This window comes from Chaetodon auriga, chromosome 6, assembly GCF_051107435.1.
Source record: "Chaetodon auriga isolate fChaAug3 chromosome 6, fChaAug3.hap1, whole genome shotgun sequence".
In the NCBI taxonomy this organism is placed as follows: domain Eukaryota; kingdom Metazoa; phylum Chordata; class Actinopteri; order Chaetodontiformes; family Chaetodontidae; genus Chaetodon; species Chaetodon auriga.
The window spans coordinates 19,359,504-19,431,592 of NC_135079.1; the positions used below are offsets into that span (position 1 = coordinate 19,359,504).

General features: G+C 40.8%; 2 protein-coding genes across 6 annotated transcripts; one reads left to right on the forward strand and one right to left on the reverse strand.

Annotated features, from left to right (window-relative positions):
• The first annotated feature begins 18,999 nt into the window (after nucleotides 1–18,999).
• LOC143322048 (paired box protein Pax-6-like) lies at nucleotides 19,000–39,834 on the forward strand. Of its 3 annotated transcripts, XM_076732925.1 has the most exons (12): nucleotides 19,025–19,134; nucleotides 24,633–24,686; nucleotides 25,721–25,744; nucleotides 30,419–30,549; nucleotides 31,136–31,351; nucleotides 31,949–32,111; nucleotides 34,893–35,045; nucleotides 36,136–36,218; nucleotides 36,676–36,826; nucleotides 37,831–37,940; nucleotides 38,451–38,592; nucleotides 38,718–39,834. In XM_076732925.1, exons 1-12 carry the CDS (start codon nucleotides 19,122–19,124, stop codon nucleotides 38,801–38,803), a joined length of 1,326 nt encoding a protein of 441 aa, XP_076589040.1. In that variant the 5' UTR covers nucleotides 19,025–19,121; the 3' UTR covers nucleotides 38,804–39,834. The 3 variants fall into 3 exon arrangements, with proteins under 3 accessions (XP_076589042.1, XP_076589040.1, XP_076589043.1); XM_076732927.1 differs by lacking the exon at nucleotides 25,721–25,744 and having other exon boundaries at nucleotides 19,000–19,134; XM_076732928.1 differs by lacking the exons at nucleotides 24,633–24,686; nucleotides 25,721–25,744 and having other exon boundaries at nucleotides 19,078–19,134.
• A 22,121-nt stretch (nucleotides 39,835–61,955) lies between these two features.
• Nucleotides 61,956–67,479, reverse strand: dnajc24 (DnaJ (Hsp40) homolog, subfamily C, member 24). Of its 3 annotated transcripts, none has more exons than XM_076732199.1 (5): nucleotides 67,380–67,465; nucleotides 66,425–66,528; nucleotides 65,733–65,868; nucleotides 64,062–64,130; nucleotides 61,956–63,875 (listed from the first exon to the last, which is right to left on the reverse strand). In XM_076732199.1, exons 2-5 carry the CDS (start codon nucleotides 66,524–66,526, stop codon nucleotides 63,664–63,666), a joined length of 519 nt encoding a protein of 172 aa, XP_076588314.1. In that variant the 5' UTR covers nucleotides 66,527–66,528; nucleotides 67,380–67,465; the 3' UTR covers nucleotides 61,956–63,663. The 3 variants fall into 3 exon arrangements, with proteins under 3 accessions (XP_076588314.1, XP_076588315.1, XP_076588316.1); XM_076732200.1 differs by having other exon boundaries at nucleotides 62,960–63,875; nucleotides 66,425–66,544; nucleotides 67,380–67,479; XM_076732201.1 differs by having other exon boundaries at nucleotides 63,571–63,853; nucleotides 67,380–67,439.
• Between the last annotated feature and the right edge of the window lie 4,610 nt (nucleotides 67,480–72,089).

A 72,089-nucleotide genomic window follows, 5' to 3' on the forward strand; every position in this document is an offset into this window, starting at 1 on the left:
GTACCATGTGCTCCATGAGACGAACCGCAGCGGCTTGGGTTCAAATCCAGCAAAGACCCATTGCTGCAAACGTCATCGTCTACCTCTGCCACTCATTGACTCACACATACATGCATGCATGGGGGATCAAGGCCAGATGTGAAGAAAAACACGAGTTCTGAGACCTGGCTTTTTTTTTTTTTCAGGATTTTGAGATTAGAACCCTGAGATAAATGAGATTTGGACTGGATTTATTTAAAGAGATTTAATTATGAGATTAACATAATTATGCTGACTTTTTCTTCAGAATTCTGACTTTGATCTGATTTGATTTGTGCCTCTGTTTGTGATTACTACAACTTAGCCACACAGAGGCACGTGCATGCTCAAACTGGACTCATTTTCATTTTCTCCCCTCTGTTACAGGACGCAGCTTTTGTGTAGTTATCAGGCACAGGCTTTAAATGTTGAATGCTTGAACATTGCCTCCTTGAACATCCAGAGATACAGAACAACTTGAGCTACAGATTTGATTGACTATGCAATGAGGACAGAGTAATTTCAGACATTTATGTGACTTTTAACTTTGATGGTTCATCTGTGCTTAAGACCCCAAAGGTTTCCATTGGTTAATTTAGATAAATCTGAATGAACTTCCACTCAAAATGTGATTCAAACACATACTGGCTTTGTTTCATGTGAACCTAACCTGTGACGACCTGAACTCCGTGAGACTCATGTGCAGATCAAGTTCAGAGTTTCATCAAGCTGAGGTCAGAACCAGGTCAAACAGAAAGTCAGCTGGGCAATAATCTAAATTCACACACCAGGCAGAGATAAAACAGCTCATCTGCAGGGGGAACAAGGACAACCTGCTTAACAGGTGGTGGATAGCTACTAAGCTACTGGGAGGATTGATTGGATTATGGAGAACAGGTGATGATAAAACTGGAGGGAACCTGAACAATGACAGGAAGTAAAACATATGGGATTGCATAAAGGAGGATTACTACAAACTAAAACAGGAAATGCAGTTATCCAGAGTCCATGCACGTTGTTACACAGCCAGACTAGCTCTCTCTCCTCTCTGTGGTATTTATGCTCAGCTAACTGGCTGCTGGCTATAGGTTCATGTTTACAGACATGAGAGCGGTATGATCGTCTCATCTGACTCTTGGTAGTAAGCATATAAGCATATTTTCCAAAGTATCAAACTTTTTCTTTCAAACATAAGAACATCAGCTGACATACAAATGATGTCTCAGGATTCTGGTTTATCCTTTGAATAATTGATGAAGGTGCCCGCTGACATCTGCAGATACAACGCTAATCCAACTCAATTTGCAAAATCGTGTCGGGTACAGCCCCAATATATCAAGTTTATCTGGTCATTTGTATTTTCAGATGAAAAATCCAGTGAAACCTTAAAATGTTCCATATGTTTCAGACATTATGAGATCCCATTCATACTAGTTAGACCTTTTTCCACTTTCCCAACTCGTCAGCTACGTCTTCGTACAAAGTTAAGCCAGCTATCTATTCAGAAACTTCATTCAAACCTTAAAATATCCCACCATCACCCATCCACGATGCTCTCCTCAGCCTGCACCTTGGCCCATAGAAAACTCTTTCTTTCTCTGACGCTGCTGGCTCTCCCACAGCTGACCAGAGTTGTTGTGGTGGTGAAACCTTCAGGGACACACATCAGTAGGCTGGCACAGGATGAAATTCATCTCTCATAGATATTTTAGTTGTTGTTCTGACAACCAAACAATAATTCTCAGCTATGTTAGCTTTCTATCTGACAGAAATAAATGTTCTTGTTGAAGGAAAAGCTTTTTGTCTGCGTGTACTTCTCCTTTAAACAATAAAAAGTGACTTGGCAGAAGATTATGAACAGTGCTCCATGGTCCTGCAGCTTCTCTAATGGCTGACCAGCCAACAGAAGTAGTAAATTTCACTAATGACTTTCCAATGGTCTTTAATTCTCCATTTAGGAGGAGAGGAAATGTCAGGGCCGATGGAAAGGTTAATGTGACTTTCACCCACTAATAAACATGCCTTGATCAAAGAACAATGCAATTAAAAGCTTTCTTTTATTCACTGGACATACACGTGCGCTCACTCTTACGCAAATGCAGATGCAAACACACACACATACATACATACGCACAGATATTACAGATTTCCCAATTAGATTTTCAATTTTGAACTAAATGGATGAAGTTAATGAAATGGTCTTTTAGAAACAGGCTGATTTCCAGAGCAGGAGAGGGTGATGAATTTACAGAGAGGAAATCACTCAGATCGGTCCGAAAATGGAATAGATTTAATAAGTACAACAGATTAAAGAGCTGATATTAAAGATTGGAAAATGGAATGATCACAACAAAAACAACTATAAACTGATGAAGGGGCTGATGATAATATTGAACGCTAGATAATGCTGCTGCTGCAGCTTTCTCAGCCAAAGACACAACATGGAAACTGCAGTGAAGAAAACTTCACATGGAGGGTTGTTTTTCAGAGTTGGTCTCTGGTTCTAACCTGTATGGCTGAATTACTCCATATTACCACTTTGTGTAGCTTTATAGTATTTATGAAAACAGAAAACAAGCAGAGGTTTGTGTGTTTGGTGAACAGGTATGTCAAGCTGCAGACGAGCGGTGGAGGGTTGGGTGGAGATACAGCCGAGAACTATTTAGATCCACACATGCTTAATGAAGGCAAACGTAGTTACACGGAAACAAAACTTCTAAATATGTGAATCTGATGGACAGAGATGAGTTTTTAGGGGAATAATGAAAGGCAGGAGAAGAACTTTAAGGCCTAAACACCCCAGCAATGTATGAGGTGCATCAGAACATCTGCACCCATTGTTTCATATGGAAGCCCGCATACTGAGACTGTGTTTGCAGCATGGATACATCAACATAGATGCAATTACATAGATACAGACATGATACTAAGTATTATTGCCTATATGTGTGTAGATGTGTCATTGCCTGTATGTAAAACACCTAACACTGTTTCAAAAACACATTGTAGAGGTTCATACCACTGTAAGAGTTTGGCCTGGGGAAGAGTAAGACAGGAGGAGAGAGTGTGTTGTTCCTGCTGACGACAGACTGAGGCAAGCTGCTGAGCTGTTCCACATCAACTGAAGCATGCCATCCATTCCCCCACAATGCAGTTCACACACACAGAAACACACACACATGCAGAACACCAACAGAGGGACTGCTGGAGCAGCTGGAGGCCCACTGACCCTGAGAGAGGAGATAGGACAGCACAAAGTCAGTGCAGTCTGCGCCAACACACTGAGCTGTTGTTACAGTCTCAACCTGCCATCATCTTTTCAGGCTTTGATAGATTTGACGTTCTAGCGAGGGGCAGCTACATTATTCAAGAGGAACACAAATAATTGGTACTTACAATTAGCTCTTCGGTCATTAAAGTATTCTTAAACTTGTTTTTCTGCATCCAGTGCCTCCTCCGTGATCACCGCTGAGCTCTGGAAGTAACTTTTCGCTCACGTGGCTCGTATTATTCCAAAGAACTCATGATATAATACCTAACTTTGTTGAAACTCGCCTGTGAATTAGATTTTACATGAGCTGAGAGAAAAGAATGACATTCTGGGCTCCTGTTAGTCACTATAAAATCACAAGGATCACAGCTGAAGTCACAGATGCATGATTCCAAATCAGCAATGATATCAGTCACAAGAGGTAATGATCTGGTCCAAGCAAACTGCAAGTATTTGGGTGCTTGTTTCCTATTTAATTGAAAACGAATCATCATTCTTCCATGACGTCGATAGTGAACGGCATTGAATGAAGATATGGAGATATACTTTCATTTTGAAAAATACATTTCTGAACTGCCCATAGGTTAAAGTGAGGCAAACTTTCGTCACATCAGTGGAAGTGCTGAAAAAAATTCAGCTCTCTGGGACCAACGTGTTCATTTATATATGTGTACTGCAAGGTACATGCTACAACCACCACATTGACCAACGTGTGCATGAGAACAAAACGTAACCACCATTGACTGACAGATGGTAAACATTTTTGGTTTTTATGGTCAATAATACTGTTATTGTTACTGTTGTTCTTTAATGTGTCGTCTGTGATAAATAGTACAATAACACATTTTTGTTATTTGTTATCGTCAAAATAATCTGCATATTATGTTTTTTTTTTTCTTTTTAATCAGCCATAATGGAGCTGTCATTTTGGGCCATCAACACAGAATGAATTAACATGAAACAAAAGCAGGAGGGATAAAGATTTTAGGGAAGGTGAACGTGTTTGAAAGACATACTTTGTGATTTTACTGTAGCACCTAATCATTGCACAATCCCCAAATTTCCTCCAAAGCTTACTGTTTACAGCTCGTAATTTAGTTTATCAGCTTAATGGGAAGATAAAGCACTCAAGATCTGAAACAACATGAAAATTGAAATTAAAATACCCTGTTTTAAGAAACTTCATGAGCTGATCTTCCTCAGCCGGCTCCTTTGGTAGATGTGTGTGTGTGTGTGTGTGCGTGCGTGTGTGCGTGTGTGTGTGTGTGTGTGTGTGTGTAATAGTAGATTGCTGACTTCATTAAGGCAGCCCTCCTATCCTCACTCATTTAATTACTGGAGAAAAGGTTAGTGCCACAACGCAATTTACCAAATGTGATTTCTTAGCAGCTATTAACTGTGTGCGTGGGTGTGTATGTAGTGACAGCGGGGGAGGGGGATGGCGGGGTCTCTTTGTGCTCTGTGTGTACGTTTGTGTGTATCTTTATATGTGTGTGAGGGTGTTTCAATTCTCCAAATGCTATCAAGTTCACAGGTCACTGTTTATAAGATGTATTAGTTCTTTGTAGGATACACAGGTAACTTTGGTGACCAAAGCCTGTTTCTGTGTATAACACACATGCACAGTGCACCTTCGCTCTGCAGTAATCAATCAGAGTAGCACATTGCAATGCTTGAAAAAGGAAAACCCTCTGAGTTTTGAAAAGCTGGAAAAACTTGAGACAAACAGCCGAATCAGCGACAGTCAGGTGGGATGTGTGAGGAAACAAATCAGCCACAGGAGCACAGTTCATGTTTTACCCAGCAGAGTGTGCACTGAGCCTCATTGTGCTGTCCCATGTGTTATGAGGGTTGCAAATGTTCATGTCAGTTAGCTCTGAACAATGTAACAGTGGTCTATAGTTGTGGTCTATGTTGCATTAAACTTATAATCTGGCAATATTTTGCTATGGACTGATTGAACCTGCTGCTGCTGAAAGCTCTTCACTTTACCTTCTTAGCATTACCAATAACACCACAGGCTGACAAACTAAAAGATACAGCTGAGTAAAATTGCCGGGTGACATCATATGGCCTGTGAAATCCAGTCGCCGGCTTAATGTTTCAGCTGCTGTAGCTTTTGAATGAAATGTTAATGATGCAATTAGCAATCAAAATCACAGGTATTGTGATTTGAAAATTGCACTATTAGTCATTCAGCCACCCCGTCGTGTTGCTATCCCATATAAGACCTGAACAAAATGGCCTTCATGCTTGTTGCATTATCTTAGCAAGCATGGGTCTTAACTATCAAAAATAATTAAATAAAACATGCCAGATGCAGAAATAAACATGAAAATCATGAATTTAAAAAAAAATCATGAAAACATGAAAAACTAGGACCTGCGATAATTTCCAATGAATACGAAGGCTTGTGTAAATCACACATTGTCCAAGTGCTACAGTTCATTTAAAGGGCCAGCATGTAGAATTTAATGGCATCTAGTGGTGAGGTCGCAGATTGCAGCCAAGTGAACACACCTGGCCTCACATTGGTGGTGGCTGCTTAAAACTCAAGAAACACAAGAGCCACTCTCTCGAGCCAGTGCTTGGTTTGTCCACTCTGGTACTGTAGAAACATGTAGAACATGGCAGATTAAGAGGACCTGGTCTCTGTAGATATAAAGGGCTCATTCTAAAGTAACAAAAAAACAACACTTGTTATTTTCAGGTGATTAGTCACCAATACAACTATAATTCTATCCATTTCTGCCAATTGATCCCCCTAAATCCTACACAGTGGAGAAGAGTGTCGGTCATGTTTGTCCTCACTTTCTCTTTAATTATCTGGATATTGATCCATACACAACATAGACTATGATTAAACTTTTCAAGCAAGATTAAATGACAACTTCCAGCCAAGTTGTTATGTATGTTGTTTTCACCTTTTCCTTGACCAGCAGCCAGACTAGTTGCCAAAGCGTTGCTGACTCTGATATTGCAGAGACTGCTTCAATCCTCCAGTTTGGCCTTGTGTAGCTACATAGCCTGCTGAAGCGACTTTGGAGTTGCCAGGTTTGAAATGTTCTCTTATCTCACTTTTCTCCGTGCTGTGAGCAATGTTAGGCGCTCATGTCCTCTGCCACTCAAGGGATGAGGACAAGATGTGAGAGTCTCTGGGGATGACAAAATATTTCTTAACACCCCAATAGCTTGCTGCTGTAGTCACATCTCATCTCCCCCCTCCATGCTGATGGTGACCTGAACATGCTTGAGCCTCTCAGCCAATCACACCTTGCATGATTAAATGAGCATGAGAACAAAATGTATGAATGTCAGTAAATATATATAAATAGAATAAAATGTCCGATTGTGTGAGTTAAAATCTATAAAGAATAAAATATGTGGCTGTAAGGATGAAACTAAATGAATGTGAGTGGACCTGTTGAAGGCATGCTGGCAGTCACTCACGCAGCCTTTAGCTGAAGCCGAATAGAAAAAGATTACATTGTTGTTGTTATTATGGAGGATTTTGGCATCTTCATTGTGTATTACAAACAGCAGCGAACAATGAGAAAACATAAAATTCCTTTTTTTCATTTTCCCTTTTCTTGATCTAAACACCCTGCATTTAAAAAACATCAAGTTGAACATTTTCTCTGATGTGGCCCCTCAGCCCCCTTCTCTGGTCCTGTTAGTGTGTCAGGGTCTTTATCAGCTAATTGTTAATCACTGACCTGCAGTAAGCCGTTAATTGAGACTCTGCGAATTAAAGATAATAGTCATTAGAGCGGGTAGAGAGATCACCCATCACACTGAGGCAGGAGATGTCATAGCTCTAAAGAAGAGTGATGGTTCTCAGTGTCGAGAGCTTGACAGCACAGAGCATGAAAGAAGGTAATTCATTAAGATGGCGGCACACTGTTCCAGCTGCTTTTCTAAAGGACGGCACAGCATATGGTTAAAACAATGTCCTGCGCACACACACAGACACACACACACTCATATGTATTTTAGTTTTGTACTTTTTCTGCGAATAGATCACCGTAAATCTTGCACACTGGTCCTTTAACATACAGTATAAAACAAGAAATGACTAAACTAACTTAAAGTTCCCTTCACTCAAAATGTTTTTTTTTCTTCTTATTCCTACAGTTGAATGTTTGAGACTCACTGGGCAGAATGATGTATGTCCAGTGTTTGACACCAAAAGACTGTTTTCACATTCATCTGCTGAATGTGGGAAGTTTCTCTGAGCTCATTGAAAATCCACTTTAAAGAGGAAGTCCGACGAGTATGAGAAGTGACATCACAAATAGTTTGGAGCCCATCCGGTCCAATGTTAAGCATTTTAACAAGATAATTGAACTTTTTGTGGAAACACTGTCTGAAACATTAAGTACAGTGTTTAAATACATCTTAAAACGTGTCTGAGGGGGATCTTCTAAAGAAAACAGTTTTACAAGTTTAAATGGTTCTGAAAAGAGAATGAAAAAGTCAACAATCACTTGAAGCATGACAGGACTATTTCAGCATTTAAGTAGAGCAACCATCTTTGCTCAACTTAAACCAAGCATTTTGGTTGCCTAACTGTAAAACCTGTGGGACACTGCACCTTCTAAGCCCACCATCCCCAACGTCAACTTCCTCCTGAATTCACATTTCACTGGAAAAAAGTAAATGCAAAGCAAATTGAAAAATACGTTATCCACATGATCCACCCTGGGTCAACGTACAATCATTGAGTAAAAGGTAAAGCATCCAGAAAAACTGTTTGTTGTACATGGAGGAAGCTGCAGAAGAGATGAATTTATACAGTTATGAAACTTTAAACTAAAATTTTAAGGAAACAAGACAATGAGTCTAGATGTGGTGACTTGAAAATGAACCATGGGGTGTTTCTCTGTGCTCCGTCTTTCATTGTGTTCCCAGTGCTGTCTGTTTCTCTCTGTTTATGTCATGTCTGTGTGTGTGTTGCCGTGTGTGGACCTCCTTCCTGGCTCCCCTTGCTCCCGGCTCTGGTCATTGTATACACCTGTCTGCAATCAGCTCATCACTCCTCCTAGTCTGCACACCTGCCTCCCATCAGCACATCAGCCGCCTGTAGCACATCTTCCTGGCTCTCCAAGCACTCTTCTGTTTGATTGTTCTCCTTGTGTTGATTTTTACAAACCTGTTTCTGTGTGTCTCAAGCTCGTCCTTCACCTGCCAGTCATCCTGCTCGTCGGTCTGTCTGGCAATCATCTATAATTCTCCATGTCATCCCTGCCAGTCATGCTTTCTTCCTTGTTCCCTCTTTGCTCATGCCCAAGCTCACACTTGAAGGTACAAGCAAAGCATGTATGTTTTGCAGCTATGTGGCTAGCTTCAGTTCTACACCCACTTGCTCTAGCAATGTTGGAATATTTATGCTAATATATGCTGAAAGGTTATTATGGAACTTTTGACCAATGACACCAAAACATTACTCCTCATGTGAAAAAGAAATGGTCAAACTACAGGGAAGTCAATTGCTTGGCAACATTGTGTAACTTTGATTAGCATTCAGCAGATAGCTTGCTCAGACCATTAAAAAAAAAACAAACAAACAAAAAAAAAAACATTACAAAATGCAATATTATTGGCCATTGGAAAGTGAGGCCGAAGAAGTGAGGCTGCTCTCCGAGCAGATTCATGCTTAACCATGTGCGGTGGTGAAATCTTTGTTTTAGAAGTGGTTTTTGAGGTGATATTCATGGTAGAAGTGGAGTTAGCTGGAAGCTGAAAACATGAGCAGAGCTGACAGGAAACACATTGAACAGCCTGCTTAGGCCTGTGTGAACTGACTAATCAGAGCAGACTGGACATGGTGACTTAAAGCTGCAGTGGATAAGATGGAGAAGAGAGCAGACAGTCTGAAAATTTGAACCAACACAAGTTCCACGTCACTCCCCCTCCCTCTCCGCTGCACTCATGCCCTGCCTCCAAGCCCCTCCTCCCTGTGGCATCTGCGCGGCTGCCGTGACAACCAGTAACGTTAGCCTTAGCATCGGAAACAAGCTAACTCTGTGTCATTCCATGGAACTGCTCAAACTACCACCAGCTGACCTGAATTGTTGACATGTTAGAAATCCATCCTATAGTGTGAGAGAGATGGTGTAACTTGTCCAGGAGGTATTCTGAGCCAACAGGTATGAAAATCCTTCACTGACCAGGACAGACACTCAGCTCATTCCACAGGGACCACCAGAAGCCCAGATAAACTGGCAAGGGAAGACTGAGCAAGGGGAGTTCAGAGTATCAGGAAGAGAGTGCTGATCCAAAGAAGGTTCCAGGTAGTTCAGGAGTGGATCAGGGACAGGACTTGGCTGCAGGCACAGAGACATAAGTAATAGCGAGAGTTTAATCAAAGACAGAGTTTCAGAAGGTTGGAACAAGACTAATGCAGAGAAGACTGGGCACACAGAGAGAGGGAGAACTGCTGGCTAGGTGAGGCAGCAAGTGTGACAGCATGAGAGCAAAACCAAGCTGCATCAACTGGGAAAAGTCAAAGGTCAAAAACCAGGAGTCAGCAGACAACTGGAGAAAGCTTAGGAGGACATTCACATCACACCAGAGACCATCACTGACTGACTGAGGAAATGTGTTTAAAAGTGGATAACTGGCACCCCCAACATTGAATGAAGGAAAGTAAATGAAACAAGGGTTCCTGTGTCACATAATAAAGCAGCGTGTGTGTGTGTATGTATGTATGTTTGTGGAAGTGTATGTGTGTGTGCTGGTGTTTGTGTATGTATGTATCATGCTGTGGGCACATAAATCTGTTTGCACAGTCACTGTCCTTCCTTGTGGGGACAAAACACAAGTCCCTATGAAAGTCATTACAGTTTAGGATGAAGACTAATGCTTTAGGTTTAGGCAAGTAGTGTTTATGGTTATGGTTAGTACAGTGTGTGTGTGTGTGTGTGTGTGTGTGTGTGTGTGTGTGTGTGTGTGTGTGTGTTTGTGTGTGTGTGCGTGCGTGCGTGCGCGCACACTGCTGCTGGGTTAAGTCAAGGGCTGGGCTCCAACTCACAATATTATAAAGACGAGCTCCAGCCCCTCCCTTCTTGAAGTAATTACTGTCCATTTAGATGATTACCTATAATTACTTGTTAGCTGTCAGCATCAGACAGAAACAGCTTCTGAGACATGAGGAGGAGGACGGGAGGACATGGAGGTGGAGGAAGGTAGAATTGGAAGAAAAGTTGGAAGGGGGCAGAGGTGGAAAGAGTGGAGATGACAGAAGGAGGAGGACAAAGAGGAGGAAGTGATGGAAAAGCAGGAGTCGTTGGGAGGAAGAGTAGAAGCAAAGGAGGACAAAGAGGAGGAGCTGAAGATAGAGAGCAGAGTGTTGACATGTGTTTCCGTCAGCCAGGGTCAAGTGGTTGCTGTCTCTTCTTTCAGCTGCTGTCCATCAGAGAGTGCCAGCGAATTAATCTCCCCTCCATTTGCAGAGATGAAGCAGACCTCTGACAGCAGCAGTAATTGCAGGGCTACTGATCTGCTCTCTGATGACAGTGACGCTGCTTTTACATAAGTCATGACAGTCATGCAGCAATGTCAAGAGCCGGCACACTTATATCCTTCTATCCTATAATGCCCAGGTACTCAGTGATGTGATGTTGATGCATATTGAGCTACATTTCTTATATCATAATTAGTGTAAGAAACTGCCCCATAAAAGCCAGTGTTCAAATAATGCCCATGCCTTCAATAACAGCTGGGGTGTGTAGCCGGCACAAACAATGAAAGACCCTAAATACTTGGCAACAAAAACCATTGAGGGGTAAATGGATTACTTCTAGATGAAGGAGATGTATCATAGTGTTCCACAGCACTTATTTCATCCGTGCAGCAGCCATGCCGTACTCACCACTCCTCTGGTAGTGTTTCTATTTTTAACAGAAACCCTGTCTCTCACTGGTTCACTTTACTTCTACTTTACTGTTCTATTGTTCCGTGTTAAGTTTTATAATGCCATCCCAAACATTATATGTAACTGGGGGATTCAGTGAAACCTTTAGTCAATCTCGCGTTCAAAACACCAGAAAAGGCACCTAAAATGACGGACCTGATTACGATCAGATGGATCAAGCAGGGTAGCCTCGTCACAGTACTAGCAGGCCAGCTTCTCGCCGAAATTGATCCAATTTCCGAAGGAGATCCTCCGATCTCATAAAACGCACGACCCAGTTGATCTTTTCGATTATTCCCAAGACTTCATCTGCAGCTTTGTTGGCTGTAGTCAAATGAGGTTTGCAGAAGTCACAGTTCTGAGGTGCCCATGGTACCCTCGACCGTGAGGCCATTTCCTTCCTCCAGTCCCAGTCCCAAATGAAAAATGTCATCCCAGCCTTCTTTCTGGTTCTTTCTGAGCTCCTCCCAACCAAATTGCTGTTGAATTTCCTCCAGTTTTTTGGGGGGCTTACTCCCAATTACTGTTCATGCAAGAGACTGCTCTTCACTGTTACCACCCTTCTGCTTCCTGCACTAAGGCTTCCTCCTGAACTCCACCAGGCACCTAACGTCCATGATCTGTCCATGATGCGTCCAGTGGAGCTGATCACTGTCATTCTAGACAATGCGTGAAAGTCCTCTGGGTGCATATGGTTGTAGCAGTTATTCTAGCCATACTAGAATTTGATTTAGCCTTATACTACATTGTATATTTGATTGAATATGCCTTTGTAACTGATGTTGTGACTGAATCAGTTTCCTTTTGTGTGTTTAACTTTATAGTACCTTCATTTGGGACACAGCAAGTAAACAGCCTGAACCTGAAAGACTTTGTTTGTCATTTAGAGGACTGTTTGCCTATCTACAAAACTAAAGACCAACGTTCAGGGAAGGAAGAATCTACAGTGAGGAAAGAGTCAGATAAATTTAGAAGGCTGCTATGGAGAGAATCACATAAGAGGAATACGCTTCAAGTGCAAGTGTCTTGATGGTAAACAGTAAATGTAACAGTCAAACAAGGAAAAACTACACACATACACAACCAAGTCTTTTCCAGTGCAACTGCATTTCACTTCTGAAGCTGTGTCTGATTGTGTGTCCATCAACAGCAGCCTGTAATAAAAGGTCCTGGAAAGGTTCTTGAATGTTGATAGATCACAGGCATCACACACACACACACACACACACACACACACACACACACACACACACAAACACATACACACCATCACTTGTGGGGACATTACAGGCACTTACGTGCATTTCCTGCGGTCTTACCCTAACCTTTTCCATCTCCACAACATACTTCAGGATAAAGACTGGCTACTTTTATTGGACTTTACCGGACAGTTTATTACATATGTGGGTCACACCTCACCAACAATAGCAAATCACTTCAACAGTCTATCCTTTACTCTAACCATTGAAGATCATTGCTGAACCACCCGTCTCCAGTTTTAGAACCAATACCAAACTGCATAGTCATTGCACAGTATCGGGATAGTTATCATGACAGATTTCTCCCCCTAACCTTTACCTACTCCTCATTTTCAACTCTAAACCAAGTCTTCACCCTAAAATGTAATGATATATACTACTAGGACATGTGTTTTGCCTACATAAGGAAGGTGAGTCCCCACAATATGACTGTGTAAACACATTTATGTCCACAAAAAAAGAGTAATACACAGACACACAGACACACACACACGCAGACACACACACACACACACACACACACACACACACACACACACACACAGAGAGAAGATCGATTTCAAAGATTGTGGGTGTCTATTTTTGTTATTTGGATCAGAGGAAATATTGAACAATAATAATGCTGCCATGATGTAAAAAATATTACTGCTCACTTTAAAAACACAGCATGACTTCAAAATAAAATACCTGTCATGAAGCAGCTCTCAAGTGCTGACTTAAACACGTGGCCCTTAGAATGAAAACTACACCCTGACATTAACAAAAGAACAATTAGTAACACCCATGTGGCAACATGGTTTTAGGGTTGGGTGGCATCAATCTTTTGTTTATGTGTGTGTGTGTGTGTGTGTGTGTGTGTGTGTGTGTGTGTGTGTGCATGGGAGAGAGAGAGAGAGGAAGAGAGAGAGAAAGAGAGAGTGTGAGACAAAAGCTGGAATGGATGTGGTTATTATAGTGGCTACATACAGTTGTTGATGCTTTGTCAGAACAACCCAACTCAGTGCATTCAGCCCAAAAAGCTTGACGAAACACGTCAGGTCTTTTACCTTACTTTGAATATATCTCTATACATTAAGGCTCTACTCCTAAAGCAGAAAAACTTTTACTCATAATTCTCTGCATTGTGGCATCTTACATAATTACCACTTATGATGTAGCATAGATTCTTTTAAATGCATGAATATGCATCAGATTTACCACCAACATAATGACAGCTTGCCTTGGGCTCCGTGTGGCTGCAGCCACAGGATGGCAATGCTGCAACTCATCTGGCCTGTATGCCAGTGGACTTAACACACAGAGAAAATTTGGGAGCCAGCTGAAGCATCTCATCTCTGACAACACTTCAACAAGAAGGAAAATGAACCTGCTGTATTGATGAGTTGATGTCCCAGAAGATAATTCTCATTTCGAGAAGCTAATTGCCCCTAATGTTAGCATCTGATTTATTTGCAGAGCACAATCCACGCATAAAATGCAACACAAAATGCTTAACATAAAAGCAAATAATAATAACATGTGTTATTAAAATAAAATGATGTAGAGTAAAAACAACTGGATAAGACAAAAAACAAAACAAAACAGCAGTTAGGTAAAAAGAAAAGAAGTTCAGCAGAAAGCGATATTAAGAAGATGTGTCTTAAGATCTCATTTAAGGTGTCAACAGATTAAGAACCCCTGAGACCTTCAGGGAGGCTGTTCCAGAGATTTGGGGCATAATTAACAAAGGCTGCCTCTCTGTGCCTTTTAGGTCAGGCCTCAGGAGCAATCAGCAGGTTTAAGTCATCAAGGACGTCTAAACGACCCAGCAGGCACATATGTCTTAACCATGTCGGACAGATAAGGTGGGGCAAAGCCATTCAGTGATTTAAAAACCGGTTTAAAGAATTTTGAAATGACAGGTAACCAAGATTTTAAGATTGGAGTAATGTGGGCTGTCTGTCTGCATTCTGCATGATTACATTTAATGTTATGATTTCTAATAATATTTCAGTCACATGAAAAAAAGTGACCTAAGACAGAGCCCAGTGGGACACCACATGTCAGGTCCAGGTTGGAGGTGGTTTAATTAGAGCAGTTTTAAAAGCTGTAGGAAAGGAGCCTGTGAAAGATAACGTGTAGATCCAGGCAGAAGACTAGAAGTGTACTGAAGTGACGTTTTGGTCACTGCTGCACCATCTCCCTCAACAGCTTTACACCTTCTTTCTTGCCATGTGTCCCTCACAGGTAGGTCCTGAGCTTGTCCTTTTCCCACTCGTCCACCAGGTGCCCTCAGAGTTTCCTCCTCTCTGCCAGTCGCCTGAGCCTGCTCAACCGCACACACCTGACACATCAGTGGTTTTCCTTCTCCCTCTGAGATGCTGTCAGTGGTGCTTTACTATCATTGTATTTTAGCACAGTAACAAGAAGCAGGACTTTGACACCAGAGATGAGGTAACCTGAGTGTGGTTAGGTCAAGGAAAAAAATGAACATTTTGGTTAAGGTTTGGGAAGCTACATGTTAAATAAAGCAGAGCTTCAAGTCACTACTGACTTTTACAATATTAAACCAAGTATTGTGAGTACCTACATATATCCATTTTAAAATTACAATATAAAAATGTGAATACATTCTTAATCATCCAATCACAATTTTTCAACATCATTCTTTTTGAAACATGTCGAAATGTATGTTCCTGAAAGACAACGAGAGGAGCAAAAATGTGCTGAGCGTTAAATACAGAGATTGTATAAAGTCTATTTATAGGGCTGGCTGTATTGTCATGAAACATCAAGGTGAAATATATGATTACTATGAGTGCGAACAGGCAGGGGAACAGGTATTATTACTCTGTCAGCTATATATAAAGAAGCGAGGGAAATCTTTTATTTACTGTGTGTGATGGTGAGTTAAATGTAAAAAAAAAGAGCTTCTGATGTGAATTTAAAAATGATCAGTGGTACCAGAAAAGAATGAGAATTTCTTCAATGAGTTATTCAATAAACTTAATTGTTTGATTGAATGTGTCATTACTGAATTTCCTTGAACCATTGAAATACAGCCCTTCAAGAAACTCACTTTGTGATTTAAGCAGTTAAGCATAAACATTACAAAGCATATGCAACAAAAAGACTTCGTTATATCTTTTCTTAGATTATTACAAGACGTGATTTTATACTAATCGCATATATATATATATGCTGTTACACAGTTACCACAAAAGTGTACAAACACCGAGGCACAATACTCCAAACATTACATCTCTTTATATCCATGCATCCATATTTCACGCACAAATTTGCATAAACGGGCTAAATCACAATCGATGACATTTTATATAAAGCTCCATTTCCAAAAAAGTTGGTGCACTGTGTAAAACATTAATAGAAACAGAATATGATGACTTGCAAAACACTGAAACCCATCTTTAATTGAAAATAGCACAAAGACAAAATCTCAGATGTTGAAACTGAGAAATTTCATCGTTTTTTGAAAATGACATCCCCATTTCGAATTTGATGCCAACACGTTTCAAAAAAGTTAGGACAGTGGCAACAAAAGACTGGAAAAGTTGTGAAATACTAAAATAGATTTGGTTGAACATCTCACAGTGAATTACAGGCAACAGGTTTATAACATGTTTGGGTACAAAAAGAGCCTCCCAGACAGGCTGAGTCTTTCTGAAGTGAAGACGGTCATTGCTAAATGCCAAAGAGGCCTCTATACCGCAAACTCCACTGGGCATGGCTGCGTGGAGGTGGTCTTTGCCATCCAGACAATGCTTGTGGTGCATGTACCATATTTCAGAAGCATCCCTGAACTGGCTCACTGCTCTGCTCCTGGAGGATACTAGTCTATTTTGTCAAGCTGTACAGAGCAGATTAAGCCAGGCAGGAAGTCAGACACAGGAACGGCATAGTGAGTCCGGTCGATTTTCAAAATAAAACACCCTGTGCAGAGACTGAATTGTATATCAACAATGAACACAATAAATTAAAAAAAGAAAAAGAAACCAAATAACTACGTAGGTTACGTATTCATTTATCTGAGAGAGCCGATCGCTGCCATTCTAGACAATGTGTGGAAGTCCACTGTGTCAGAAACGTTCAAGAAGTCTGCACAGAGCAGATAGAGCGAGACAGCAGGTCAAACACAGGAACGCTGTACAGACTCTGCATTCTGAGTTAAAACAGAGAAAAAAGGAAACCGTTTAACTGTGAAGCCTATTTACTCACGGTAGAAGCACAAACATCAAGCAAAAATATCCAATCAATATCCGAGCATCTCAACAAAGGAGGAGGGTGGATGGAATGGAATAAAACTGCATCACCATCGCAGCCGGGCCTGGTGAAATCTCTGGGTATCTTTTGTTCGTAGCTGTCCTTGTCCAGCTGTCTTTTTGTTTATCTCTGTATTTCCCATCTAGCTGTTTCATCCTGGTTTTTATAAACTTTTTTTTCTTATGAGTTAAATTTCTTTAATTTGATACACACCCAATGTTTATCATTAGCATAGACTTTAAAGGACAAAAGTAGGTATGACAGAGTCGATACAAAAATTCATATAATCAGACACTGTAATAATCTTATCAATATCAGGGTTATTAAAATGTCCCATAATGTGCAGTCAAAACATCCCAGCAGAGTCATTACGCTGTTGTTGTTGTTGTTGTTGTTATTGCTGTTGTTGTTGCTCGTTTTGAAAGTTGGGAGCAGGGATGCAGCGTAGGCATCTTTAACAGGCAGGCCTTCTCTGTGTGAGTTGGCTCAACAAAGGCATCAAGCTCTGTGCATGTTCCCACAAACATGGGGGTTTGGTGCATCATTTTGCTCTTGTTCCACACAAAATGCACCCATCTCATGCAGTCTACTTTTTACTTTTTTCAACAGAAACGGGTTGTTATAATGGAGGGCTATGAAGACTATAAAAAAAAATATCAAAGCAAAAAGCAGTTGCAGCAAATAAGGCAAGAGAGGAATGGTGGAAGAAAGCTGCTCGTGGTGTAAAGTCTATAATTATATTTATTTTACCGCTTGATGTACCAATCAGTTGTTTCAACAGCTGACACTCTTGAGCTCTTAAATTTAAACTTCATACAGCATAATTAAACATTATTCTCAGGAGTCCCCGAATGAAGGATACAAGGAAATCACTACTCAGCCTCTGACTGGCTCTTACCTTCACCCTAACAGATCTCACTTCTCACGCTTAAATCTAAAAAACCCAATCAGCAAAGGCAACTAGTACGAGCCAAAAATTAGTCTATTAGTCTATTCATGCCTCTGGCCTTTGCATGCCCCCAGCCCCAAGCTTTGGCCTGTATTGCCCAGCACCAGCTCTGAGTCTATGTGCCTGCAGGTCAGTCTGGCTCCTTATTTGACTTAGAGATCATTTCAAGTAACAGGTGGGTTCTGCTACTGACCGCTGTCGCTGTTTTGAAGCAGTACAGTACCAGAGACAAACTCTTGCCACAAAATTATAAATGCAATATTATCTTAAATATTGTTGTATGCTACAGCATCAAGATTTGCCTTCACTGGAACCCACACATGTAGTTTGGTTCACACCGAGCAAAATAGTTCAATCAGTATTTGACAGAAAGTAAGACAGAATTCTGGTGAGGAGTACACATGCAGGAACTTCATTTCATGTATGTAGAAACACCCTCGAACATCAGTCTGCATATCGATACTTGTGCCTGCTGCACCAGCTCGACCTCACTCCCCACTGCTCACATACAGACGCTTGGTCCAGACCCCTTGGCGTCACTTCTTGAGGCACTGGGTACCCCTTCACCTTATATTTCATGTCTACCTCATCATTTCACCCACAGCTATCTCTCGAAGGCACACGCATGGTTTTTGAGCGTATGCATCGTTTATACATCCTGCCCCATGATAGGCCTTGTTCCTCTCAGGCTGCCTTTTTTTTTTTTAATTGGTCACACAAACACTTCCACCACTTCTCGTGTGAACAACCAAAGACATGTAAAAGGCCCAGAGTCCTTGGACCGATATCAGAGGCAGCAGAATGCTGCCAGGACGAGGCAACAACAGCAGGTTTTCCATCTCGCCGTCACCAGTGTTACCATTGAGTAACAGGTAGGAACACTTCTACCTGCTCTGGTCCACTGGACGCTGAACAATTTAGCTTGTTTGAAGCATACTGAGACCTCATAATGCCTGGCCCAAACCATGAAAAACAACCCAAAGGTATGAGTCTATATACATTTCACCATGAAGTATACAGTGTGTCTTAACAGCGTTAATAGTTTGGACTGCATCGGCATTGTCTCACCCTGGATATTTGCCAATTTCATGCCAATAAAGCACAGTGAACTGAACTGAAGCGAAGTGAGGGATGAAGTGTGGGAGAGTGATCACAGGAGTCACACACACACACACACACACACACACACACACTCTACACTCACCATTGGAGCTGAACCCCTCCATACCCTCCCCTCCACTCTCTCTCCCCATCCTCGCTCTATGGCAGTCTCTCAGCCCTCCCACTCGCTCTCTCTCCCTCCCTCCCTCTCTCCTCCCTCCTCCTCAGAGGAGCAGCTCTGTCTCTCTGCACTTGTCTCCTCAGTCAAGGAGAAACTAATTGGAGGAAAGAATAGAAGAAAGGAGCTGTTGGAAAACTAAACGAACCAAAACTTTACTTCTCTACAGCATGCCACAGAAAGGTAAGCTTGCTCTCTCTCTTTCTCTCTCTCTCTCCCTCCCTTTCTCTCTCTCTCTCTCCCTCTCTCTCTCTCTCTCGCTCTCTCTCGCTCTCCGTCTCATCTCTCTCTTCTCTCTCTCCATCAGTTGGAGCACGAGTTAAAAAGTTACAGTTTGTTTAGCGGATAAGGACAAGATGAAGTCGAGCTGTTAATGTGGAACCTGGTTTGGACAGAAAGTGAAGGCAAAAATGTTTTTAGTTTAATGTTGAAAAAGAAAGAGCAAGACGAGAAAGAGGGTGCCATTTATTTAAGAGGTTTAGAAATTCAATAATTCGAAACGACTGAACCGTTCAGCAGCTTTAAGAACAGACAAGTGGAAATGAGGATGAATGAAGAAAGAGATGACAGGTTTTAGGGACACTGTCAAAAAAAAAAAAGACATGGGTTGGCAAGAGAGACAGTGTTTGTGTTCATTTCCTCTCTGGTGGCAGAATTTATTTATGAAGCAGCCATTCAAGAGAGAGGAAATATAAAAAGTTTGGATATCCTCTGAATGGCTTGTTCTAAAATTATGGAAATATAACCGATTAATGATGCTTAATAACAGCATCATTGACTAATTCATCCCAGATGTGGAATTTTCTGTCAAAATGTAAAATAAGATGATACTTTTGTTTAGTTGTAAAAGTTGCTTTGATAGGCTGAAGTTATCTCAAATCAGACTGAGAAAAAAGTAACCTAAAAATAAAAGAATACATCCATCAATGACAACAGGCCAGTCCAGTCCCCTTTGTACTGTATTGGCAGCCAAACATAAAGGTTGATGTGTGAGTATGTGTGTTCATAGTGCACTAATTTCACTGAACAGGCCTCAGAAAAATATCATTTTGTTTGTTTGCAACGTCAAAGTCCTAAAAATTCTACCATGTAAAGACAAACAGCCAAAAACATGAATCCGTCTCTCAGATGTCTTCATGCTCATGGCTGAACTACAGTGTCTGCTTCGGGGTCATGTTGCCCCGCCGATCCCAAACAGACTACCAAACACAACTGAGGGCAGACAAAAAAACAACAACAAACAAACAAACAAACAAACAAACAGCAACAACAAGAAGAACCTCGCTCGTGCTGAGAGTGCGTGATGATGCCGCTCGTTCATTCATGTGGATTAAACATCAGATCAGACCATATTCTCTGCTGGATTATGGCGGCCGGGCAGGAGCGACGGGACGGTGTTTAGAAAGATTTATGAGATTCCCCCGAAGTCCACGAGACAGCGGAGGAAAGGTGGGCGCGCGCGTGTGCATGAGCCTTTTCAAATCAAATCCACTTTTATTTGAGCCTCGCGATTTTTCACGTAAATGCGGAGAGAATATTCTGTCCCGCATGCTCCTTATTTTAAACATAAACTTAATCTTTCTTATATCTGCTGTATGAACCTCACCGTTCAGTCAGTTTCGCGTCTTTTAGAGCGCGTTTGTTGTCTCAACCGTGACAAAATCCACACTTTACAATTGAAACCAGACCTGCAAATTCAGGGGAACATTATTCTTAAACTCTTTGTCAGATATTCTGGAGCAGCCAGTCACTTTTAACAGTGTGATCAAGAACTTTATGAAACATCTGAAGGGGTCATCTTTCATTTTAAATGAGCGGGGAAAGAAACACTGAACGCTGAAGGGGTCATAGTACAACTCACTGATTTACAGCTATCATTTGTAACCTGAAAAGAACACGTTTTTAATATTGGGAGTGGAAAAAAAAAAAAAAAGATTTTTAGAATATTTGGGGTTTTTTTTAAATTGTCATTTAAACGGAAAATAATAGATGTAGTTATAAAAGTCAATTACCGTCATCGGTTTATTTCACCCTATAAATTATCAGGTTATCCAGTGAAGGCCTTCTGTTATTTATTTGAGCTGCTCTTTATGGAGGCCTGCACTGATAATAAGTGCTTGAAAGGCCTGCGCGACTTCAAAACGGTCACTCATTCAGAAAGTGTCATTTTAATATTCTGCTTATGTGTTGGAATCACACTCAAAAATGGTTCCGAGTGAGAAAATGCGCCTGCTCACTGTGTAATATATAATGCATGCTGTTTGGAGTGAGGGCATATTAAAATACAAAGCCAGCCGAGACAAGACGATAAAGTTGGTCTTAATTGATGAATCTAATTAAGTCAGATGTTAATTAACGTCCTAATTAAATCGAGGCCAATTAACTGAATGATAAATCAAGTCAGACTGAATTAATCCAACATGTGAATTTGGAACATTTCATTTTTTGTGTGTGTGTGTGTGTCAGCGGGATTAGAGCAAAAGTGGATCGAGCTGCTCCCAAATGTCCTGATGAGGACACTTTGTCTCTGCTTGAGCAGAGACGTCCAACCTGAAACAGCAAGCGTTTCCCTGTGCTGTGCTCCCACACATTTCTCACTGTATTTGATTTTTTAAGTGTCATGAGAAGCTGCAATGTTTGGATACCGCCGGATTAAAAATAAAAAGAATCTTCATCTTCATCTACACTCTCTGAATAGAAACTTTTATCCCACCAAATCGTTCAGGTTCACACTAAGAGATCAAACCGCGTAATCCAGAGGCTGGAAGAGCAGAGCAGAGACAGCATGCAGTGCTTGACTTTGATGCACGGGACGCATTCAGCCTTCAGAAGTTGTTTCAAGTGTTTTGCAGTTTCTGGAGCCGACTGCTTTTCAAAATAAGATGATTTGATCGTGTCTGTTTCCCCCCAAATCCCCGTTAGGCCCTAAATATTTACCCTGCATATCGTCCTTCTACTGATACAGGCCTTCCTATAATGTTTAATAATCACTTCCAGCAGCACCAGTAACCTGAACTCACATCCAAACTACAAATACAAACTGTCTCTGTCCTGTTATTGCTACATACAATTAGTACAATGTTGAATTATTATTATTATTATTATTATTATTATTATTATTATTATTATTATTATTATTATTATTATTGTGCAGTGTGGGCCAGCCTCGGTGCTTTGAGCGCTTGGTGAACCAGCAGCAGTGTCCTCCAGTGTTGGGCAGCGGCTCTGTGTCTCTCTCGGCTCTTTTCTACTCATATCAGCGCGCTGAATGCGGCTGAATGAAACTTTTATATTGTCATCAGTGTGTTCAACAGAACTCCTTTATGTCAGTTGCACTGGTCAAATTGGGCTCCCCGCCGCGGTTTTGTGTCGCAGGTTTTTTAACGAGCCGCAGCTAACGAGGCAACGACACCAAAATCCCGTGGACACACAAAGCCTGGCGGCTATTTACCGAGCAGAGCCGCGGCTCCGCTCCTCCGGCTCTTTGTCTCCTTTCACAGGCAGAAAGGCGCTGAGTTATAGCGGGGACAAGGTGCCTATAGCCGGCCTGTGTGTGTGTGTGTTTGTTCCTGTGTGGAGCTGCTTCATGTTCATTATGCAGGTTGTTAATGACAAGAGCTTCAGAGAAGGGCTTGCTTTGAAGCTTTTATTGGTTAGCTTTTTTTAAGCCAACCTAAAAGGGCTTTGGTTTCGAATATTGGGCTGGAGTACAAAGAATGTCATGTGCTTTACATGCATTAATGACAACAGACAGTTAAACTGGTCATCTTGGGATGCCCAATCTTTCCTCCACAACAGCGCACTTTTTTTTTTGGTGATAATGGAGAACAGTTATATGTTTATGGTCGTGTATATTTTGGAGACAAAACCGAACTGGGGACTTTGTCCTAACACCTTAACCACTGTTGCACCAGGACACCTGCAGTGACTTCAATGCCAGTAATTCTAAAATAATTTGGAAATTGCACAAAATGAGGCCATTCTGCTGCATCACAAATCAAAGTGACTCAATGTGGTGTAACGATTATTATTCAGTTCTACAAACAATCTCATTTAGTAGCATCTCAGTGCTGATTTCCTTCCTTTTTAGTCACCTTTCCCATAATGCTCGATCTAGTCTGAGATCATTTTACAGACCAAATTGTTCAGAATTAAGTGAATAAATAAGACATCATTAAGTAACTAATCATATGAACAAATACAGACAAAATAAATATGTGAAACTTTTTTTTTTTTTTTTACACACACACGCACACACATACACACATATTTATAACTGCTCTTTATCATGAAAACTTATTTCATCCTGATTTGTTTGCTTCAGTTACTGCAGGTCATTTTACTGAATTTTCACTAGCTTTTTATTTCAAAATCTTCTTGTTCCAAAGTCTGCTTTTATTTCACAACACAAAAATCAAATGATAATCCCACTTATCACAAAGTGAAGCACTGATCTATCAGTCCAGAGACACAGGAGCCAGTTCTGTGTGGTCTGATCGAGCAGACAAAACTCTGTCACTGTGACAGGAAGCAGGATGAAGTCACATTACATAATGACATCCTTCTCAGTTTCAGGGTTATATCATGTCTGTATTTTTTCATATGAATATTTGTTTATTTAATTATGAGAACTTTGCTTCTCCATAATTTTGGCCCAAATTACCTTCTTCTGTTACAGCAGTAAGGATGTTTGTTATGTGATTCAGTTTCTCCATGATATCTGGGGCTCTCTGGATCACCGTGAGAGAAGCCACCTGTACGAGGAATGAAACACTGAACGACGTCGGTCCAGCTTGGTTGTGTTCTATGACTCAGTGAGGCTCCTGCTGATCTTTCACACCTTCTCAGGAAAAAAAAAAAACAGCCTCTCTTACGATATTTAACTCCGATCCTGAATTGGAAAAACTTTAAAAACTTTCAGTGTGCTCTGACTCTCTTCCCACAGATAATCTAGGATAGAAACAGCCGTCTCTCACTCCTAATTGCTGTAGTCACAGTTGACAGTCTGTATTGTGTTCAAGAGAAAGAATAAAAAATGGTCAGATGGGCACAGTACAGAGAGTTAGGCCATGAACAACGGAAACAAGAGTGATTCCAATCTTAAGTGTAGTGTTTAAATCATAAACCTTTTAACTCAAAACAATATTTAAAACAATCCTTCATGCATTGGGTGTGAAACCGCCCTGCTTTTCAGTTTGTGGCAGTACACTGGACCCAGTGTGAGAGCTGGACTCTCAGAGTGGGACTTAACTCTGTGCTCATAACTTTATGGACATTAGCATACATTAGCATATGAACCAATCACAGGATGGTTTGGCATTCAGCCATTCTGTCCAGACAGTGTCTCGTTTTTTTTTTTCCACCTCCACATGTTTTTCTATCCAATAAAAAGTTGCTTTCTTTCTCGCTGCTCTAGAAAAGTTGATTAGATTATAATTGACCATTTGATTTTTAGAATGTCATTAGAAGCGTTCACTGGCTGAATACCACCATGTTTTTGTTTTTGTTTTTGTCACCATGAACAGCCTTTAAAACAGCGTAAAAACCACTGTGGAGATCCAAGAAGACACAATCTCTTCCATAACTCTGATTCGTTATGCAGGGGGAGTGTGTGTGCTGTAGTGTCTTTGCATGTGCTACACATTACAACACTGTAAAAGATTACCTCTCTGTTTGTACAGATTTCAGAAGTCAAACAAGCTGGGAGACTGGTGTGGCCTCCATGATGCAAAACAGTGAGTTACATATTCTCATTGATGCTTTTGATCTTATTCTATCTGCACGTGAATGATTGTATATGACACATCTCATCAGAAAGATACAAGAAAAACAATGTTTAAAGAGTTCATATATACACCAACCCACATGAAATATTCCAGCTGTGCACCACTGCCAGGGGCCCACATCAAAATCAAATTCTGCTCTGATGCTGTAAAATATGTTAAGATTAAAGGACAATTCTGGTTTATTACATATTGAGTCTTAAAGCAGTTTTATTTATTTATTTTTTTAACATAACAATGCATCAAATGTGAAAACAACTTCACAAATGAAAGGTGTCACCCTGTGAACCGACAGAGTATCTGCAGCTCCCCTCTGCTTGCAGCTCATTGTTTGGCCCACAACATCACTGTTTTGGTTCACTGTCATTTTCACTTTGACAGTTGAACATTTAGCAGCTAAAGAAAGATGTTTTATTTATTGGACTTAGATTGGCCTGTTTGCTAAAGATTGGCCACATCAACTTCAAAGGTGATGATATGTCAATATTGTGCTCACAATTTGTTTCCACCGCCCCAAGTGGGATCTGAAATTTGAGGTCAGAAATAAGTATTTGACCAATCAAATCTGTGTATGATGCAATGAGATCGATGGTGAAGCAAAAGAATTAAAAAAAAAGGAAAACTGCATCTTATTTAGTGAATGATCTGCATCATCAGCACAGGCTGAGGTCACTATAACGACAAAGCTGTCAGATAAAAGCAAATGAGAATCCTTTTTTTCTTTTCTTTTTTTTTGTTAATCATGGGCAAAAGAATACAAATAAGGCCCAAGTTGTGATAAACTGGAATTACTCTTTAATGTCTGGTTTTAAACAGACCTAAATGCAGATCATCCATCAGCAGGTCAAGTTCTTCTGAAACACAAGTGAATGCACCTTAAATTGTAAATTCTGACTTGTTGGGTCAAAATGTTGAGCTGTGTGAACCTTTTGGGTGGTACTGACAATGAACTCCACCTGATTTCTTCTCTCTTACCGCGGGACAAGAGGTCCACGCTCTCTGCAGTGAAGGTGTGTGGACTACTTCCCTCTTTGTCTCTTTGCTTGTTTCTTTGTCCTGCATCTCTCCTCTGACCAGCATCAATCCCACACTACACTTCCTCTATCCCTCGCATCCGTCTCACCTTGGCTGATGAACTCAATGATGCTGCTTGAAGTAAAATTTTAGCCAGGTGTCCGCCGGGCAGTCGCATTGTGTTAAATGTCAGACTGGATGCTATTATCGCATCATCTCCACTTTAACAAATTCTAATTCCAAAGAGTGAAGAGGGAGCAGCCGGAGGTTGGGTTGTTGAGAAACTGAAGGTGAACGCCAATGTTAATTTGCTAAGATCATTAGTGAATGAAGCACAGGTTACATTAGGAATTGATTGAAATGAAAGTGGGTTCAGACAGTCTGCAGTGTGCTCCACTAGTGATATTCAGCATCTAACTCTCTTTTAATGTGTGAGTCTGTATGTGTGTGTGTGTGTGTGTGTGTGTGTGTGTGTGTGTGTGTATGTGGACTTGTATTACTCCTGTTGTGGGGACAGAATTTGGAGACTATGTATATGTATAATGAAATTTAATAAGAATAAATTAATTAAATAATAACATGATTATGAATTACATAGAAGTCACACATATAATTAAATTAAATAAAATGAAGAAATTTTAATTAAAATTGCAATTAAATAAATAAGCATTGTCAGGTGTGTGACTGTGGACTGAGATCTGTACAAAAACAAGCTGAAAACACCAACATCGATGCATGTTGTTCCCTTTGGAAACAGCAGCTTCAGGTTCATCAGTTTCCTCTGAGATAAACTGGATGAAATGTTGATGTCATTTTGGCCTCGGTTACAACATAGATTGACCAGTGTGTTTATATTGGAATATTTATAGGATTTGAGAAGTCCTTAGGCTCTAAATCTGAAGTCTGTGTTTGCTAGATTTTTTTCACATAATGTTAAAAGATGAGCACATGTTGTCTGTACTGCCTTTTATTTTAGTGAATTTGTCTGAAAACACTGTCTCTGTGGATCCATAACAAGACTGATCCACACTCTGCTAAGAGCACATGCATTCATTCATTTTAATGCACTGTATGATTTAAACTAGACATACATTACATACTACTGTATGCTGTAAACAATACAGAAATATAGGTTGTAAAATGCAGTATAATAACAAGACTGTCCTCCCAAGAAGAACAACAGTGACGGCTGTTTCAGCAAGTGGCTCAAAATATGTGACAAAACCTTCCAGCACAGCAATTATGACGAGCGAGAAGGAGGAAGTCAAGTGAGTTTATTATATAGTGACAAAGTCTATGTAGTGAGGCGGTCGGGGTGGATGGATTGGTCTGCTAAACAATAGATTTTAACACGTGGGACAGCTGTTCATCACGGTGTTGAAAGGCACAGACAAATGATATCGTCCTGCTGACGGGTGCACGGACACACAGCAGATTCATTTGGAGAAGGTATCTGATAACAGTGCCTGCTTAAAGTTAATTCAGTCAGGTTGAGTGTGAATGAGCTGATTTAAAGTGAAAGCTACTGAGATGCTCCCAGGGGCCCGCTTTGTGTGTGTGTGTGTGTGTGTGTGTGTGTGTCGCAGAGGGACCACAGCCAAATTGACTCCATATGTCTGTCTATTAATTGTGTGTCAGCAGAGGAAAGCCCCAGTGTGTTCCTCTGGGAAATGACACTGTGATTAACATTTCTACGGCGAAACAATCGACCCCTAAACACAAAGTGAACATGATGTGAGGCAGCATGAGGGAGAGTTAGAGGGTGAAATAATCCACTGTCACACTCAAAGTCAACAGCAGCTTCTACGGGGGCCATGACTCTTCCTATAATTTAATTAACCAGAAGAGAAGTTCAAAGCCCTGACAGTGTGAGGTGTAGATAAACCCTCTCTGGTCCAGGTTATCCATCTGTTTTTCTGGGGGAGTAGCAGTAGTCCAAGGAAAGTGGGGGGTGGGCGTCAGAGAGAATCTCCCTTTGCCTCCACCCTCTGTCCTCTGTACAGTGTATAAACAGTATGAAGAGTGTCTGTGAGGAAAACAATCCTGACAAACTGTAGATCATGCATGTTAAAAAGTTTCATCAAGGATTTACATTTCTGTCATTTTTTTAAAGGCCTTGAGAGAGACCAGTCATGTTGGCACCACTGCTCACACTGAAAAAATCTCCTTCATTTCTGTCATCTCTATCTGTCTCTCCTTTATTCTAGTGCAGCAACTTGCCTTTAAATGTCCTGCTTGAAGATAAAGATGCTGGCCTGTAGAATAATGTTTGAATAAGCTCATGTCAGGATGAAATCTTGCTTCACTTATTCATATTTGTGGTAGTCATCATGACTGAATGGAGCATCTACAGTGAAACCTCAGTGAAACCTCTTTTGATTTACAGCACCACTTCACTGCTTACACTTTGTGTGTGTGTGTGTGTGTGTGTGTGTGTGTGTGTGTGTGTGTGTGTGTGTGTGTGTGTTGGCTGGTTGTATGATTTATTAATGTCCCGTTGAGAGGTTTATAAATCTGCAATATGCTTTCCGCCACAGAGCCATTAAGAGACAATAGACAATTGATTCAGTGTAAATCCCTACTTAACCTGCACAGTGTCACACAGACTGTGGTCCGCGGTGGCTGAGAGGAACATGTCAGACCTGCACAGTGTTGATCAGCAGACAGGGGATTTTAAGCTCCACACAAAAACAAACAGAATTGTCAGTCTGCAGCTTGATATTTTTCACTTTCAGCCGTGTTTGAATTTTCTGCTGAAGTGCTTAAATTTGATAGTTTGCTCTTCACTGGCCAGCTGTCAAACCTTCAGATGACTGAATGCACTACAATGATCATTTAAATCCACTTATTTGAAATTTGCCAGGCCTGGGAACGCTGGGTCTCTCAGCTCACAGTTCTGTTTCCTCTTTAGAATAAAGCTACAGCATTAAAGGAAAGTGCTGTTGGTATGTGAATTTTTTGGCTCTGAAATTTCACGGTAGTTTCCCAAAAATGCAGTTTTATAGGAGGTACAACCCTGATTTCAAAAAGGTTCTGACGCTGTGTAAAACATAAATGAAACAAAATGCAATAACTTGCTAATCTTTTTTCACATGTACTTAATTAAAAACAGTACAAAGACAATTTATTTAGTGTTTACTCAGCTTCATTGATTTTTGTAAATATATGCTTATTCTGAATTTGATGCAGCTCCACATTTCAAACACATTGGGACAGGAGCAGCTAACGACTGGGAAAGTTGTGGAATGTTCCAGAAACACCTGTTTGGAACATTCCACAGGTAAACAGGCTGATTGGTAACAGGTGACAGTATCATGATCGAGCAAGGTTCATCACTTTGTGAAAAACTGTGAGGGCAAGTAGTTTAAGAGTTTAAGAACTTTTTTTTTCTGAATGCACCGTTGCAAGAAATTTAGAGATTTCACCATCTGCAATCCATAATATCATCAAAAGATTCAGAAAATCCACAGAATGTAGAGATCTACATGTGAGGTCAAAGGCCAAAGACCACCACTGAATAGACGAGACTGTCAGTCGCTCAGACAGCACTGCATTAAAAACCAAATCAAGCAAGAACAGGAAAGATTTTCACTCTTTAAATTTAAACAAACAACAAAAAAAAAATTCAAAATGACTGTATATGAATATCTGTGTAAAGTTTATCAGTTTAAACGTTAAATATTTTGTCTTTGTACAGTTGAGGATTAGTCGAAAAGGAATTGCAATAATTAAATTCTCTTTTTATTTATGTTTTACCCAGTGTCCCAACTTTTTTGGATCATGGTTGTAAGATAGTTAAACTTAATTTCTATTACAGTAAAAAAAAAAATAAAAAATTGATTCAGTCTATGTGCATTAAGTTGAATTTGATGTTCTGGCATTTCTGAGAAAGAGAAATAGTATCTGGTATCTGTGTATGTTTGCAGCTTTGTGAATGTGCATCATGCTGCTTTATCTCAGTCAAAAGTAAAATGTATCTACAGAATTGTAGGCCTCAGTGTTGACAGAAACCTGAGCAGATTCAAGAGCAATGTAAGAGGTCACGTATGACAACAGTGGAGAGATGAGCATCAAAGCATCAGTTAACACTGTTGTAATAACAGTAAAATTCAATATGTTACAACCCGGGTTCCTGGGATGCTGAGTAACATGTATATAAAAAACAAAGTAATCATCAGCAGCCAATGAATGAAGCTGGCATCAAATTTAGAATAAATATATAAACACAAAAATCAGTGAGAGGTAAAACTTTAAATATATCGCCTTTGTACTGTTTTCAATTAAGTGTATGTCAAAAAGAAACCAGCACATCATCACATCCTGTTGCATTTACGTTTTACACAGCGTGTAAACTGCTTTGGAATCAGGGTTGTACCATAAAAATCTATTAAAAAAAAAAAAAAAAGCCATGAGAAGCTTAAAATACTTTTCTCTCTTCATCTCCTCTAACTTGTGTTCCTTGTTGTTGCCCTTCCTCTTTTCTTGCATGTGTGTGATCAGTGTGGCTCTTCAGTTCATTGTGCTTAGAGATCTCTTTTCTTTACCGCTCAATCAATCACTGTAGAATAAATATAGCTCAGTAAACCAACGGCAGAAAAAACTTAATTTCACCTTCTGTGTTATTTTGTGCTTTTCCATGTGTGTGTGTGTGGGTGGGTGTGTGTATGTAGGTCACAGTGGAGTAAACCAGCTGGGAGGTGTGTTTGTAAATGGGAGACCTCTTCCTGATTCTACCAGGCAGAAGATAGTGGAGCTGGCACACAGTGGAGCTCGACCCTGTGACATATCCAGAATACTACAGGTAAAGTTGCCATGGGAGAGTTTGAACTCTAAGTGGTTGTAGATACTGTGCCGACAGGACACATGGATTCAGATCACAGGTCACACAGGAAAACAATGCAGTGTGGTGTCATATAACGCAGCCTCCACGTCTGAATTGACATTCAGCAGGGACTACCATGTCCAAAACCAGGGCAAAGGACGCAGAGTGGAGTTATTTTGACGGGTCAAACATTTTGCTCATGTCTATAATCTGATGTTTTAATCATCAAAATAACCGATGCAACTGTTCTTTTCTCTTATTGACTCTTTATGTCATTCATTTTGACAGTAGCAGAGGACTTTGAAAAGCACACATTTGTGCGTAAAAATTGGCCGTGAATAAATAAAGCGTCTCACCCTGAAAATCTCATGGGGAGGGGTCCCCCAGGCATGGGCCCCCTGGCGGGGTGTCCCTTATTTTTCACACATTTAAAATGGCAGCCCTCTTCCCAAAGCCTATATGCAGACTTTGATGTGTTAAACAGGAACTTTTTGGAAGCAAATCTTTTTTTTTTTTTGCCCAAAGCTCCAATGATTTGTGTGATGTTTGCTGTTTTTGTGTCCAGGTGTCTAATGGCTGTGTGAGTAAGATCTTGGGCCGGTACTACGAGACAGGTTCGATCCGCCCTCGGGCCATTGGAGGGAGTAAACCCAGGGTGGCCACTCCAGAGGTGGTGGGAAAGATCGCTCAGTACAAGAGAGAGTGTCCATCCATTTTCGCCTGGGAGATCAGAGACCGACTGCTGGCAGAGGGAGTCTGCACCAATGACAATATACCCAGTGTAAGACCCTTCTGTTCTTCAGCCAAGTCATGTCAATTAGAGGTTTATGCAGGGCAAGCCAGCCAAACGTCTAGACTAATCACGAAAACCTCCACAATAGCAGATGTATTTGTTACACTGTAACAGCAGGTTTTAAGGTGGGTTTAGTGCTAATAGTTTATGGGAGTGGGCAGATTCAGTCTCAGAAAACCGACAGACCATTCATTACATTTCAGATGTGTTAAAAAAAATTTGTCATCAACCAATCAGACAGAATATATGAGGCCAGCAAAAGACACTTTAGTCATGTACTATACCTGATCCAGCCATTCTATTAACTTACTGGTAAATAGTGTAATGTAAAATGAATTATGTCGTGTAAGAATGAATAGGCGGAGACACCAACATGACAGGTGTAGCTTCTTCACAAAGCTGTTAACATTACCCAGTGATGTGGAGGTAACAGACATTATGAGGCTGGATGAAGGCTGACAGTGGGTCGTTCATGCTTTGGTTTGGTTTTGGACAATGTTTGCTTCCTTGGATTCTGCCAATGCCTTGCATGTCCATCAATAACTGCTCTTGTGTGTGTAATCTCATCGTTGTGTTTATCACCAGGTCTCATCAATTAATCGAGTGCTCAGAAACCTGGCCAGTGACAAGCAGCAAATGGGCACAGTGGGAGCTGAAGGGATGTTTGACAAGCTCAAAATGCTCAATGGACAAACCACCTGGGGAGGACGTTCAGGGTGGTACACTGGGACTACACTCACTACCACTGGTAAGACACTAACTTACACTACTGCTAACAATACTCCTACTACCACTTCACTACTCCTGTAACACTGGAACTTCACTCACTCCCACTTGTTGCGTCCACGTGCTTCCAATCCCTTCTGGTTGCGTTTCAGAAGCAGAGTGTTTTGCCTGCCGAGGTCACTTGCACACATCGTGTTGTCATTTGCCCTTGATTTCTTTGCTTTTATCATGGCAAAGTAGGCTTTGTAGTCAAATGGATTCTTTCTCTTGATGTACGATCGGCAGTCTGCACAGGGTGTTTCATTCAGAAAGTTTACCGGATTCTCTACACCGCTTCTCTACACTGATCTGCTCTGTGCAGATCGACACATCGTCGCTCACAAATAGGCGCATATTCTCAGAGTATAGATACGCTTCTTCATCACATGCATCGTGGACAGAACGCAGACATTACGCACCAGGTGGAAATTAGGGGTGACTCTGCGACGCTGTAACAGCTCAGTTCATAAATGAACATTGGATCCATTTTCCCCCAAATTCTGATCAAAACATGGACCAAGGCAAAAAACAAATCACCAAAACTTTCAGATGCACTTTTGAAACCTTTTTTTTTTAATATTTCAAATCATCATAACTCAAGATTTTTCTGTTATTAGAAAATCTGGCGCTGGCGTTCACTTACAAACATTCTGATTGCATTTTGTTGACTTTATCTCAGGTCACATTCAAGTCCGATTTCTTCCCCACTGGGCCTCTCGCTGCCATTGCATTAAAGTGTTACTCTTTAAAATGTTGCCAACACTTGCAAAAAGGGCTTAAAATTCACAGAACAAAGGACACATTGTATAGCGCTGACACGAGCAGCCTCCTTTCCTTTTCCTTCAGCGTGTGTGGCTGAGGGCCCCATTTGCTGTATGGAGTAGACTCATGTGCTGCCGCTCCTCCTCCAGCACCCTGGGATTACAACAGTGAAACGAAGTCATGCTATACTACCCCGGCTGCTGCCTCCTCATCAGTCTACAGCATGTTTGTACCCATGTGTGTGTGTGTGTGCGTGTGTGCGAGGGAGGGAGAAGGGGTGTCTGCTCTCATTTGTATCTCTTTCTGCCTGACTGATTGTGACACTGAGCAATGGCTTCATTCTGTTTTGCAGTCTCTGTCTGCTGGGGATAATGAATAATTAGGCTAGCACCACAAATAACATGAGTTCCACAGGGAGCTGGAGCCCAGCTTCCGTCTGCTCAGAGATCACATGTTGGAGATCTCCACTTTGAAGGGTCCTTGTACCTCCGCTCATCTTTAACTCACATGCATGGTTTCATTTCATGGATTTGAATATTACATATTGTATTGTCTACTCACATCAAGGCTTGGGTTTAGTGAAGTACTGTATACAGCAGGGACTGCTTTGGTTGTTATTGCCAATATACCTGCTGGACTGAGCAGTTCTTACAGTGTCTCACTCAGCATTGAATAGCTTTCCTTATATTGCTCTTTTGATTATTACATTTGTTAAACTTTACATACCTTCTTTTTATGTGGGTTACACATGTACAGCATGTACTGTATGTATGAAGATAAAATCATGAAAAAATATCAAATTAAAGGCCTAATCAGTCAGTTTTGAACACATAAATAGATGGAAGACTTATAGAAAATGTGCATCTCTGTTTTTCTAAACTCATGAATATTACAAAAATATGGTTAGAGGAATAATCCACAGACCCAACTCAGAGCTAATGCTATCATGCTATTTAAGGCCCAGTTTAAACAATAAAGATAACATGGACGTGTTTAAAGCACAGACTTGAGATTTAGGCAGCTGAATTGTTCACAGCTGCTAACCCCATGCATATTAAACACACTAACCATTGTAATTTATACGCATTTATATATATGTGTGTGTGTGTGTGTGTGTGTGTGTGTATAGATATCAAAGATCAAGATTTACGTAATTAGCTCAAATATTAAAAATATGAATTAAAAGATGGATTACAAATATAGATCTTTAATTTCTTTTCAAAAATACCAAAGGAGTTACTGATCTAGGATCCATGGGGAGGATGCTTCACAGATGAGGGTCATAAAAACAGAAAGTAGTCTCACCAGTTTTCTTGTGGAACCCGAGGAACTTCAAAACAAAAGGCAGTGGAAGGTGTGAGGGTGCTTGTTGGAGCATAGAATGAAAGGTGAGCCGCAGTCAGCACAGGATGCTGTAAGGTTACGTGAAGCTTTAAACACAGGTAGTCAGTGCAGTGTCGCAGGCAGTGGGGTCATGTGTTTTTTGTAGTCACAATCCTGGCTGCAGCATCCAGAATTAATTGTTTAAAACTTTTCAGGAAGATTGGTCAAAACATTTTAAGCAATTTATATTTATCTTATTTACAGAAGTTCAGAGTGTTGCTTTTCAAAAGGGACCAAAACCATGAATGTACTCCAAATGGCTCAAGAACAGCTGTTCTTTACTCGCCTTGCCTTGAATAAGTATTTAATAAATCTGTTTCAAGCCAGATTGAAATTTACTAATAACATTATTAAATTCACATCATCATGTAGTTGCTCAGAAATATGTGTACTCACACACACAGTTTTGAGGTATTGATACTGATATTTTCCTGTTTTTTTTTTTTTACTTTTTAGACACAACAGTTCACAATGGAATGGTGCCATTTTTACTCCACTACATTTATGTGATGCTCACTATTAGATATGAGAACTTCCTCCACTACAGCTGATGGTGTAACAGTGACCAGCCTGAAACCACTGTAATTCTGTTCGTGTGTTCCTTCCCTCGTTGGCGCAGAGTGTCCACAGGCAGAGGGAGGGGAAAACACCATATCAGTGAGTTCCAATGGTGAAGACTCAGAGGAGACTCAGATGAGGCTTCAGTTGAAGAGGAAACTGCAGAGAAACAGAACGTCTTTCACACAGGACCAGATAGAAGCACTGGAGAAAGGTAACTGCTAGTCAGTCCGTCATACATACATAATCTGTGTTCTGTACGTGACTGAAGTGTGAAAACAGCCACTGAACACCAGTGCAGATTCACAACCAATCAGACAACTGTAGGGAATGTTTACACGATGACATGATCTACAAAAACTCTCTGACTTTGTTAATGACTGTACTGAATATATGGATACACGGCACTGGGGATATAGAATGAAAAAAAAAAGCTTCACCAACTGCTTTGCTTCTTCCTCGTTTTATTAAAAACCTGATTGGTACTTGAGGAGAAATTCTAAGAAGTCTCCATGACAGACAGCATGTTCTTCCACACTGATAATCACAAATGAAGACCAGTGACAGCTCAGCCAGTTTTGAATTTATCCAATCAGGAGTGGTCCATGTTGATGTCTCAGTGAAGAGGTGAACTGTCAGTCATGTCCTGTCTGCTGCCACCTTGCAGAATGTTTTCGCGTTGCTGTTTCAGCTGTCACACAGCACATGTTGTAACGTGTTACTGCGTTCATGTTTAGTCTGCTATCATGTAATTTATGTTCCTGATGATTGCAGAAACTGGAAAACATGCTTGTTGTTGTTCTGAAAATGTCATCATGTAAACATTTGATGATTGCTCTGTGCAGACTGGGCTGAATTGATTGTCAGTCGACTTAAACAAGGTCAAGTTACTGACTTAAGGTCAGCAAATCTAAGAGACGGACAAAAATGAGTGGTGTTGGGAGGCGGGTTGTCATCTCACTTTCTGCAAGAAAGCAAATAAACGTATTTCCAAGGGATGTCAAATTATTCTTTTAATCACTAACATCCATACAAATCCAACACATTTTCTGTTTTTAAATAACTGGTTCTAGCTAGTTGATAGTGATGGGGAGAAAGCTGTGAAACGGATAGTCAAACCCAAATCCACGACAGATTTACTCAATGTGAGAAGTGACTCAGTGTAAATATCACATCCCCTCACAGCACCTAAGTTCAATGGATATTGGAAATAATTCCTTCACTGTTGTTACTCCAGATGTAGATCAGTTAGACACAGCAAAGCCATTGTTATCTTGTAATGACACAGTTTGTTATCGTTCCAGAATTTGAAAGGACTCACTATCCAGATGTGTTTGCCCGAGAACGCCTCGCCAACAAAATAGACCTTCCAGAGGCGAGAATACAGGTAGAGCTCTATTACTTTGCTTTCACTGCTTTGTTGTACTCGTTGTTTTTTTTAGGTTTACAAGTCATGCATGTGTGTGTATGTGTTGTAATGCTGCATGGCTTTCATTAAATAACATCATTATTAAACACACAATAGTGATGATCAGTCACAGTCTGCATGTCTTAAAGGAAAGATTCATATTTGATTAATGCACCTCAGTCTAGAAATAATACTGACCTGTCCATATGTGCATTTAGAGGGTTTATGAGAGGGTGAATTTCCCCCATTAGTTACACTGAAATTGCTTTAAGTAGGGATCTCTTCACAGTGTGGACAGGAGGACCAATTACAGCAACCAATAACACTCTCAGTGTTCATATGGACATGTATGACTGCCTCTCTTGTTTTAATATATGTTAACATAACTTAATAATAATAACTCATAATAACTCCTTTTCTAATCTGGAATGTGCAGGTTTGGTTTTCCAACAGACGAGCGAAGTGGAGAAGAGAGGAGAAGTTGAGAAATCAACGCCGTCAGGTGTCCAACTCCTCCAACCATATTCCCATCAGCAGCAGCTTCAACTCCAGTGTTTACCAGCCTCTACCACAACCTACTACACCAGGTACTGACAAGGACATATACTACTAGTACATATAGTACAGGTTTGACTAGCACTGACGATGGGCATAATTACTTGTTAGTTCACCAAAAATGTTTTAATAAGTCTCAACATGCCTTTTCCACTTTCATAAAAGTTACTCACAACTTAAACAGTAAGTACTATTCAAACATCCCAGTAATCCCAGTAAAATGACAATGAGCCAGCATGTACAATGCAGTTGGTTGCCGTTGATTCTTGTAGTGATTATCATGTGTCAGTGGTTATCAAACCATTTTGTTTCATACTTTTTTGGTACCAAACAAAATGTGTCTGTATGACATATATATATATTGTATATCAAAAACACATCTTAGCAGTAAAACACATCTACATACATTGCATGGTTAGCTGTTTGTCACATGTAACTCTGTATCTGCTGTTTGCTGATGCTGACCAACCGTGTGACCTACAAACATTAGTTGTGGATTTTGCCATATTTTGGTGACTGAAGTCTTAATAATATGACATATTCTCGTAACATAAAGGCATTCTTGTTACAGTTTGACCACATTTGTATACATCTTCCTCTTCATCATGTCTTCGAGCTTGGTTCCTGAAGTAAACTGCATCAATTGTTCTATAATTGTAGACTTCTCAGAAAACTTTCTTTCTTTTACACAGTCCTGAAAATACAACTATGCTACTATCACTACAGTATTGTTTACTGTGAATTCCACAAGATTCAGAATAAGATTTCTGAGAACTGGTCAGAGGAATTAGAGTTCTGAGGACTGATATGGCTGTTTTTGATGCACAACAACACCTACAACTACATCTGGATATGTCGGCAGCAGGATTGACCTGTTAACCCTACTTGAGTTTTGACTGTCTCAACTTAAGGTTTCCTAATGCAAAACAATGTCTTGGACTTTCTCCCTCTCTCTAATAGCTTGTGTGCTAAGTTATATTGCCTGCAATGCACAAATCAGTTTATCCTCTCCTTTTCTCTATCCCTGTGTCTCTAGTGTCCTTTTCATCAGGATCCATGATGGGAAGATCAGATCCAGTTTTGTCCAACAGCTACAGCCTACCAGCCATGCCCAGCTTCAGTATGGCTGCCAGCCTGCCAATGCAAGTAAGATTATTTGACAAGACTAGACAAGGACTCAAGTGAGAGGTAGTGTTGACTACCGTTGCTCTGAACATCTTTGTGGGAATGTTTGTCATGGGTGAACATGGCTCAACATGAACCTGCAATTTAAGTCAATGATTGCAATTTTAAGGAAATTATCAACAAGATCTCGCTCTCAATAAGTCACATGTGAAAGCCTGGTCAGTGGCCCTACGCTTCAAACTATGATGCTCGGAGTACCCCTCTGAACTGAGAACAGGTTGTCTCTAGAAGCCTATTGAACTACCCTGCATGTTGAAAAATGACACTAAAGGGGTACCCAGTGTCTTAAAAAGTGATACCAATGGGTCCTGAACAAGCATCCATATGTGGCGAACTGGGAGTGAGAATGGGTTGTTCTTGATCGTTATTAGGCTGTAACAACATTTCTTATCTTGACCACCCAATGGTGCAAGGCTCATCAAGGTGTTAAACTGTGTTGCTTTAATGGGTAATATTAATTTCTGTTTCCAGGCTTCCAGCCAGTCCTCTTATTCCTGCATGCTGCCCACCAGCCCCACTGTAAATGGAAGAAGTTATGACACATATACTCCTCCACACATGCAGCCGCACATCAACAGCCAGTCCATGACGTCCTCTGCGACATCATCAACAGGTAGGAAGTTAGTAACCGGCTGCTGTTTGATGATCTACTTCACCAACAGAATGCATGTTGATCCCTTTTTAGATGCGACAGGGCAGAAATTAACAGACTTTTCAATTTTTCTCTCCTTCCACCAGGTCTGATTTCCCCTGGTGTCTCAGTTCCGGTCCAAGTTCCAGGAAGTGAAGCGGACATGTCACAGTACTGGCCACGCCTGCAGTGACGTTACTCTCACAGCAGTTATTCTTGCCTGCAGTGAAAATCAGCAGTGATTGCTGCAACAGGACTGTATGGGACATCAATGCTTGACCTATCCCTGTTTTACAACTTGAATGTCAAAAAGGACGTGTCTGACTGAAACAGACGGTACAGCAGCAAATGAATATGAAGAAATTACTCTCATTACTGATTGTGAGAAAACAATAATACCAAATTCTGGAGCCAAGCAGGACAAAAGGAGTTCGAGTGCTCTTCCAATTGAAGGATTTTAATATTGCTGTAACCCTGTACAAGTTCAACTACAACTGGATCAAAGGTCTCGGGGAGTTCTCTCTCCACATCATCTCCATCAGCTACCATTCAAAATCGGACTGGTGAGGACACGCTGAATGAAAAGCTCGAGCCTGAGCTGTACTCAGGAAGCTCAGGAAGGTTGACCGTCCTTTGGTAACAAAGTCCAGACAGGAATAAACTGTTCAGTGTCCATTTGGACATTCTGTGGGAAGACATATTACCTCCACTTTTAGTTCCTAATTTATATGATGTTGGTGTATTTGTAGCAAAAACAAAGATGTTGACTGAAACATAAAGGGAAGAACTTAACGAAACTTGAAAATAACTGTCTGCTGTGAATATCTTTCGTCAGCAGATTCCAAAAGCCACGGCCTGGAATGTGTATAGAGTTTCAAAATGTGGACTTTGGTGAAATGTGTTTGGTACTGTAAAAACCTTGACCTGGATGTTATCTGCTAACTGGCATGGATTCTGATTTTGAACTGAAAAACAGTGTCTGTTGGTGGGGGGTGGGCGGGGGGGCGCATTCAGTTTGTTTTAATCCCAAAGTTCTTATGTCCAGAAATTCAACAGTAAACCACTTATTGAAAGCAGGAAGCAGAGCAAACATTTTGCTAGCTCATAAAAGGTGAACATTAGATTGTGTCTGGAATGTAAATCTGTTTCTAAGTTCACAGTGTAAAGTATTTGTCCTCTCCAGTGGTCTGGGAGGGTTTCCATAATAAAGTTATTTCAATTATATTCCTTGTTACATTCTATAGTAACTCTCTCTGATGCATCTGAACCTGACCTCTCATGTACAGCCCCATGAGTAAAGAAGCCCTAAACCGAAGTGGAATCTGTTCTGCGTGATCAGCAGCTGGACTGCATATTATTATACTTTGGCATTCACAGTTTGGCTGTTGAATCATACTGATGTCACATACCTCATACAATGTATGTCACAATCTGTAATCAGTCTGCTCTGAGCTTGTGCCATAAATTAACCACACTAGGGCTTTGAAGTGGATTTAGACCTTTATTTTCAGGGACTGGTGCAGCTGTGTGGTCCTCAGCAGAGTTTGAATAACAGTGTTCATCCCACCAGTGGAGTTCCACACACTCCAATAATCTGTTAGAAAGAGTACATGTATTGTCGTTGGCCCAGTTCTAAAATGGTAAATTAAATGGTAAATTAACAAACATGGGGCAGCTACAGTCACTCAGAATTGTAGCAGATAATAATATCACAATTATCCTTCATGAGTTAAATCTATGCTTTAAAAGAACTAAATCATTTCATCAGCATTCAATCATGCAGGAAAGGAAAGTGGATGCATGAAAACAAAACAGAATATAAAGACAAAAGACAAAACAAAGTGCACAAAAATTAAATGTATTATATATATATATGAATACATATTCCTGAAGCCTTAATTTGCAGTTATTTTAGATGTTTTCTGTTGAGCAGTTTTTGTGTGCAGTTGTAAAATTACAGATATATTACTGGCATAAACAGTAAACAGAAAAAAATATTTCAACGAAACAATTTTGGACACACTTCTCTCAATTGTTTTTCTTTGTTTTCATATCATTTTCTACATTGTAGATTAATATTAAAGACATCAAAACTATGAAATGAATTACTTGCATAAACATTAAAGTGTAAACAATGCAAAATATGCTTTATATTTAAGAACCTTTAAAGTAGTCACCGTATGCTTTTATGACAGCTTTGCACACTATTGGCATGTATGCTGAGCACCTGTTGCTGCCTTTCCTTCACTTTGCATTCCAGCTCATCCCAAACCTTCTCCTTTGGGTGTAGGTCAGGTGATTGCGGAGATCAGGTCATCTGATGCAGAGCTCCATCACCGTCCTTCTTGGTCAACAGCCCTCAGCATCGCCTGGAGTTGTGTTTTGGGTCTTTGTCCTGTTGAAAACGAATGATGGTCCCACAAAGCACCTTGTACCTTGAATTTTGAATAAATCATAAACAGTGTCACCATCAAAGCATCCCAACACCATCACACCTCCTCCTCCATGTTTCATGGTGGGAACCACACCTGCAGATGCCATCCATTCACCTCCCCTGTGTCTCCCAAAGACACAGCAGCTGGAACCAAACATCTCAAATTTGGACTCATCAGACCAAAACACAGATTTCCACTGGTCTAACGTCCATTCTTTATCTTTCTTGGTCCAAGCAATGCTCTTCTTCTGATCGGTCTCCCTCAGTAGTGGTTTCTTTGCAGTCTGATGATGAAGCTCTGATTCACACAATCACCTCTGAACAGTCGATGTTGAGATGCATCTTCAACTTGATCCCTGTGAAGCATCCACGTCGGCTTTAACCTGAGGTGCCATTAATTGCCGATTTGTGAGGCTGGTAACTGTAATGAATGCCAATAGTGTGCAAATCGTCATCAAAGCAAAAGGTGTCTACTGTGAAGAATCTAAAAAATAAACATGTTTTTGCTTATTCTTTATTGTTTACCACATAATTCCATGTGTTATTTTATAGTATTGATGCCATCAGTATAAATGTACACTGTAGAAATTAATAAAAATAAAGAAGAAGCATCAAATGAGAAGGTGTGTCCAAACTTTTGACTGGCAATGTACGTGGTCTGTTATGAATATGTGGAGATTGGCCTGGACTGATGTTAGATTCTTGGCCTGAGTTATTATCCTACTACGGTCCACAACAGCATTACATTTTCTACAAACATAACGGGGAAATGTTGCTGACTTATCAAGTTGCACAAATGTTGGTACTGAACGTACCTGTAAAACGTTGCCTGACGATGTATTTCATGTGTTTTCAGCTAAATATCCAATGTGTTCTTTTTTTTTTTTTTTTTTGATTAAGAGGCACTGGCAGCACTTGATTAAGGTTCGAGAGAGATTGTAGCCTCGACAGTGTGACTTTTAACATTTAGCTGAAGCCACAATCTTTCCCGAGCCTTCACCAATTTCTTTTGTTGTCTAAACCAACAGATTGAAACCTGGATGCGTCCTGTATTTTGTACGGCCATCATCTCCCCCAACCACCTCCTCTCCCGATGACTATACAAATGTAGTGCTTCATACGCTCAATTAAACATTGCCTCTGAACGTAGTCCAACCAGGGATTACATCCCTGCAGCACAAAGTGATTGGAAAATCAATTCAGTAATACATAAATTAATTTCTAGAGGACTAGAGGAGTGGAACATCTTAATAACTAAATTTAAGTTGTGTTTACTTTTCATTGTCACCAATACGTATTTACTACCAACTTTCTACACTGTCAAACGGTAGTTGATCATGTCGTAAAATTTGTTCTTTTAGTACAATTTTCTGACTGTGAATTCAAAGACTTACAACTTTACGAGTTCACGAGGATTGTGTGAAGTCAGGTTTGTTCTCCTTGAGGTCAGGGACAAAATCTGGCAATGAACTGACAAATGGCATTGAATGAGACTATTGCAATATTAGCACAAAAGCACAATCACACACACATACATATACACTAATGCACATGAACACACGCATGCATACACAATACCTTCAAATGTACACCGAATGTCATACACTGCAAATTCAGAAGTAAAGCATTGTTGAATACAAAAAAAAAAAAACTATTCATTGGCTCTCTCCCTCTGTTTCATTCATTCATTCAGCCCATCATTTCTTTCTGTCTTCCATCGGCCAGCGGGTGGCTGCAAAATGAGAATGGGGTCAACCTCTCCTCATTTACCTAACAAAAGACTGGAAAAAAGAGTGAGAGAAAGAGGAGCTGATGGCTGTCACAGAGAGAAAGAGAGAGGGGATCCAAGACAGATGACCGGAATTTTCTCTCTGAAAAGTTTCATTCCATTACATCTCACACAATCCACATCATGTCAGCACCTATCAATTACTGTCTGCATCAAACAGCACAATGGGAACTCTAATCATCAAAGAGCATTTGGATAGTGATCAATGATGACTTCCTACTACTGAAACAAGAGTGATGACAAGATCATTAGGTTATTCTGGTCATAACGAGACTGTGACTGCATGTGTGTGCATGTGTGTGCATGTGTGTGTGTGAGGTGATGCATCACACCATGCAGAGAAAATGGTTTCTAAGGCTTTTTAACACAGCATTCAGCCTCTCTTACAACATCCACACCTCTTCTCATTGAGCTCACTTTGGAGTTATATTTAATATAATATATGCTGTTGAGAATTTTTATTAAACCCACAGGAAGTAGGGCTTGAACTGACAAAATTCCCATATTGCATGCAGATTTTGCACATTTTACAGGCAAAAAATAAGTGTCAACAGAGCTGCACCTAAACGTCAGAATTTTGATCATGCTGGAGATGAAGAGAGGCCGTTCTCCTCTTCAAATCTTCCTGCCACAACAGATCAGCACTCTGTCAGTGAACGTTCATACTCATCCAGGTCATGCTACCTCTAAACGCTTTAAAAGGCAATTGGACTTAGAACGTCAAGCGTATTTGTCTTTTAAAGTGCATAGAAGATCTGCACTCACACTCCTTGTCACTGATAACACATAAAATACTATAGAGCATCATACAAAATAGTGCTGGAAACAACCAACTGAAATAAGTGAAATATGTTCTAGTACAAAATGTGAATTGTTCTGTGGTTAAATTATATTTCTTTTTACTTTAGGTTTACAGTAGCCTATGTGTGCACTACATAGTCCTGTGTTCCCCACTTCAATATTACGATAGCATAATATGACCCTATTACCCTCCGATTGTGTTTGGGTCCAAACCCTAACCCTGTGAACATAGGACCTTTGAAACATACGACCCTGGGAGAGAACACACAGTATGTACAACTGGGAAACATACAGTACCAGCCGTTGGCACGTTCCCATTATGTGGCAGATAAATCTGCGGAACATAGGAACCTCGGAACATGACTCCCTCACGGCATACAGAATGAATCAGACTCACTATCATCGACTCAGGGAAGACAGAAATATCGAAGGCACTAGTAATGTTGGGTTTATGAACTGCGACCAACTACTTCTACTCATTCTGCTTTTAAAGAAAGAAAATAGTGAAATGTCAGTAACTGAGGTTGGATCACCTCGAAAATATGCTTTAACAAGTTCGATTCAAGAGTGTCACTTCATCATTTTGGTTTCGTCTTGTCACTTGTCATCCCATTTCATTGGTTGCAATGAAATGGGAATGACATTCTTGAGGGGTCTCCATAATGACACGCTGCAATGCACTGATAATTATTACTTTCATGTGGCAAGACAACAATTGATATTCTCAAAATAATATTCATTATGTATTTTGGTCGACATCAAAACAAGTATCAGCAAGACGAGATGTTGATCAAATTTATATCGCATTTATTCTTCTACTGCCATTTGCAACCCCAAGTCCAAAACAGGTGGGACACTGTGCGCAAATAGAACTTGAGAATATGCGAATCCCTTTTAACCTGTGCTCAATTGAAAACAGTACAAGACGATATATCTAAAGATTTACTTCATCAACTTCATCGATATTTACAAAAATATGCTCATTCTGAATTTGATGCCAGCGATACATGTTTGGAACATTCCACAGGTAAACAGGTTCATTGGTAACAAGTTGAGCAGTTGAACTGACTGACTCTGTGTGTGTGTGTGTGTGTGTGTGTGTGTGTGTGTGTGTGTGTCTGCCCCCCTCAATCTACACATGCATTTGCTTTTTATTAGACTGCATCCACCTATTCAATGATCACTCTACGTCACCATGAACAAATAAAGGCTGGTCCCAAACAGAGGCCAGGAGGAAAAAAAATAATAAAATAAGGGAAGATAAACTCTTAGTGCCTTTTTTGCATGACAGCTAAGCACAATTTTCACTCTTTTGTTGAAGAAATTAAACAAAATAATCATGCTATTTTCAACACTGAAAATTAGCCTGTCACCAATACAAGCCTGCTTCAAATAAATGTGTGACGCCTCTTGCAGCTGAGGTAAATAAAGGCCACCATTTGACAATTTCAGCATTTCTACTTTCTCCACATGACATTGCCTAGCTTCTACTGGCAGTCTGTTATAATATTCAGTGTATCTAAAGTCTGTCACCATCCATCTATAACACATTACACCAAATACCCAACATGTCGTAAAATCTGGTTCACTTGAAACCCTCTTACATTTGCTCGCAGAGTTTGGGAAAAGTGAAGACCACTGTAAGAGCCCCCTGAGGATGTTTTGTCATGTCTCTTTAGAACAGGACAGCTTTGAAAATAAATAGTTTTAGCCTTTTAAGCGTAATCCAATCCCAACTGCTGCAAACTGGTGTCCAGTGTAAGAAATACATGTGTGTGTGTGTGTGTGTGTGTGTGTGTGTGTGTGTGTGTGTGTGTGTGTGTGTTTCTCTAACTCCTCGGGCAGGGAGAACAGAAAGAGAAACAGAGGGAGGAATGAAAGAGGAGGGAAGAACAGAATATTGTTCGCAGATGAATGAAAGAGCAGCCATCCATCCATTCAGTCAGTCAGTCAGTCAGTCAGAGAGACAACAGCTCGCTGTCACAGTCCTCTCCCACAGCTGCTGATATCTTCATACAAATAATCATCATTTACATTCTAATTAAAAATCATCATTATGTTGATCATTTACATCCTAATGAAATACATTTGCATGGTAATCGCAGCAGGATGGCATTGTAACATGGAAGCATCCTGCCTTTTCACAGACAAAGAGACAGACGAACAGAGTGGACAGACAGAGAGATAAAGGCAAACTGAAATGAAACCGCAAAGAGCAGATGGGAATCAGCTCAGTGTCTGATTCACTTTGACATCTTTATTTCAACCGGGGTAGGGGGGTGGGGGGTTTCCACAGAGACCACTGTACACACAGGCCATAATAAATAAACTGTTGTGATGAGGGCTGCTGTTCTGCAGCCTCTGATAACAACTAAATAAACAGTGGTTGTGACCACAATGGAAGCTTGTCAACTGTCAGCAGAGAATCATTTCATCAATGGAGGAATCCTATCAAAGCATCTATTCACTCATTCAGTCTCCCTCCACTCTCCACTCAAACAAAATCATTCCCCTTAGCGGACGCTGTTCAAATATTCTCACAGCTTCACAGTAACATTTATTGAGTACAGATAATTGACCTGTGCTCACACATGTGGCACACATCACAGACATATGCACACATAAAACGTGGAATTTCATATGTTTATATGTGGACATCAGAAATCTGGTGATTCCACCATCATCTAAAACACAGAACAGATTTTTCAGCTCACTGTGATCCTCTTGGAGTGGCTTAAAAATTCAAAAGCTGTGAAATGTCCTGACAGGCCCCCATCCAGGGGCTTCAGGGACTTGCAGTGCTGTTTCCTGGCTGGCCCTCCAGTGCTCCAACCTAAACTCCCTTCCAGCTTCTTTTTTGAACTCACTGCAGATGTAGATGTGACAGAAGTGCTTTGTAAACACAGACAGAAGAAAACAGGAGGCAAACTGGGGGGCGTGCAGGCTCTCACAGGTTAATTCTGCTCTCGTTAAATTCTGTTTAGGCAAATCGACCTGACTCTTGACAATTTGGAGGCAGAAACCAACGGAGGCACTGGCAGACAGTTTGGCCAGAGGCTTATTACTTCAGACAACTGAGACCTGACAACAAGTTCAGAATTGAAGACACAGTGGACAAAAAATGGCGGCAACACACTGCGGTCAAATGAGCCGTTTGCAAAAACCCAGTCAAGCAAGCCGCCTCTTAGATTTTGATGTGTGTCTGTCTTTGCTGTTTCAGCACTGATGCTTGGAGCTGCCGCAAAGAATGAGGGAATCCCATTTCAGCAATCACTTCTCACAATGTACATACCAGATGAAACATTATAATACACATCATATGTTAAATCAGTCCCCTTGAATATGTGACATAAATTGTAGTTTAATGAAACCGTTTCCATAATAGGTTTGCGGAGAAGCACAATGGAATTCTGTCATGTAAAATCTTAGGTAGTTTCAGAGCTCAGTGGACAGGCTGTCAGAGTGTTAGTGTTCTTAAAATCTGCACGGTAGAATAACTCCAACTCCAAATTGCCACTGTGTTACAATGTCCTTTGAGGTGACTTTGCATAAGAGTTTTGTGCCTTTTTACACACATGTTCTCACTCGCAGCTGCCTACACTACTCTCGGTTGTTGAATTTGTGCCCAAGAACTTATATTGTGGCAGTTCATATCTGCATATATGTTCCTGAGTCCATGTATTAACATCCTTTATACAATCATGTGTTCACAAAGTGGTGAACGTCTCTCCATCCTTGCTTGTTGCCTTTCCAGGATGCACCTTTCATACCCAATCATGATACTATCACCTGTTACCAATCAACCTGTTTACCTGTGGAATGTTCCAAACAGCTGTTTTTGGAGAATTCCACAACTTTCCCAGTCTTTAGTTGCTCCTGACCCGACTTATTTGTAACATGTTGCTGACATCAAATTCAGAATGAGCAGATATTTACAAAAATCAATGAAGTTGATGAGATAAAACATTAAATATATCGTCTTTGTTCTGTTTTCAATTGAGTATGTGTCAAACAGGATTAGTGAATCATCACATTCTGATGAATTTATGTTTACATAGCATCCCAACTTTTTTTGGAATCAGGGTTGTAGTGTGAATAAACCAACCCTTTGAAATTAGCCTCTTCGTGAGTTAATTCAAGTTAAATTGACTGTGCTCTAGTTTACTCAGCTGAATCTAACATCGGTGGCAGGATATATAGTATCAGACATTAATGATCGCTGGATGAAAAGCAAATGTGTACACAGAAAATGGCTAATGAAATGTTAGACAGACTAATGGAGTGATAACCAAATGGCCATTCAGTGTGAACATCAGGCAAAGTTTTGGTGTGTCGCACTAACTCCTGAGCGGAGCCTTGTAAAGGTCTTTGCTCTCAGTATTAGAAGCTTTTCTTCAGCACAAAGGAAGGGTTAGGCTGCTCTGCACATCAAATGTGGAGGTCAAACTGATCCACGTATTAAATAGAGAGACTGGCCTGGGCCACACATCACAAAGCGAGGCTGCACTGGGCCACACACTGGACACATTTAATCTGAGCCCGGCTCTCCTATTGGGACAGAGAGCTCAGACAACACACAGCCCAACAGACTTACATCACCTCTGGCAGCTCGAGTGCTCCTTCTCTTCATGGCTTTTCTCCTTTTCTTACCTTCGACTGTGGACAATCTCCTTACGCCACAATAGCATGGAGGATCCCTTTAGACCACAATACTGTGCTGCTGCAGCATGGATGATCCCGTCCAGCTACAAAGCACAACATTCTCTGCTGCTCAGCTTCAATTAGCTGTGCTCTGATACATCTCAATACAGCTTCAGTACGGCTTCAGTAAAATTTAAATATGGCTCAAAACATCTCAATTCAACCTCAGTGCTTCTCAATGCAGCTTCAATACTCCGTCCCTACGTCTTAATACGGCTCAGTACATCTCAATACAGCTGCAGCACATCTAAATACATCCCCAGAGCCGGTCTATGAGACCATTCAGCTGTTCAGATTCTCTACCTGAAGCCCTCAGCATGCTGGGCTCCGTTTGTTGCTGCTGTGGAAGAATGAGTGACAGAATGGAGAGAATTCCATTTGGGATGCTCAGTCAAGAGTTCAGCTTGACTCATAACGATGGGAGCTTAACGCTGACTTAACAAACTGAATGGTTGTCAGCGCTGTTAACTGAAGTATGTTGGCTGGCTGTGGAAGACCTAAGAATGACCAACACCACCTTGGATCAACATTTACCCCAAATAACGTGTGCCAGTGTTTACTGTCCTCTCCTGAGCCCTGAATGGATGAATAAACATTTTGACTAAGCTTGTCACTACCAGGTGGAAACGTGCTTGTGTCTATGCATGTGTGCACGCATACATGCCATACTTGTCACTTTTTTTTTAACTATGTAAAAAAGGGCACTACTCTTCCAACATGGGCTGTGGGGGTTGAGTTAGTCCATGGAGCATGGGAGATTTTTAATATCTGGTCAATGGATCACCATTAGCAATCAGATGACTTGATAGTTTGTAAAAAAAAAAAAGGCACCAGTTTAACCATGTGATCCACAGTACAACATTTATTTGAAAACTAATATTAAATGTCAAAACTACTGAACTGCCTAAGAGCGCATGACTTCATTGGTGCCGGTTGGGTCTCCTACACCATCAGTGGGAAGAGACTTTTTGCTGAACTTAAAGGATGAAAGATTCTTCATGTGTTGGCTGTCAGTGATGAACCGATGCAATATGATGGTTGAGAGGGGCTGATGGTGAGCTGCACAGACACCAGCAACCAAAACCCATCCACCCTTCCTGGTGAGTAGTGTACCCACGGACAGGCCCCTGATACTCGGACAGATTGCATTGCATCCCTATTAACCATAATATCAACTGTCATATTAAAGGTAAGAAAATGGTTTTTGACACAGGATCCCTCCACAAACAGAGCTTCAAAAGGCAAAAGAAACAGTTCAAAACACAGGTAAATGTGTTTCTACTGCAGGTCCAAACACTACATACAATAAGAACTAAGACCTTGCAGGGGTAAATGAACAGGTACTTTGTCTCAGTAATTCTCACCTGCATCCTATCAACACACACACACACACACACACACACACACACACAGAGTCAGATCTGCTGCAAATACACTTTATGCATCATTACTGTGATGGAGACTTCATTAACAAAATGGAAGGGATTTATCCAGGAGGAGAGGAGGTGCAATAAAGATTAAAATTCACCAAATCCTTGGAAATTTTGGGAACGGCAGGAATTACATGTTACACATGCAGGAAGGGAACAGGACGAACAAGGTGCATACTGGTGCCACACAAGGAACGTCGGGTGAGGTTTTCAAACACAGAATCTTTACTGATCGACCAGGTATTTTCTATAATTTACAATTACTATTTACAATAAGTAATAAAGTGTCTCAATGCTCCATCAGGTAAGGACAGTATTTATCTTAACATGAGGATTTTAAATGCAGTACAAAAAGAAGCTTTAAAAGTTCCTTAAACATACTATTTCTTCCTTTTTGAGTGACTGTTTTTAAAAACTACAGTGGGCAGCTGGTTTAGGAAATTACTGAGTGCTTTTTAAAAATTTAAACTATTTGTGGTCTGGTTTTAAAGATTTATGTCTTCAGTAAGAACCAATGGAGAGTCAGGGTACGGAAGGCAGAAAGAGTTGAGAGACTAACTAATTGTTGGCTTGGCTCTACACATGGAATTTGGAAAAAAAAAAAAAAAAAAAGAAGAAGAAAATACAACCTTTTTCCTTGATTATTGTTCTGGTTAATTTCTTTTTCCTTTATAGAGTACTTTTGATTACTTCAGTGTTTGAAAGACGCTGCACAAATAAACTTGCCTTGCTTAACATTGCACCAGCTGGCCACCATAACAGCCTTATTACAAATTAAATGTAAATAAAATGAAATAAAATTACAAAAAAGCGAGTAATTATTTGAACTTTTTCTAAAGAATACACATGATTCACAGTAAATCTGTTGTTTAAACCTTATGTCCACCAAATCCCTGCAGCCACATTAAAAAAAAAACAAGAAACATTGTCATCAATATCATGTACTGATGCCAAATGAGCAGCTTATTGAGAGCTGAAGTATCAATTACTGCGCTCATTTTGAGTTGAAGCTGAAGAGGAGCTCTAGTAAGAGGCTTTGCTGATGTGAGAGCCATGTGAAGAGAGGCCAGTCACCCATTAGGTGCTTGTACCCACAGGCTCCTTTGGCAGCATAAGAGGCTTTGGCTGCTCGCTGGCTGTATGGAAGCCAAACAATAAACAACTCTGGAGAGCATGGAGCAGTCCAATAGAATTGTTGTGCTGACTGCGGCTAACCTTAACTGGCTAAAGTGAGCTCCAGTAAGAGGCTTTCACCGCATACAAGACCTCACTACAATAGACAGCTAGATACAGAGAGGTGATGAAGATGTCCAGCCCACCCATGGTACTTAAAAGACTGACCTGCAACAAAAGGCTGTCTCAATAAAGCCTCCCCACGCAGGACCAGTATAAGCTAAAGACCTCGTGATTGGTGATAATTACTGAGGTTGTCCCTGGTTTCAATGCCCTGGGAGTCAGACATGTCTGTGAAGAGAAAATCTGACCACAAATCTAATTTTCTATGTGATGAATTGGTTAATAGACCCTGCAGTGCCAAATATTAAAAGCTTGTTCACTCAAAGTGATAACATTTCATCACTGCATGACCTGCATTTAATGTCAGTAACATTTAGAATAACAATATAATCTGATGACTGATGTTCTGTTGTTTTACACGTCAGCTGATCAAATCGAAGAATTTTCTTTTGAAACTTCCAAAAATTGGCTCCCCGATGGAAAACACTGATAACTAATGTGGATGACTCACAAGAGTCCAGCTCTTGAAATATTTTCCTCACCTATTACCAAGCACGCACACACGCACACACACACACACACACACACACACACACACACGCAGTGTCCCAGACAGTGTTTGTCATCATTTAGCTGGTGAGTACAGTTGTTTTCCTGCCAGCCTGTTGGGACACAACTGACACACAAAGAGGTCCCAAGAGGCTCCACCATGTTTCAGCCTGCCAAACACACACACACACACACACACACACACACACACACACACACACACACACAAACACACACACACACACACACACACATACAGGAAAACAACTGTGTGTGTGTGTGTGTGTGTGTGTGTGTGTGTGTGTGTGTATTCCTCTAAGGGAGTAGAAATGGTCCTTGACAGACACCCCCAGCCTGGGGTTCCTATGGCAACAGGCATGTCATAACAGTTCCCTCCAGTGGCGTCACCAAGCCACACACATACATGCTGAGTGATCTTCATTATCATTTTCTTGTCTGTGGTAATGGCTTGAATATATCTTCCTGAAGAGGAGGAAAAAATAATTCAAGGCTCCTGTGTTCAGTCTGGTCACGAGGACAACACCAAAGTGATGATTCACAGCGGTAATATTCAGCTCTCTTCAAAAGGACACTCAAAATCAATGAGTTTCACCTGCTGCTTGCATCCCCTTTGAATAGCTTTTAAAGCTCTAAAGAAGTTGCTTCAGATTTGGCTGCTTCATAATGGTGTCAGATTCGATTATACCTGCCTTACAAGTTTAAATTCACCTTTTCTAAGAGTGAGGCTAAACCCTAAAACGGTTCCTGAGAGCGCTGCTAAACAAAAGGTCGTGTGCTCATTAAAATAAAATGTGTGTGACGTGTATGTTCATGGGAGAGTGTGTGGGGGGCTAGAACAGTGACATTAAAATTTGGCATTGAAAAAAAAACACCGGAACAGAAAAGGAAGCACTGGCACTGAAACGCTTGTGAGGCCAAAAAGCTGACTGACACAGAAACAAGTATCAGGACTGAAAACAGTGCCACAGTAAAATAAAACAGACATTAGAAATAATTTCATTTTATTTTGATTTGTTTTGCATTTTGATGGGTTTTTCAGTGTGAATCTGATTTTTTTTTTTTTTTTTTTTACTCCCAGCAGCGCTTAACATACTTGTGGTTTAGGAGTTTCAGGTGAACTCGTAGAAGCCATTCGGTGTGTGGTCGTGTCAGAGGCTTTGGAGTGGGCCTCGGGTCCAGAGGAGTGACATTTTCTCATTTGTATGCAGGTATGTAAATCACACTCTCCTCGTCCCTCCCCTCAGATCCCTCCTCTTCACGCCAAAGCAGACAGAAAGTAGAAATTGAGGCGCAGTGGTGTGACTGAATACTTGCTGTGTAGATAGAGACCCTGACGCTGTTACTGCTGCTCTTATAACGTGCTGCTTTCACTGCACTGCCTGTGCAGACACGGTGTAAGAAAAAAAAAATTGTGTGTCATCTAATTCACAGGACGTCGTGTGTCTGCGATGGTGAGTGTGGACTCCTCTCTGACAGAAAATCCAAACTGGTTCTTTACATGCTCCAGTGTTAACACTGCTAGCATTAGCATTAGCTTGTCTGCTGATGTTGGTTGAAATAAGTGCTCCATTCAGTGCTGAGTGCACACTCGCTTTCTCAGTGCGTGACAAAAGAGAAGAGTTGTGAAGTAGGTGAACACCAGAAAAGCAGCTGGCCCAGACAAAATGACGGGGCGTGTTCGCAAGACCTGCACCGACCCGCGAGCTCCTGTGCTCACCGCTGTACTCAACCTCACCCTGGGCAGTCCTTAGTCCCCACATGCTGCAAGAGGTCCACTATTGTCCCTGCACCCAAGAACCCTTCAACAGCCTGTCTGAACAACCATCGCCCTGTAGCCCTCACCTCAGTGGTCATGAAGTGCTTTGAGAGGCTGATTAAGTACTACATTAACTACACTTGCTATTCTCTACATAGCAACCACCTACAATCATGACTACATCGATTTGAATTTTCATTTTTTCCTAGTTCTTATTTTTGACGTGAGTATTTAAGCGCATGCATAAGAACATGCCTCCCTGCACTTTACTACACATTATTTGCGTATGTGACAAAGCAACCTTGAAATCCTTAAATCCAACATATTTGGTAATTGCATTGTAATATGAACCCCAGGAAGAGTAGTTTGACTTTTTGATTTGGGAATCCAAATACACAATGCAACGGGGGATTTGACATTTTGGGTGAATGGGGGGCCCTAAAGAGCCTCTCTGATGCCTTGGGCCTTCACTGTTCTTTACAATAGCCTCACTAGTGTGGTTCTTTTCATTGTGCGTGTAGCAGTTTACACAGAAACAATGCAAACATGACGAGCAAAGTGTGCAGTCAGTGAAGCAGCAGTTATCTCTGACTTCAGTCTGTGTAGTAAATCAGTGTAGACACACACACTCTATAGTAAATGAGTGTAGACACACACACACACACACACACACACACACACACACACTCTACATGGCAGTGAAGTGTTAAGTGATTTCTACACCAAGTGATTATGCTGAACCACTGAGCAGAATTAGGAAGTAAAGCAATTGTAAACAGCGTCTTTGTGTTGACCACTCCTGCACATTTACACAGCCTTGTGGAGTCTGCACAATAGAGCCAGAGCTCCAAATCTGAGACCGATGTGTGTGGAGAGACTCAAACAGGAGGATTAGGGGAACACTCGCATTAAATGCATTAATCGCACATTTGCCTCACACTGTTACTGAACTAAGGTTTAATGTGTTTAGTTTAACTAATTTTTCTCTGCTTCTCTCCAAAGTGACTTGTTTCAAACAGAGTACGGTGCAGAGATTCACTGGATTATTAGATTTCCATCCTCAGAGCTGTCACCTTATCTTTGATGCTGTGGCCGGCCCTTTGATCCGTGGTAAGGTATCTTGACCACTTGTGGGGTTTGAATTAAATTTGCAGATAGCGATGCTCCTCAGCTGTACTTGGAATGAAATGGGGCCTCTGCTCCTTGGTCCCAGATCCTTGGTCCTCCTGCCATCTAGACACAGCAGCAGTGGTCGCCCACAGCACAGCTGCAGCTCTACTTTTTACAGCATGTAAGAAGGGTATGACAAATTTCAGTTACGCTGTCTAAAGGCACATTTCTTGGGACAAAGTAACCTAAAGCATTGAAGAAATATAAAAAAGAAGGAAAAAAGAAAAAAAAAAAGACCTTGAAAAAGACTTTGAACACTGTGGAAGACAGACAAAGACATCTCTCCTCTGGCAGATCTCTGACTGCTCCTTTCTTCTCCTCTCTATGCTACGCTGTCCTCGTGCCTCTTCATTATGACAGCACATGTAGAAGAAAAGCAGCTAATGACAGAACATTTGCTCTCAGTCATCAGGTCACATCTGACAAGCTGCTCCTGTCAAAGCTTTTATACTGTTTGAATGTCAGTGAATTCTCTCTGCCCTGACTGAAGTGAAGCCTCCAGCTGTCCACACAGCTACTCAGCATGTGATGATGAACTCCTCTTCTCCTCTCTGTCCTCCTCCTAATCTTTTGACACTGTACAGTCCTCAGCATGCAATTGAAATATACATATGGAAGGATTATTGTGGTGTTTTTGCATTTTTTATTTTTTTTTTAGCAATTTTTAGATCTATAAAATAACTGACTTCACCTGTCAATTAAAGGCTTTTCTGATTTTCTGTTTCATACAGTCCAGTTGGCCTCATCTGTGCAGCTTCTGTGACTCTCACTGATCACACAGACGACAATAGTGTTGTGAGGAGTGAGGGCAGAGAGCCGGGCAGGGCGAGGGGGCAGGTAGTGAGGGGCAGATTAAGCAGGGAGGACAGGGCAGGGAGTGGGGGCCCAGGACCTATTGGGGGCCTGTGAGCCAACACAGATTACTCACGCTTAACCTGGACTGAAGCAGCTTAGCACCGGCCAGGACACACTGCTCTCTATTCCATTCTGCTCTATTCAGTGGGCATCCCTCTGCCTGAACACCCCCAATCCATCACCCAGTGGGTTTGAGAAGAGGGGGGTGGCAGCGGAGTCGTTAAGGAGGATGACTATGTGAAATTGTAACTTGTTTGGTCTTGCTATTCAATCATTTTGTTCTATTCATATTTGAAATATATTGATTTAAATTAATTTTGCTGAATGCTGAGTATTTTTTGCCAGTCTGCTACCTTTCCCTGTAGTGCTACCAATATGTCAAAAAAATCAACTTTAACAAAATAATCTTTACTTCTTATGGAAAAACAGATGATTTTACTTTCTCCATGACTTTTCCTCCTGTACCCCCCTCAGTGCAAACTTTACACTTCAAGGGGCATCATGTATGAGGAGGCAGCACAAGCAGCTAAATTTGGAAATAGCAGTTTTTACATACAATATCTATTCTGTTTCAAAGATCAACCTCAGATTAACCTCAAATGTGACAACTATTGATGTAATTATGTGTACAGGGCAAAACAAAAAAAGACTGTGGAGTTCCTCTTTACCTTTATGGTAAATATTCATTTTTTTTTATTGAAAATCTCACTTTTCATGTTGAATCATATCTGTGGACATATTACACATTTTTGCATATATAAAAAAAAACGTCAAGGTTAATCTGCCAATTACCTGGATCTGAATTGATGCTGCATGTTAAACTATTTTTATGTATAAAATAAACAGCTAACATCTCCAAATGAGCCATTTGCCTGCCTGAGGAAGCATGTTTCAACCTTGACTCTTTTGAGCTCATTCTTAGCATCTGTTTTTGGCTCATTCATACCAACCAATCAAAACAACAAAGATAGATTGTTATTTCTACAGACAGATAGCCCCTTCTTCTCTCTCAGTCTTAAGCATCTCCTCTGCCTTTATTCCTGCCTTTAACGCACTGAACCACACTCACACAAACAGAAAAAAGGATTGCTTTAATCCGAATGGCAAAAGATTTTGGAGGGAGGGGACCTGCACTGTGCATCACTGACGGAGAGGTGATGAAAAAGATAACAAAGACAAAGAGCTGTAGAGAAAGCTGTAGAGCATGTATCAGATAGCTCTGATACATGCTGACAAGCTGGAGGTCAAGTCAAATCTTTTTTATATAGCCAAGAATCACAAATCACAATTCAGAGAGAGAGAGAGAGAGAGAGAGAGAGAGAGAGAGAGAGAGATGGGTTCAGTGGTCCACTGATTGTTTTCTTGGTCATTCATCAAGCTGAGGAGCTAAAAAAAAAAAAAAAAAACCTTTAAGCTAATAACAAGCTAACAACATGGTAATGAGTTGACAAGGTCTGAGTGTCTCTTAGGCCTTGTCTGCTACAGCCAATTAGTCAGAACCCAATGGGACATCAATTTTTATTAACAAGGTGGCTGTTGGGTTCAAAGGGTTGAGAGAAAAAAGACACTTGTTATTCTGTATTTTTATCATTACTTTTTATAATAAATGTGATAAATAATTTCTAGTGGGGGCCCTCTATAAAATGTAAACAAAGCAGAATGTGATTATTACACAAGTAACCGTCAAATGTTACAGAGAATGGATATGGATACACAATACCATCAACACCTCCTATGGAAATGGAAACCACGAGGAGGTAGCAAGGAGGTCGGCTACAGCCAAGAGTGAGTAAGGCAGGTGCTAGGACGACAGCTTAGTGGCAATGGTAAGATCCAAGCTATCAACCCGTATGCCCTACCAGTCATCAGATACCCAGCTACAATGGTAAGCTGGGCAAAGGAGGAAGTAAAGGTCACAGACATCAGGACATAGAAACTCCATACCAGTCGAATCCAGCAGCATAAGACTTCACGATAGGCAAAAAGATAGGAGGCAAGAGTTAGTGAGTGTCAAGCCTCCATCCAGGATAAAACAAGGGACATCCAAGAGAACATCAGAAAGAACAGCCCCCAGGACTAAGTGAGTACCTCAGACAGCAGAAGACAAGGTGCAGTGAGGACAAGGTATCATAAAGGACTAAGCCTCTCCATTCAATGTACCATCGGCAGATGGAAGACAAAGCCTATATCGAGACATCCTACCAATGGCTAGATGAGGTTGAACAGCCTCTGTCAGATGCTCTGATCAGAGCAGCACAAGCACAAGTACTCAGCATCAGATCAGACTGTGCAAAGACGCATCAGACACAGTCCAGCACTTAGTAGCAGAGTGTATGATGCTGGCTTGAAAGCACAGAAGCAGTGATCGGTTCCAGGGAAAGCAGGTTGTTAGTTAATAAAATGGTGTAGTATCATCACCATTTGGCACTTAAAAAAAAAAAAAAACAAGAAGAAACCCTGCTAATAAAAAACACATTCAAAACTTTTCCCACAATCTGAACAAATGAGAATAATTCTTGACGGCACTTTTTTCAGATGTTTAGTAGGTTTTGAGCTGGCAGTATACCACCAGAGCATACAATCCACATTCACCCCAGTTACCTTCCAGGAACTCCAGTTACTGTGTTAAAGGGCAAAGCCACCATTTCAAAGTTATTATCCTGAGACTCCTCCTGGACTGGGGTTAGCGTCAGCAGAGAGAGGGAGGACTAAATGGGGCTATTTGCAGGCGGTCAGAGAGTGAGAAAGGATAAGAGGAAGATAAAGGGAGAGGAGAGGTAGGGGGTTGGAGAAAGAAAGTGATCTAAGGGCTCTAATTGCAGGATAGAGAGATGGGGGCTTTGAAAGAGAGGGACAAGATACACTGTAAAAACATGCTGTGACCAGGCTGCCTGAACTAGTAATGAACAGTTTGTTTGATTTACTCATTAGTTTTTCAAATCTGAAATTCCCAGAGTCAGCTTATTCAAAGTAACAATAAATTATATGTTGGATAAAGTATGTTTATGAACAGTGAAAGATCGTCTAAACCACTTTGTTTGCAAGTAAAACTGAACGGAAGTGCATCTGAAACAGTGGTAGTAAATCCCTCATTGAATGAATACATTGAATACAGTGAATCTACATAAAATGCTTGGTTCTGTCAAATGCTCATACACACAATACTGCCATTGCTGATAACACACAACTACTTTTGTCATCCCCCCACCTGAAGACCTCAGTAGACTTCAAACAAAGTGCTTGTCAGATTGTCTGACCAGGTCTGATACCCTTTTGCAATGTTGGATTAAGGGGAGCTGTCACAGTACATTGAGTTGCTCAGTCAGTACTTTTCCACTCTGCCCACTCACCTGTTCACACACCTGAGCTTCATTCCCAATCAGTCTAGTATTTAAGCTGCTCTCCCGCACTCACTCAGTGCCAGGCTGTTCTTGGTTTCCATGAAAGACTCTCCAGCAATCACTATTGGACTGATCTCTCGTTGCCAAACCAGCCTGAGTTTGACCACATCTATTCTGTTCTGTACATTTCACATTCTCTGATGAGTCTCCCTCTGCACTACCTGGATTTTTGCCTGCCTGTGACTATTGGATGTTTGGTTCTCCAAACATGTCTAGAGAATCTGTATTCCATCAGCATTATTGTACCTCACCATAGGTTAAAAAAAGGTTGCACCTATCTTAATCACAAAAGTAATGCACTACCAAGCAAGCACACTTACACCCCTGTTCACACCTTGTACTAACAGGCGTCTTGGGTGATTGGATCACAGGTGGACAGAACTACATACAAGTGTAAACAACCACCAACACGCATCGTGAACTGATCGCTCAAACCACTTGCGGAGGTGGTCTGGAGCACATGTGACCACAGTTGTAGTGAAAAGCTACTGCATTCTGACGCATCCCTGACAAGGACGCAGTAGGAGTACACCCCATCAATACAGGACATGGTGTTTGTTTTGGTTACAGCACACCAACACTCGAAAAAAAATAGAGAGGAGCACTGATACACGTGGAGCACAAGTTCCTTTTCATCTTCTCCTGAGCTCATTTGCAAGTCGTAATGACTTTGTCCTGTCAATCTCAACAGTTGGAATAGCCCCGACATGTAAATGAGTTCTTGACACAGTTTTGTTTTCTTAGCCAGCTGTTAGACAGTGTGAAACAAACATGGCAACACATCATAACTGTGCGTGGGGCCCTTTGACCGTGCAGCGGAAGTGACATTCAGAACAGGTTGAAACTTGACCTGATCACATGATACCATACAAAGATATTTGTTTGGAGCACATTGAGGCATTCTTAGATCAGAACTCCACAAAATATCAACCAAGTTGTAACGAACTGTAAGTATCCTTTAACTAACTATAATGAGTTGATTTAATTAAACTGATTAGAAGATTTTACAGTGTATGGACAGGAGAGGGGTGGGCTTCTGGGTGGGGTGGGTGCTTGGTAGAAAGTGATCTAAAGCGCTCTAATTGAGGGTGGTGTGCTGGTGAAAGTGATTTTGTGTCCCAGCACATCCCATCACGTCTCTGCGTCTGTCACATCAATATTCTACCAACCCCTCATTTAAACATCAGCTGTCACCCCACGCCCCAAACACCCACCCACCCACACCATCCTCCCACCCCCACTATCAGTGTGTCAGTATAAACTGTACGACACTGCTCAACACTGCTGACCACTGTTGCTGATTCAGACAACACTGAGAAAATAATTAGTGGAGAATTCAGACAATTACCACCCCCCCACCCCCCCACCCCCCTTTTTTTGTCAACTTTCAACTTTCTTTCTCTGCCCTCCACCCTTCTTACACCCCCCCTCTCTGTGAGGAGAGCAGATATGGATGGATGGATGGATTAGGGGGGATAATAGATGAGAGATCATCATCACTCGGAGCTTCTGTCAGCTGTGACCTTTACAGGCTGAGTGACCAGAGAGAGAGCAGAGTCATTACCAGCCTTTATCCCTTTGTGTGTCTGTCGCAGCCCCGCAGAGAGGAGAATAGCTCTGCCATTTAGGGCACCAGCTCTCCACCTGGGGGTCAGGACCCCTAGGCAGACACAGGATAATTTTTCAGGGTCATAGGATATAGTTTTATTATACAAATAATCTTTTTTCCTGATTTTACTTCCTGCTTTTTTGTCTCTTGTTGCTCTCCCTCAGCCCTCTGTACTAATGAATCATATGCAACGCCATGAAAGATGGAGTCTCATGCTTCAGTTTATCTGTTCACCACTGCAGATATTATGTAAAATCATTGTTTTGGCGATGAGGAAAATATAGATAGGTGTGTTGTTGCTGATTAAGAATAATATTGTTTTTACTCTGGAATCTAGGTTGATACTTTTTGGGGGCATTACATTATTGCATATACTGTTTGAAGGGGCAACCTAATGATGTATCTTGATACAACTCACAGTTTTGAGAGAACAGTTATAGTATTCATATATTTTAATCTTCATCGTTTTATTATTTGGTTGCATAACAATCAATTTCAAAGTGTTATTTTACAATTTAGTTTAAAATATAGATGAAAAGTTTCTAGCATATATATTCATAGCATTTGGGGAGTACACCTGATGATGATGCTGAGGACACCCAACTGTGCACCTGCACAAATACCTGCCAGGAGTGCAGGTTTGATTCAGTGATCTACACGACAGGAAGAAATGAGCCCGGTAAGAACATGTGAATTGTCTACGTTCCCACATCGGCCATCTGGTTTTGAGCAGAGACAGGTATCTGCTGGTTGTCCATGTGTGCCTGTGTGTGATGTGGTTGATGAGCATCAGGTAGGCTTAGCAGCATCATGTCAGCGAGAAGGCAGGTTCAGACATGTAGCGAGGACCCCAGGGTGTACACACACCCCTCACTCTGCCTGACTAAAAGCTCACATGTGGACCCTTCTGGGGATAGACCATCACCCTCTAGTACTTTAGCATCACATTACCTCAGAACAATCCCCACAGTGGTATCACGGGTCCTCCTGACAACCTCTCTTTTTATATAAGGCAATATTTTCACTGCTAAGATCCTGACAGCACACACAGCGGATAACGTATAAACGATCACCTTTGGTGTTAACGGCAGATTTATTTTCCATATCCCTGTGTTCATGAGAGTAATGTCTTCATCTTTCACTGAGTCAGAGTACTCAGTACTGTCGTCAAGCGGGCCTCCGTCGGTCTCAGAGGCCTTGTGCAATTGCAGCTCGGCTGTAGAAGCATAAAGCTGCAATAAATGAAGATAGTAAATTACATTGTAAGAAATTTCCCTGTTAAAGTACACTAAATTACTGGCAGCTACAGTTGCCTTAATCTTTCACAACAGTTTAATACTGTAAAAAATTACGGTACTGTACTGTACAATTTTTAGCTTTACAGTATAATACTGTCAGCTGGTTGGTTGCATGATACTGTGTTCCTACTGTAATCTTCACAGTTCACAGTTTATTACAGTAAAATGTATCATAGAACTGAAGAATGTAGAATGAAAATCCTGAAAATTACCTGCACAGAAATGACTGTGTTACAAGTGAATGTGTTATAAAATGACTATTCTGTTAAAGTCAATGCAGTATCCAACACATTCAGTAACTGACACATTCAAAATAATTTAATTATTGCAGAATACATAAAATACGATCCATAAAAACACCATTCCTCATGCTGAACAGGCTCTCAGTCTGCATGTCCTCATCCACGTTCCCTCAATTCACTTTTTTTTCTTGAACTATGACAAGATGCTGATATCACATTCAGTTTACGCATTACATTCAGCAGACGATGCGCTTCAAATAATAAAATTATTGAGAAATACAATCCAATTTGACATTAATCATGTCAAACAGGTCCTCAACAATTTGTATACAACTTACATATCAAGCTTAATGCACCTTGTCTTCAGTATCCATCTTTCATGAGTTACGATCATGTGCAACAGAAAGCAAGTGAAAGAACGAACCTGGAACTGCAGAAAAGGCTCAACAGAAGCTTGTTGTTAATAATCTGTTCCTCAGAGGCATCGACATTTACAGTATTCCACTGTATTTAGTACATTACTGTACAAAATTTCCCGTATTTACAGCAATTTCTTACAGTGTACAAGTACCTAAAGTTTGTACTTAAAGACAGCACTTAAATAGTACATAATTATTCTTAATTGCATTCCACCACTGCTCTTTACTAAATGTCTGAATAGGTGAAGGTGGAGATGACTGTGCGCCTGTCCAAAATCTGACATTCAAATACACCCCAGCCAAACTATATTTGGTACGTCACAAAATCAAAAGCCAGTTCAAACAAACAATGAAACTGAGTTTTTGAGGAAGCAGATGAGCTCTCATTAGAAAAGCAGACTGATGACGATTTATCTTTGTGCTTCAGTACACTTTGTGCTTATTGTTTTGGTTTTTTGCTGACCCTGATTTGAAGCTTTGCTGGAACTTCATGACTCCCAGTGCTGAAACATTTTGAAGGAAACTCTGCAACAACAGAACTGCAGAAACCTGCCAGATGAGGAATAATCATCACATATGAATTTCTCCTATCTGGGTAGACAGTTACAACAAAACAGAGACACTAAAGACACATTTTTGGCTACAATGAGCTCCTCCTCATTTTTTTTTAATTTTCATAAGAAAAGAACAAACATGAATACACTTTACAGTTATGGATGAAATAAAAATAAAATGTTAACAATAAAGATTTAAACACTAGCACAATACATATAAACAATAAAATATCAATACGCTTCATAGAGGACCAATTCAAATTCCCTTTGGTGTACTATGAGCTAACGGTATAAATTCTATTGACGGGACTGTGAGACCGCCTGGCCAATCATATGAATGCTGAACACCGAATGAGCTGAATGAGAAGGAACTGAATCGAGTTGAATTCAGTTAATCCAAACTCACTGCGCCCCGAGCCGAGATGAAGATCATTATTCATACCTTTATTCCCTCCAATCTTGACTACTGCAATACTGCCTTTTCATCTTCCTCAGCAAGACTGAGTGTCTTCTTTAATCTTACTCTTCATGTTTTTAGCTTGATGACTTCATGTCACGTCTTTTGCTCTGTTATTTGCTTTTTAGCTTTCATTGTGAGGCACGTTGTGACATCTGCTCTTCCAATGTTCTCGATACAGTAAATAAACTCTCTCACTTCTCAAACTGTCCGCTTCTACCGACCAACATGACATTTTGATTGGCTGCCTCTTCACAGAGAGGAAATGTTGACCCAGTCATTTAGCAGCGAGGCCCGACTGTGTCAAAGGTGAAAGGTTTCCACACGAGTATTACTGCTGGCATTTTAACAGTTGACTCTTACTTTGTAATGACCACGTCACGTACACACTGAGGGAACATGTATCACAGCAAACAACCACTCCTCTGTGCTCTTCATCCTCTGTTTCCTCCTCTTCATCAGCCTGCTGCCTCCTCTGTGTCTCCTCCTCCGACACAGTGAAGCCTCCTCCACAGCGACAGCTGTATGTATACACACACTCATCTGAAACAACATACAGTTGCATTTAAATGAAAAGAAGATCCGATCTGCCACTGGCACCACTTGGTGGTTTATAACAAAAACTTGTAACTAACTTGTAAACTTGTAACAACTGAGCATCCCTACAACTGTTTTTAGTTTGTTTGTTTGTTTGCTGTTTATGGGTGTGTTGTCTTGGTGTGTAGTTACCCTGGTCCCAGGTCATGTCCTCCAGACAGACTGTAGAATCCACTGGCCAATCCTGTTTCAGTTCCTGTGCTGGAGAAGCATTGATACGTTATTATTGTAGTAAGCAGGAGATTTTTTCATTTTTAACAGGGGGCAATGACCCTATGGTAAAAACTATTTCTGTAATCATGTTTCTCCTAAAATGTATTGTTCCAGCGGTGGTTTGGTGTTTTTTTTTTTTTTTTTGGTTATTTTGACCAGCACTGTCCCCACTGGCTTTAAGACTGCCGTGAATCAGCCTCTACATAACAAACCAAACCTAGATCCCCGGTCTCTTAAAAATGATGGACCAGTCTCTAACTTCCATTCTTTTCAGAAGTACTAGAGGTAGATACTTAAAATAAAATTGGAAATAAAATTCAAATAAAGGCCTGGTTCTGTCTGCAGTTATGTACCTCCTCTGAAGAGAGAACCAGGCCCTTATTAGAGTTTTTAGCCCCCATTCTCTAAACCAACACAGAGCTCAGAGCCTCAGTCATCAATGGATGGATGGCTGAAAGGACGCAGACATAGATGGACTGACAGATAGACCGATGATGGGAGACAGGTGCACAGATGAATGTTCACACACACTATTTTTTACAGTTCACTCTCGAGGAAACAGTCATTATCAAGTTTTGCAGTTTGACAGTGATAATGACTTTGAACCATGAATAATTAGTGCTAAACTTTGCTTGGATTTTAATTAGTGTTACAGTGTGTGAGGAATAATTGCTGCTAAGCCAGTGATAATTTAAAATAGGATGAATGATAAGGAAAAAGGCTTTCAGGAGGGATATACTCACAGACACCAACAGAAAACAACCACCTCTCATGTCTTGTAGTTTTATAACTGAAATGAACATCTGAGGAGTTTCTATGCGTGTTATACCACTTTTGTTCCCACAGTGACTCTGGATCTGCTCTGAATCCAAGCTGACTACAGCCCTCTGTTAAGAGGAGGATACAATCTTTGCAGAGCCACCTTTCCACAGTCATTACATGTCTTTGCTCGGCATGTCATATATTTTTATTTTCAGAATAATACATGCACCCCTTTATGTTCATCTGATGGCAGTTTGATATGTCAGTGTCATGTCTGAATAAGCGCCCTGGTCACTTCACAGGCAGCAGAAGCATAAGGCGAAACATGCAGAGAGAAATCAATCCAACACACTCGATCAGTACCAGTGCTGAGACTGACATTATTTGAGGGACACTTCATAGCTTTGTATCATTACAATGTGGGTAGGACACAGAAACCTCTGGCTGGTTGTGTACATACCAGTAGATTTATTATTGTACTTTAAGAAGCATTAAAGGAGTAATTGGCAGCCAGTGTAGGAATTACAAAATCAAACTCTTGATGTGGCTGAAATGGGTCCAATTAGTCCAATTAGCGCCTCCTCTGTAGTAGCTTGTACACTCCAGTTAAACTCTGGATGAGGTTACAGATTACGCTCAGATGAGAACTGCATCATATCATCTTACTGAGTCTAAAAGTTAGACACAATTTTCCATCATTGCTCCAGATTGTTTTTCGCAAATCCTGACCACTGCCATGAAATAAAGAATGAATTATAAATATTACTATATCTGAAGTTCTTAATGTCTTATAAGCTAAACAATGAACATGTTAATGTGAAGTCTCACCTCTCCGCTGCAGGTCATACTGTCTCCTGGTGTTCTGGTCACTGAGGATCCTCCAGGCTGCATCAACTTCTAGAAACTTCTTCACAGCAGACTCTACCTCTGAGGAAGCCTCACCTCCAAGACGGTCTGGGTGGTACTGTGCATGTGCGCAGACACACAACACACACACAGGAAATGTAATACTGGAAAGACTGCAACTGTGGACGATACTGACTCAATTTGTCAAACTCAGACTGCTGAAGCCTCAGATTATGTTCAGCTAAATTTAGAGTCTGTTTTAACACAAAAAAGTGTTGTTGTTTCCCATCTCCTACCATGTGGTTCTGTTAGGAAAGGAACCCTCTACAGCTCATAAGAACAGGAGGGGTGACTGCAGAGACCCGTAACTTCCTCTGCATGTGTATTATAATCAGATTCAGACTTAAAATGTCAACTTTAACAGATTAAGATTCAGCTAAATATTTAGTATTAATCATTTATGCTTTAACAGGGGCTGCTGTTTCTTGAATTAACATGAATACAGACACATCACGCTTTATGTCAGTTAGATGTACCCTCTGTTAGGATTGTGCCTGTTGTCTAATGGAGCCAAGCACTGTGCAGACAGATGGACAAAGTGACACTGTCATATAATTTTAGTGGTTGTGTTTGTGTGTTGCTTCAGGCTGACACAGAGAAAGCAGTGTGTTTACCTGTAAGGCCAGCTGCTGGTATCTGTGTTTGAGCTGTTGGACTGAGTCTGAGGAGCTGGCTCCCAGGACAGCATACAGGTCCTTCTCTGCTGCCTCACACATCCCTGCTCCAACACAACACTGACATCAGACGGATGGATCAATCACACACACACACTTCTACTGGTAGAGCTGATGCGCTTCCCACTGGTCTTTACATAGACGCATCAGGTTCATGCACACATGCACGTCCAACATACTCATTCAGGGAGGATCCTCCAGCTGTGATTTCAGTGAGACGTGTGAGGACTGTAATGATCTCTGCTGTGCACAGCCTCATTCAGATCTAAGTGTTAAAAAACTTAGAGGAGCACAGTAGCACTCAATGCAACTTGCCGTGATATTTACAGTGGTATCGTATATCATTATACATTTCTTTACCCAGCAACCAAGTTGTTTAGCAAGGCTCGGTTGTATTTCAATCATTATTTTCCGTCAGAAGTGAATTAATAGCCCATAGATTTTTCAGATTCTCTGGCGAGCAGCTCAGTAACACCCGCTGATTTCAAGAGCTACAATGACAAAAAAGCTGCAGACAACATGCTGTTATTATTAAGTTATCATTACATACCGACACACGTTATGGCGTTACAGTGAACTGGTATAAGTTGAACGGAGAAAGAAACTCTCTAACACTAAGCTACGATTATGTCTGTCTTCCTCCAGACTGTAATGGTACCTGCAGCGTGTTATGGAGCTAAACATGACAGTAAAAAAAAAAACGAAGCAGACTTTTTCAAATCTTTGCTAATGCTGTTTTTGTTGGTTCATGCAGCGACGTCATTTCCACGCCAGCCTCGTGGAAGGACCGAGCTGAACAAACGGCTCGTGACTCCGCTAATGTGTTCATTTTGCTAACAACCAAAGGTCTGCCTTTAGACTCGTTTGTGTTCTGGGTGTAAGGCGTTGAACATACCTTCCAAATAAAGCTGTCATCTGAGAGACGACATGTTGTCCAACGATGTTAGAAGTTCCCCTGAAAACAAGCTGTGTATCTGGTCCGTGTGAGTTCCGCCGTCAAGAACTTCCGGTCTTTCGTCTTTTTACTTTTTGAATGAAAGTGTCATCACGACAACTGTGAGGGACACGAAAAGCAACAAAAGTCAAATACACATATCGGACAATGTAAATTCTCAACGGCTGATTGTTGAGACAAGCCACATTCAGTGCAGCATATCTGTGACAAATTGAGCAGAAGGTCACGTTCAGCATACAGTTGTATTTATAGTGACGCACACAGCCTTTATCAAATCAAATCAAATCAAACTTTATTTATATAGCACTTTTTATACATAATAAAATGCAACACGAAGTGCTTTGCAACAGTTAAAAACACTGTAAATGAAAATAGAACAGAGAAAACCCATCCCTCCCACCCTCCATATGTACATTACATTACACACCCACAACTACATGCATACATGTATGTAATGGTGAGAATGTTTTTACATGAAACGCATGTAAACCATCACTAGTAGTTTAAAGAACTTTCAATCACAAAGAAGTTTTGAAAGCATTAGCCGTGCTATGTAATGCTATGTCAGTATTTCAGCGGTGGATATGTTTACATCTGGAGGTTGGGGGCCTTTCTTTGCAATGAGTCAATAGTAATGTGACATAAACATTGTAACCCCAAGCTCAGACTTACGTCCTGATTTCATTCTGAATCCGAATCAGACTCAGAATCAGCTTCATTGGTATGTGGGCACAAACTGTACATGGAATGGAACATTAACATTAACGTTGCACTCTGTGTGCTTGCATAGGAAAAAGGGACATACAGCTCAATGAAGACAAAAAGACAAAAAAAAAAAAAAAGAAGAAGAAGAAGACTAAACAATAATTTAAGTGGTGCAAAAATACAACATAAACATTACATACAAAGAATGATGAGGCAACAAACAATATGGACACTGAAATTCATAGCGATGCTTTTGTTCTTGGTTTCAGAGTCATCAGCATTGTTCATAATAAAACAGTGCAAAGCCAAACAGTGATGAAGTTGCCTGACTTGGCGGGAATGCAGCAATCAGACTTAAAATGATCTGTTCAAGCTGCCATGCTCAGGCAGCGACCACGATTGTTGTTTGGGAACTGTAGACCAGAATTGCTAACAATAGATAGATAACATGTCATTGGAATGTGTTCTAACTATGTGAAATGATCAGTATGAAAGCAAAGATCATAGATGAACTGCACTGTCAAACCATGGAAGCAGCAGCTGGCAAAAAGCAGCATCAGACCACACGCTGGGAGATCTTTCCGAACAATACAGAGCAGGAGCGATCTGTTAATTGAAAGGGGAGCAGAAGAGATGAGGTGACACCATGACACCCTTATGATCTGACTTCCTGTCTGTCGCTCACTTATGGCTCTTTAACGAGACCACAGAGGGAGGGCGGAGGGGATGAGATACAGGGTGACTGACATTGTTGTGCAGTTCATTATTTCTTCATTTTGGGCGAATTAAGGCTCAATTAGTCAAGTGACAAAATATTCATCGTCAAATTGGGTGCCGTAGTTACCACTTTATTAAATACACATGTCGGCACATGCAGTACTCATGCAGTTCAATGCAACTGTCCTGAAATAAAGCCTGACTTTGTCAAGCTTTTTGCAGACACTGTGTCAGAGGTGCTCATTTAGGGGCTGTGGAAAAGAAGGATTTCTCGAACAAGATGAAATATTGTAATTCAAACTGATGACCTTTAAATAATCCCATAGAACTGTCACACTGTCTGTGAGTCTGGAAGAGTCCTGTGTTTCTGTGTTGAAAACACTGATGAGATCTTGAAAAGGAAACTTTGAAATGGGTACTTAGAGCAAGAAGCGTTCCGAATTAAATGACAAAATATGTGGTTCCTGTCCTCTAGAATAACACACAGAAGTGCTTTGTATTAGTAGAAAGACATAATATGTCTATCACAAACCACACTGAAAACACTGTGGTTAAGGTTTTGTTAGGTTTGGGCATAAAAATTATTCGGTTAGGTCTAAGGAAAATAACTTTGGGTTAAAACTACTATTGTTAAGATGTGGGGACCTTCATGGCCATGGTTACAGTAACAACCGAGTGGTTCAGGGATGATCATGAGCTCATGGGTAAAAGAGACCAATGCAGACCATTAGGAAGGCAGGAAAAGTGAAAGTCTCTCATATTGAAGTTCAATATTTTTTGAGAAATCTATCCACTCTGAACGGTGTATAAGTCTTATACGTTTGATGCCACTAATATATAATAAAAAGAGTCTAATTCAGACAGAGAGAGGAACTAGTGATGATGATGGTGAGGAGAGAGAGGGAAGTGAAGTTTTGCATCAGCTGAGTCAAGAGGGGAAGTGGCCCAATCAGACTGCATGTGTACAGTACTTTGAACAGAATGGGGATAAATAAAAAAAAAAAAATCTACAGTCTTTGAAGAATAGATGGCACCCTGCCAATTATATGTGTTTTGTAGTAAATAATACATGTAAATTACTGGAATGGTCGTTAAATAACTTGTGTGTGTGTGTGTGTGTGTGTGTGTGTGTGTGTGTGTGTGTGCGCGTGTGTGTGTGTGTGTGTGTGTGTGTGTGTGTGCCGACTTGCACTCTCAGACGTAGAGCAGCTGTTCATTAGAAATGTGTGAGCTTGAAGAAACAACACAGACGATAATAACAGCAATCTCTGGCTCATTAAAGACAGAAAAGAACAACCGGTCGGTCTACCTTGTCGTGATCATAAAGCTGTTGTTAATTACAAAAGACATTAAAAATATGATAAACAAGCAGGATAATACAAGCAGCTACAACATGTCAGTCAAAATCACTGACCTACACATCAGATTCTTCCTCTGCAGCCCGTCTGACTCCATACAGACAGACTGAAGGACACACACACATATAGACATAGATACACACAGCCAATGGAGAACAGCTGCTCATTGGAAGGTGTTAACTAAAATAATAATAATCAACAATAAAAAAAAAAAAAAACAAGTACATAAACAGCTATCTCATTAACTGAAGGCACAGCTGCTGTTATTGTCTCTGATAGACAAACCAGACAGTGTCACACAATAAACCCCGACATCCACGAAGAGTTAAGCCCACTGACCAGCAGTGCTGATGACATGATACACAGCCATATATTACTCATACTGGTCCACTTAAACTAAAGCAGTCCACAGCTCTCAGACAAATAAGTCCTTTCACGATACCTAGCACAGGTGATGCAGGCTTAGTGACATAAACCACCATTTTCTGTACACACGCATTACAAACGAAAAGTGCCATTTGCATTTTGTGACATAAAACAGCAAACTTAACAAACTGGTAGCAGAGAGAGTGCAGAGGGTTGTTTGGTTGAATATGTTGTTCGCGTGTGCCTGACATTCATTTTGTCTGAGGCTTGTGTAAGTTAGAATCGATGGCCCCGACCACGGCTCTGAAATAGAGAACGGTACACAACACTGTAGATTTCACTGTAAATCGGTGGTGCTGTCCGTGGTGCTGAAGTGGCAGAGAAGATTTGGAATTACTCCTTTTTTTGTCCCTTCTGTCAGTTTATTCTTGGATCTACAGTGAAATATTCTTTAAACTATATCATGTAAATACTCAATTCTAAACTATATTGTGGCCTATATACTTTACAGAGGAGCAACGTGTAGCCGTGAAAGAGCGAGAGGATCATAGAGACACGCTGCTGCCTGTACTACTCCTATAATATTTCTGTGGTCATTCAGTAGCATCTGTGCTGCTGAAAATACACCCCCAGTCCAAACTACCTCAAACGGACGAAATATTTTCGAGGAGACATGACTACAGATTTGTGTTCGTTTTGTCAGCTATTAAAAATTTAGTCTTAGTCCTGTGTCAAATGTCCTCTTTCCTCATGTTTAGTCAAACTCACCCCGTTTTAGTTGACTAAAAGTCTGGGCATTTTAGTCTTATCTTAGTTTAAGTAAACCTGCAGTCCTAATACTGAGATTGCTATGGAGAAGTGGGTTCGGGTAGATGCTTACCTGGTCTTGCTTACCCTCTTTCATGTTGGGGAACACAACAGCAGAGCACAGAGTGCAGCAGCAGCATGACAATGACTGGGTCAGTGATTAACAGCTTGGAGCAAAAGATATTAAGTAACATAATTGAATAATTAGACATTATTTCAGATTATAGTCAATATCCCTAAAAATCAGTCCAAAGGGCAAAAAATAGATTGCAATGTCAGTGATTTGGTCAGTGCCCCACTTCAGGGGGAGAAGCTGAGTGATGTGATCTGTCTCTGAGGTTAAGTAAAGCAGCGGGCTGCATCATTTGTCAACACCTTCTAAAACTGTCACACATCATATTACAACACTTTGTTTAAGGTTTGTTTACAGCAGGTTCACGCATAAAAGCAACTTGGGGATGTTTAGGGGAAGATCATGGTTTGGATTAAAACAGTAAGGAACACAGGTGTGGACCATTTCCCATGGACCTCTGCTCGTGTGTGCGTGCTGTCATGTATTTAGGCTTTTAAATAGTGTAAATCACAGCTGCAAGAGGCCATGGGCAGCCAAACCTCGATTTCTTCAGTGATGCTGTGCGCTGCCAAACCCTGTTGACTCCACCCTCCCTCACACAACCCACCTCAGACCCAACCACAC

Excerpts from the sequence above, each read along its gene's own strand:
- LOC143322048 (XM_076732925.1), top strand. Across the intron at positions 30,550-31,135 it reads ACATATCCAGAATACTACAG|GTGTCTAATGGCTGTGTGAG; the intron begins GTAAAGTTGCCA and ends TTTTGTGTCCAG. Across the intron at positions 36,827-37,830 it reads ACCACAACCTACTACACCAG|TGTCCTTTTCATCAGGATCC; the intron begins GTACTGACAAGG and ends CTGTGTCTCTAG.
- dnajc24 (XM_076732199.1), bottom strand. The coding sequence starts at position 66,526 with ATGTGTGAGGCAGCAGAGAAGGACCTGTATGCTGTCCTGGGAGCCAGC. Across the intron at positions 64,131-65,732 it reads GTATGACCTGCAGCGGAGAG|CACAGGAACTGAAACAGGAT; the intron begins GTGAGACTTCAC and ends ATGCTTCTCCAG. Across the intron at positions 63,876-64,061 it reads GGACATGACCTGGGACCAGG|ATGAGTGTGTGTATACATAC; the intron begins GTAACTACACAC and ends ATGTTGTTTCAG.